General features: G+C 47.6%; 2 protein-coding genes and 1 pseudogene across 5 annotated transcripts; all 3 read left to right on the top strand.

Moving 5' to 3' along the window:
* Positions 1 to 30,015: 30,015 nt before the first annotated feature.
* On the top strand, positions 30,016 to 33,783 carry LOC123117570 (uncharacterized). Of its 4 annotated transcripts, none has more exons than XM_044538300.1 (3): positions 30,016 to 31,360; positions 32,028 to 32,152; positions 33,221 to 33,783. In XM_044538300.1, exons 1-3 carry the CDS (start codon positions 30,063 to 30,065, stop codon positions 33,229 to 33,231), a joined length of 1,434 nt encoding a protein of 477 aa, XP_044394235.1. In that variant the 5' UTR covers positions 30,016 to 30,062; the 3' UTR covers positions 33,232 to 33,783. The 4 variants fall into 4 exon arrangements, with proteins under 4 accessions (XP_044394235.1, XP_044394233.1, XP_044394234.1 ...); XM_044538298.1 differs by having other exon boundaries at positions 31,920 to 32,152; XM_044538299.1 differs by lacking the exon at positions 33,221 to 33,783 and having other exon boundaries at positions 32,028 to 32,408.
* A 15,289-nt stretch (positions 33,784 to 49,072) lies between these two features.
* Positions 49,073 to 51,179, top strand: LOC123115244 (uncharacterized; annotated as a pseudogene).
* A 5,985-nt stretch (positions 51,180 to 57,164) lies between these two features.
* Positions 57,165 to 60,361, top strand: LOC123117569 (uncharacterized). The gene is made up of 2 exons (XM_044538296.1): positions 57,165 to 58,487; positions 59,096 to 60,361. The coding sequence occupies exons 1-2, from the start codon at positions 57,209 to 57,211 to the stop codon at positions 59,176 to 59,178; spliced, it is 1,362 nt and encodes a 453-aa protein (XP_044394231.1). The 5' UTR covers positions 57,165 to 57,208; the 3' UTR covers positions 59,179 to 60,361.
* The last annotated feature ends 11,728 nt before the right edge of the window (positions 60,362 to 72,089 follow it).

The following is a 72,089-nucleotide window of genomic DNA, read 5'->3' as shown; positions in this document are numbered from 1 at the left end:
CAATAGCAACTCGGTGCTTCTTCAGAGTTTTCAATAATCTTTCTTCTTCTTTCTCTGAAAGGTTAGCACCAATAATAACAGGATATATTTCTTTTTCATCAAGGTAAGCATACTTAAGATTATCAGGTAATGGTTTGAGTTCAAACACGGGATCACCCTTGGGTGGAGGGGGATCCCCAAGAATTTCAACGGGAAGGTTAGGTTTCAGCATAGGTTCCTGTTTAAGGAACACTTCATCTATTTCCCTTCTTTCCTGCATAAACATATAATTTTCATGGTCTAGCAAGTATTGTTCTAACGGATCAGTTGGAGGAACAGCAATGGAAGCAAGACCAATAATCTCATCCTTACTAGGTGGTTCCCTATCACGAGGTTGTCTACTAAACTTGGCAAAATTAAACTCATGAGACATACCATCTATGCCAACAGTGACAATATTCTTTTCACAATTAATCTTAGCACTACCATATTCAAGAAGGGTCTACCAAAAATAATGGGACAAAAATCATCTTGTGGGGAACCAAGAACAAGAAAATAAGCAGGGTATTTAACCTTCCCACACAAAACTTCAACATCTCTAACAATCCCGACAGGTTTAATGGTATCCCTATTAGCTAGCTTAATAGTAACATCAATGTCTTCTAATTCAACAGGTGCAATGTCGTGCATAATTTCTTTATATAAATCATAAGGTATAGCGCTAGCACTAGCACCATATCACATAAGCCATGATAACAATGATCTCCTATTTTAGAAGAAATAACAGGCATGCCTACAACAGGTCTATGTGTCGTAGTATCTGGCCTAGCAATATTAGCAATCTCACCACAGAAATAAATAACATGCCCATCTAAATCATCATCCAAGAGATCTTTATCCATAGCAATACTAGGTTCAACATTAATTTGCTCAGGAGGTTTATCAGTCCTAGTATTACTCTTATGAACAACAGTCGAAGCTTTAGCATGATCTTTTATCCTAACGGGAAAAGGAGGTTTTTCAACATAAGTAGTAGGAACAATAGGATCACTATAGGTAATAGTCTTTTCTTCAACTGTAATAGGTGCAACTACTTTAACTTCAACAGGAGGATTATATTTAAACCACTTCTCTTTAGGGAGATCAATGTGAGTAGCAAAAGATTCATAGAAAGAAGCTACTATCTCAGAGTCAAGTCCATACTTAGTGCTAAATCCACGAAAAGCATCGGTATCCATAAAAGATTTAACACAATCGAACTTAGGTGTCATACCTGACTCCTTACCATCGTCGGAACCCCAATCTTCAGAGTTGCGTTTAATTCTTTCCAATAAATCCCATTTGAAACCAATAGTCTTCAGCATATAAGAACCAGCACAGGAAGTATCGAGCAGGTTGCGATTATCAAAAGAAAGTCGAGCATAAAAGTTCTGAATAATCATTTCCCGAGAGAGCTCATGATTGGGGCATGAATATAACATTGACTTAAGCCTCCCCAAGCTTGAGCGATGCTTTATCCTTCGCGAGGCCAGAAATTATATATGTAATTATGATCACGATGAACAAGATGCATAGGATAGAACTTCTGGTGAAATTCCAACTTCAATCGCTTATAATACCAAGATCTCGTATCATCACATAGCCTATACCATGTCAATGCATCTCCCTTCAAAGATAAAGGGAAGACTTTCCGTTTGACAACATCATCGGGAATACCTGCAAGCTTAAATAATCCACAAACTTCATCCACGAAGATAAGGTGTAAATCGGGATGCAATGTTCCATCTCCTGCAAATGGGTTAGCTAGCAGTTTCTCTATCATACCCGAAGGAATCTCAAAGTAAATATTTTCATAAAGTTCAGTAGGTTGAGGAGCAAACTCTTTGCTCTTCTGGTTGGGGTGAAGATACCCCAAACAAGCCCCTCAAAGGATTAGTTTCCATAGTGACAAGTAACAGAAAATTTTAGCACACTATATAAATGTTTCCTTACCAAGTTCCACTCACCAAAAGCGCTACACTCCCCGGCAACAGCGCCAGAAAAGAGTCTTGATGACCCACAAGTGTAGGGGATCAATCATAGTCCTTTCGATAAGTAAGAGTGTCGAACCCAACGAGGAGCAGAAGGAAATGATAAGCGGTTTTCAGTAAGGTTTTCTCTGCAAGCACTGAAATTGTAGGTGATAGATAGTTTTGTGATAAGATAAATAGTAACGAGTAACAAGTAAATAAAGTAAATAAAGTGCAGCAAGGTGGCCCAATCCTTTATGTAGCAAAGGATAAGCCTGGACAATTTCTAATAATGAGAAAGGAGCTCCCGAGAACACATGGGAATTATCGTCAAGCTAGTTTTCATCATGTTCATATGATTCGCGTTCGGTACTTTGATAATTTGATATGTGGGTGGACCGGTGCTTGGGTACTGCCCTTACTTGGACAAGCATCCCACTTATGATTAACCCCTATTGCAAGCATCCACAACTACAAAAGAAGTATTAAGGTAAACCTAACCACAGCATTAAACATATGGATCCATATCAGCCCCTAACGAAGCAACGCATAAACTAGGGTTTAAGCTTCTGTCACTCTAGCAACCCATCATCTACTTATTACTTCCCCATGCCTTCCTCTAGGCCCAAATAATGGTGAGGTGTCATGTAGTCGACGTTCACATAACACCACTAGAGGAAAAGACAACATACATCTCATCAAAATATCGAACGAATACCAAATTCACATGACTACTAATAGCAAGACTTCACCCATGTCCTCAGGAACAAATGTAACTACTCACAAAGCATATTCATGTTCATAATCAGAGGAGTAATAATATGCATAAAGGATCTGAACATATGATCTTCCACCAAGTAGCCCAATTAGCATCAACTACAAGGAGTAATCAACACTACTAGCAACCCACAGGTACCAATTTGTGGTTTTGATACAAGATTGGATACAAGAGATGAACTAGGGTTTTGAAAGGAGATGGTGCTGGTGAAGATGTTGATGGAGATTGACCCCCTCCCGATGAGAGGATCACTGGTGATGACGTTGGTGATGATTTCCCCCTCCCGGAGGGAAGTGTCCCCGGCAGAACAGCTCCGCCAGAGCCCTAGATTGATTTCGCCAAGGTTCCGCCTCATGGCGGTGGAGTTTCGTCCCGTAAGCTTGCCCATGATTTTTTCCAGGGTAAAAGCTCTAATATAGCAGAAGATGGACACCAGAGGCCCACCAGGGGGCCTAGGAGATAGGGGGCGCGCCAAATCCTTCTATGGATTGCTTTTTCGCCTCTTTTGCCATCAAAGTGCCTATGGTACCAGTTCATATTTGGTTACCCAAAGCCCATGTAGAGGCACCTATGGCTGGATCCATCATCTTGGCTGGAATTCTTTTAAAATTGGGAACCTACGGGTTTTTAAGATTTTTCGTACCCATGTTTCCCGAGGCGACACTATAGGGGGGGCCCTCCTCTCTCCTGGACAGGGTGTGGGCCCCCTGGTGTATTTCTTTCGCTCAGAAATTCTTGTTAAATCCAAAGGATGTTTCGTGGAGTTTCCGGACTTTTGGGGTTGTGCAGAATAGGTTTCCAATGTTTGCTCCTTTTCCAGCCAGAATTCCAGCTGTCGGCATTCCCCCTCTTCATGGTAAACCTTGTAAAATAAGAGAGAATAGCCATAAGTATTGAGATATAATGTGTAATAGCAGCCCATAATGCAATAAATATTGATATAAAAACATGATGAAAATGGACATATCACCATGCTCTTGTAATCTAAAATGTAAGGAGGCAATTTTGTCTCCTCTTTCTCATGGTGCCTAATAGGTATCTCAAAACGTCTAGCAAGACGTGCAGCATAGATATCTCCAAAGATGGGGCTTTTGTATGATTCAGGCTTAGCCTTTTAGCAATGACGGCACCCATACTAAAACTATTATCTCCAAACAAGGCATGGTGAAGAATAATAATATCAGGAACATTGAAGTTTCCACTATTTCCACGACCAATCAAGCATCTACTAGCAAATATGGCAAAGTAGCATAAAACAGGAAAGTGTATGCTAGAGATTCTCGCATCGAAACCCTTCTTTGGATCCCCTACAGTGATAGTGTTAACAAAGTCATCCACATCTCTACGATGTGGTTCCTCTAATTTTCCCTCAAAGGGTATCCTACATACCGCGCAAAAATTACGTAAAGACATTTCCCTGAATTCATCATATAAATGAAATGATACTGAAGGCGGTGACTTCTTAGGATAATAATAAAATTTTTGCATGAAAGTATTGGTGAGTAAGAGATACTGATCGATCCGGTCGTGGAGGAAATCGGTGAGGCCTGCATTATCGATCAAAGAATAAAAATCTTCATAAATTCCAGCTTCTCTCAAGAAATTATCGCATGGCCATTCACACGGCGGTACTTCCGCTATGCGAGGAAGATTATACTTGGCCTTTCCCTTCTCTTTAGCTTGTTTTTCCTAGGAGCCTTGGCTAGAAGAGCCCCTCAAAAATCTCCTTAAAATTTCTGAAATTTTAGTAACTTCAAAATAAAGTGAATAAAACTAAACAAGATTGGTAGCAACTACTCCTACAAGTGCCTAGAGCCTATATCATGCATTAGAATTGCTTGGGACCTCGTAAATTTAACATGCAAGCTCAATAACATGGTCACCTATGCAGCAAAAATTTGCAATGAATAAAGCACTAGAACAAAAACTAATTGGACCAATGGAGGAGTCACATACCAAGCAACAATCTCCCAAAGCAGTTTTGTGAATGGAGCTTTTAGCAAGGAGATCAAAAATCGCAGCACAATAAGCTAGAACTCGTGCTTGAGCTGGATGGGGATTTTTTGGGAAGAAGATGGAGTGTGTGGGTGCTGTCATAAGTGGAGGGGGGCCACCAGGGGCCCACAAGACAGGGGGCGGGCCCAGGGGGTGTGGGCGCGCCCTCCACTCTCGTGGCCTGGTGCTTGCCCCTCCTGCAGTGATTTCAGTGCCTAAAATCCTCAAATATTCCACACAAAAAATCATACTGAATTTGCAGGGCATTTGGAGCACTTTTATTTTTGGGATATTTTTTATTGCACGGATAATTTAGAAAACAGACAGATAATACTATTTTTGCTTTATTTATTCTAAATAACAGAAAGTAAGAAGAGGGTACAGAAGGTTGTGCCTTCTAGTTTCATCCATCTCATGATCATCAAAATGAATCCACTAACAAGTTTGATCAAGTCTTGTTAACAAACTAATTCTGAATTACACGGAACTGAACAAATTTCGAATAACACTAAGTTACCTCAACGGGGATATGAACATCCCCAACAATAAGAATATCATACTTTTTGTTGACAGTAGGGAGAGGAAATTCAAAACCTCCAATAATGATAGTTGGAACTTTTCCAATAGAATTGATGCTATAAACTTGAGATTGCTTCCTCAGAAAGTGTACCGTATGCTCATTACCATTAACATGGAAAGTGACATTGCCTTTCTTGCAATCAATAACAGCCCCTGCAGTATTCAAAAAGGGTCTACCAAGGATAATCGACATACTATCGTCCTCGGGAATATCAAGAATAACAAAGTCCGTTAAGATAGTGACATTTGCAACCACAACAGGCACATCCTCACAAATACCACAGGTATAGCAGTTGATTTATCAACCATTTGCAAATATATTTCAGTAGGTGTCAACTTATTCAATTCAAGTCTACGATATAAAGAGAGTGGCATAACACTAACACTAGCTCCAAGATCACATAAGGCAGTTCTAACATAATTTCTCTTAATGGAGCATGGTATAGTTGGTACCCCCGGATCTCCAAGTTTCTTTGGTATTCCACCCTTAAAAGTATAATTAGCAAGCATGGTGGAAATTTCAGCTTCCGGTATCTTTCTTTTGTTTGTAATGATATCCTTCATATATTTAGCATAAGGATTTACTTTAAGCATATCAGTTAAGCGCATACATAAGAAGGTAGGTCTAATCATTTCAGGAAAGCGCTCAAAATTCTCATCATCCTTTGTCTTGGATGGTTTAGGAGGAAAGGGCATGGGTTTCTGAACCCATGGTTCTCTTTCTCTACCGTGCTTCCTAGCAACAAAATCTCTCTTATCATAACGTTGATTCTTTGATTGTGGGTTATCAAGATCAGCAGCAGGTTCAATCTCTACATCATTATTTTTGCTAGGTTGAGCATCAAGATGAACATTATCATTAACATTATCACTAGGTTCATGTTCATCACCTGGTTGTGTTTCAGCATCAGAAATAGAAATATCATTGGGATTCTCAGGTGTGTCGGAACAGGTTCACTAGAAGCATGCAAAGTCCTATCATTTTTCCTTTTCTTCTTTTTAGAAGAACTAGGTGCCTCTAAATTATTTCTCTGAGAATCTTGCTCGATTCTCTTAGGGTGGCTATCAGGATACAAAGGTTCCTGAGTCATTCTACCAGTTCTAGTAGCCAATCTAAAAGCAAAGTCATGTTTATTATTTAATTCATCGAGCAAATCATTTTGAGCTTTAAGAACTTGCTCAACTTGAGTAGCAACCATAGCAGCATATTTGCTAATGGGTTTAAGTTCACCTTTAACTCAAGCAATATAATCACTCAAGCGTCCTATCTCGAAAGCATTATTCTTTAATTCCCTACCAACATAAGCATTAAAACTTTCTTGTCTAGCCATAAAGTCATCAAATTCATCTAAGAAGGGGCTATGAAATTTAGCAGAGGGAATTTCAACTTTATCATATCTATAGAGAGAATTTACCTTTACTACATGTGTCAGGTTATCAAGACAATGTGGTTCTTCAACAGGTGGTATATTAAGACCATGTATTTCTTCAATACGTGGTAAATTCTTAACATCTTCAGCTTTTATACCTTTTTCTTTCATTGATTTCTTTGCCTCTTGCATATCTTCGGGACTGAGAAATAGAACACCTCTCTTCTTCGGAGTGGGTTTAGGAATAGGCTCCGGAGTTGGCTCAATTGGTTCAGGAATTGCCTCGGGAATTGGCTCAGGAAGAGACCAATTATTTTCATTAGTCAACATATTATTCAATAGTAATTCAGCTTCGTCGACTGTTCTTTCCCTGAAAACATAACCAGCACAACTATCCAAGTAGTCCTTGGAAGCATCGGTTAGTCCATTATAAAAGATATCAAGTATTTCATTTTTCTTGAGAGGATGATCATGAAAAGCATTAAGTAATTGGATAAGCCTCCCCCAAGCTTGTGGGAGACTCTCTTCTTTGATTTGCACAAAATTATATATTCCCCGCAAGGCAGCTTGTTTCTTATGAGCAGGGAAATATTTAGCAGAGAAGTAATAAATCATATCCTGGGGACTACGCACACAACCAGGAGCAAGAGAACTAAACCAAGTCTTAGCATCACCCTTTAATGAGAATGGAAATATCTTAAGGATATAATAATAGAGAGATTTATCATCATTAGTAAACAGGGTGGCTATATCATTCAACTTGGTAAGGTGTGCCACAACAGTTTTAGATTAAAGGCCATAAAAAGGATCAGATTCAACCAAAGTAATAATCTCAGGATCAACAGAGAATTCATAATCCTTATCAGTAACACAGATAGGTGAAGTAGAAAAAGCAGGGTCAGGTTTCATTCTAGCATTAAGAGATTGCTGCTTCCATTTAGCTAATAACTTTTTAAGATCATATCTATCTTTACAAACAAAGATAGCTCTAGCAGCTTCCTCTTCCATAACATAACCCTCAGGAACAACAGGTAATTCATAATCAGGGGGAGAACTTTCATCATCACTATCATCAATAATAGCATCTTCAATAATTTCATTCTCTCTAGCCCTAGCAAGTTGTTCATCAAGAAATTCACCTAATGGCAAAGTGGTATCACGCACAGAGGTAGTTTCATCATAAGTATCATGCATAGCAGAAGTGGCATCATCAATAACATGCGACATATCAGAATTCATAGCAGTAGCGGGTTTAGGTGTCGCAAACTTACTCATAACATAAGGAGAATCTAGTGCAAAGCTAGATGGCAGTTCCTTACCTTCCCTCGTAGTTGAGGGAAAAATCTTGGTTCTCTTTCAAGTTCCTCATAGTGATCAACAGATATAAATCCCAAGTGACTCAAAGAATAGAGCTATGCTCCCCAGCAACAGCGCCAGAAATTAGTCTTGATAACCCACAAGTGTAGGGGATCGCAACAGCTTTCGAGGGTAAAGTATTCAACCCAAATTTATTGATTTGACACAAGGGGAGCCAAAGAATATTCTTAAGTATTAGCAGTTGAGTTGTCAATTCAACCACACCTGGATAACTTAGTATCTGCAGCAAAGTATTTAGTAGCAAAGTAGTATGATAGTAAAGGTAACAGTGGCAAAAGTAACGATAATAGTTTTGTAGTAATTGTAACAGTAGCAACGGAAAAGTAAATAAGCGAAACACAAGATGTGAAAAGCTCGTAGGCATTGGATCAGTGATGGATAATTATGTCGGATGCGATTCCACATGTAATAGCTATAACATAGGGTGACACAGAACTAGTTCCAATTCATCAATGTAATGTAGGCATGTATTCCGAATATATTCATACGTGCTTATGGAAAAGAACTTGCATGCCATCTTTTGTCCTACCCTCCCGTGGCAGCGGGGTCCTAGCGGAAACTAAGGGATATTAAGGCCTCCTTTTAATAGAGAACCGGACCAAAGCATTAACACATAGTGAATACATGAACTCCTCAAACTACGGTCATCACCAAGAAGTATCCCGATTATTGTCACTTCGGGGTTGTCGGATCATAGCACATAATAGGTGACTATAGACTTGCAAGATAGGATCAAGAACACACATATATTCATGAAAACATAATAGATTCAGATCTGAAATCATGGCACTCGGGCCCTCTGACAAGCATTAAGCATAGCAAAGTCATAGCAACATCAATATCAGAACATAGTGGATACTAGGGATCAAACCCTAACAATACTAACTTGATTACATGGTAAATCTCATCCAACCCATCACCGTCTAGCAAACCTACGATGGAATTACTCACGCACAGCAGTGAGCATCATGCAATTGGTGATGGAGGATGGTTGGGTGGTGACGACAGCGACGAATCCCCCTCTCCGGAGCCCCGAACGGACTCCGGATGAGCCCTCCCGAGAGAGATTAGGGCTTGGCGGCGACTCCATATCGTAAAACGCGATGAAACTTTCTCTCTGATTTTTTTCTCTGCGAGACGAAATATATAGAGTTGGAGTTGAGGTCGGCGGAGCTCCAGAGGGGGGGCGCGCCCAGGGGGGTGCGCACGCCCCCCACCCTCGTGGACAGGGTGTGGGCCCCCTCTTCTTGATTCTTTCGCCAGTATTTTTTATATTTTCCAAAACTTGCCTCCGTGGATTTTCAGGTCACTCCGAGAACTTTTGTTTTCTACACGTAAAACAACATCATGGCAGTTCTGCTGAAAACAGCGTCAGTCCGGGTTAGTTTCATTCAAACCATGCAAGTTAGAGTCCAAAACAAGGGCAAAAGTGTTTGGAAAAGTAGATACATTGGAGACGTATCATTGGCCACCGGAGAAGGGGCGCGGCGGGCGCAGCCGTCACCCGCCTGTGCCGTCTGAGTGACGCGGGCGGCAATCACGGCCCGACACTCGGCGCGAGCCCTGCATGCGTCGGCCATGGAGATGTCGGAGCGGAGACGGATCGAACGACGGAAGAGAGGATCCGACGCACCCCTAGTTGGTGCGCCAAATGTCGGATTTCGGGATCCGGTAACCCTTGAGAGGTTCGAACTCTGGGGTGCGTGCGGAGATCTCAACCTTCCCAGCCTGCCTACTAGCGATCCTCCCTAGCCTAGCATGCAGAGCTCATAGAGACACAAAGACACAGAGATTTAGAAATGTTCGGGCCACCGTTGTGGTGTAATACCCTAATCCAGTGTGGTGTGGTGGATTGCCTCGAGGGGCTATGGATGAACTGTTGGGGAACGTTGCATAAAATAATAAAAATTATGTTCACCAAGATCAATCTACGAGTTCATCCAGCAACGAGAGAGAGGAGTGCATCTACATACCCTTGTAGATCGCGAGCGGAAGCATTCAAGAGAACGGGGTTGAGGGAGTCGTACTCGTCGTGATCCAAATCACCGGAAATCCTAGCGCCAAACGGACGGCACCTCCGCGTTCAACACACGTACGGTCAGCGTGACGTCTCCTCCTTCTTGATCCAGCAAGGGGGAAGGAGAGGTTGATGAAGATCCAGCAGCATGACGGCGTGGTGGTGGATGCAGCAGGGATCCCGGTAGGGCTTCGCCGAGCTTCTGCGAGAGGGAGAGGTGTAGCAGGGGAGAGGGAGGCGCCAAGACATGGGGTGCGGCTGCCCTCCCTCCCCCCCTTTATATAGGCCCCCTAGGGGGGCGCCGGCCCTAGGAGATAGGATCTCCTAGGGGGGGCGGCGGCCAAGGGGACGCTTGCCCCCCAAGGCAAGTGGAGGCACCCCCCCACACCCTAGGGTTTCCAACCCTAGGTGCAGGGGGGCCCAAGGGGGGCGCACCAGCCCACCAGGGGCTGGTTCCCCTCCCACTTCAGCACATGGGGCCCTCCGGGATAGGTGGCCCCACCCGATGGACCCCCGGGACCCTTCAGGTGGTCCCGGTACAATACTGATGACCCCCGAAACTTTCCCGATGGCCGAAACTGCACTTCCTATATATAATTCTTCACCTCTGGACCACTCCGGAACTCCTCGTGACGTTCGGGATCTCATCCGGGACTCTGAACAACTTTCGGGTTACTGCATATCCATATCTCTACAACCCTAGCGTCACCGAACCTTAAGTGTGTAGACCCTATGGGTTCGGGAGACATGCAGACATGACCGAGACGCCTCTCCAGTCAATAACCAACAGCGGGATCTGGATACCCATGTTGGCTCCCACATGATCCTCGATGATCTCATCGGATGAACCACGATGTCGAGGATTCAATCAATCCGTATACAATTCCCTTTGTCAATTGGTACGTTACTTGCCCAAGACTCGATCGTCGGTATTCCAATACCTCGTTCAGTCTCGTTACCGGCAAGTCACTTTACTCATACCGTATTGCATGATCCCGTTACCAGACACTTGGTCACATTGAGCTCAGTTGATGATGCATTACCGACTAGGCCCAGAGATACCTCTCCATCATACGGAGTGACAAATCCCAGTCTCGATTCGTGCCAACCCAACAGACACTTTCGGAGATATCCGTAGTGCACCTTTATAGTCACCCAATTACGTTGTGACGTTTGGCACACCCAAGGCACTCCTACGGTATCCGGGAGTTGCACAATCTCATGGTCTAAGGAAATGATACTTGATATTTGGAAAAGCTCTAGCTAAACGAACTACACGATCTTTGAGCTATGCTTAGGATTGGGTCTTGTCCATCACATCATTCTCCTAATGATGTGATCCCGTTATCAATGACATCCAATGCCCATAGTCTGGAAACCATGACTATCTGTTGATCAACGAGCTAGTCAACTAGAGGCTTACTAGGGACATGTTGTGGTCTATGTATTCACACGTGTGTTACGATTTCCGGATAACACAGTTATAGCATGAATAACAGACAATTATCATGAACAAAGAAATATAATAATAACCATTTTATTATTGCCTCTAGGGCATATTTCCAACAATCTCCCACTAGCACTAGAGTCAATATTCTAGTTACATTGTGATGAATCGAACACCCATTGCATTCTGGTGTTGATCATGTTTTGCTCTAGGGAGAGGTTTAGTCAACGGATCTGCTACATTCAGATCCGTATGTACTTTACAAATATCTATGTCTCCATCTTGAACATTTTCATGTATGGAGTTGAAGTGATGCTTGATGTGCCTGGTCTTCTTGTGAAACCTGGGCTCCTTGGCAAGTGCAATAGCTCCATTGTTGTCACAGAAGAGTGCGATCGGCCCCGACGCATTGGGTATGACTCCTAGGTCGGTGATGAACTCCTTCACCCAAATTGCTTCATGCGCTGCCTCCGAGGCTGCCATGTACTCTGCTTCACATGTAGATCCCACCACGACGCTTTGCTTGCAACTGCACCAGCTTACTGCCCCACTGAGGGAGTTCCGGACTAGGGGGTGTCCGGATAGCCGAACTATCATCATCGGCCGGACTCCAAGACTATGAAGATACAAGATTGAAGACTTCGTCCCGTGTCCGGATGGGACTTTCCTTGGCGTGGAAGGCAAGCTTGGCGATACGGATATGTAGATCTCCTACCTTTGTAACCGACTCTGTGTAATCCTAGCCCTCTCCGGTGTCTATATAAACCGGATGGCCTTAGTCCATAGGACGAACAACAATCATACCATAGGCTAGCTTCTAGGGTTTAGCCTCCTTGATCTCGTGGTAGATCTACTCTTGTAACCCACATCATCAATATTAATCAAGCAGGACGTAGGGTTTTACCTCCATCAAGAGGGCCCAAACTTGGGTAAAACATCGTGTCCCTCGTCTCCTGTTACCATCCGCCTAGACGCACAGTTCGGGACCCCCTACCCGAGATCCGCCGGTTTTGACACCGACATTGGTGCTTTCATTGAGAGTTCCTCTGTGTCGTCACCAATAGGCTCGATGGCTTCTTCGATCATAATCAACAACGCAGTCCAGGGTGAGACCTTCCTCCCCGGACAGATCTTCGTATTCGGCGGCTTTGCACTGCGGGCCAATTGGCTTGGCCATCTAGAGCAGATTGAAAGCTACGCCCCTGGCCGTCAGGTCATATTTGGAAGTTTGAACTTCACGGCTGACATCCGCGGGGACTTGATCTTCGACGGATTCGAGCCACAGCCGAGCGTGCCGCACTGTCACGTCGGGCATGATTTAGCTCTGCCGCCGGACAGTACCCTGGGGGCCGCACTCGAGCCCGCTCCGATCCTCAATTCGGAGCCGGCCGCGCAGATCGAGGATGGATGCCTAGACATCGCCTCGGGTGCTGCAACCTCTATGGTGATAGAGCCGAACACTGACTTTGTCCCTCATAAAGCCCGTGACTCCAAGGTGCCGGACTCCTCGCCGAACTCCGAAACCCCCGCGCCCGCCCTGACCGAATCCGATTGGGCGCCGATCATGGAGTTCACTGCAGCGGACGTCTTTCAACACTCACCTTTCAGCGACATCTTGAGTTCGCTAAAATATCTCTCGTTATCAGGAGAGCCCTGGCCGGACTGCGGTCAGGATGGTTGGGATGCGGACGACGAAGAAATTCAAAGCCCACCCACCACCCACTTGGTATCCGCTGCCGATGATTTAACCGACATGCTAGACTACGACTCCGAGGACATCGACGGTATGGACGACGATGCCGGAGACGACCAAGAACCAGCGCCCACTGGGCACTGGACAGCCACCTCATCGTATGACATATACATGGTGGATATCCCAAAAGATGGGAATGACGAAGGAACAGAGGAGGATGACCCCTCCAAAAAGCAGCCCAAGCGCCGGCGTCAGCGGTGCCGCTCTAAATCCCGCCACAGCAAGAATGAAGACTCCGGCACCGGAGACAATAATACACCGGACAGTGCCGAAGACAACCCGCTCCAGCAAGATGCAGCGCAGGAGGACGGAGACGCCAGCCCTCATGAGAGAGCGGCAGAAGAAGAGGTAGAGGATTATATGCCTCTCTCCGGAGACGAAGCAAGCCTCGACGACAATGAATTCGTCGTGCCTGAGGATCCCGTCGAACAAGAGCGTTTTAAACGCAGGCTTATGGCCATAGCGAACAGCCTCAAGAAAAAGCAGCAACAGCTTAGAGCTGATCAGGATCTGCTAGCCGACAGATGGACTTAAGTCCTCGTGGCCGAAGAGCATGAGCTAGAACGCCCCTCCAAAAGCTACCCTAAACGCAAGCTGCTCCCCCGATTAGAGGAGGCTTACGAACCCGCATCACCAGGAGACCATACGGCTGACCGACCACCCCGTGGTCGCGACAGAGTGGCCTCTAGGCCCTTCACCAGACCCGTACCCCGGCATCGCTCGAAAAGCACATGGCCACAGGGGAACACTCTCGACTTGCGAGATATATTGGAGGATAAGGCAAGACAATCAAGATCGATCTAAGGATCGCGTGGGCGTCCTACGATACGTGACGACAATCGCCGCGCCGGACACAGTAAGACCGGTCGGGCCGAACAAAATAGACCAAGCTCCCTTGAGCTCCGTCGTGATATCGCCCAGTACAGAGGCGCCGCACACCCACTATGCTTCACAGATGAAGTAATGGATCATCAAATCCCCGAAGGGTTTAAACCCGTCAATATTGACTCCTACGATGGCACAACAGACCCCGCGGTTTGGATTGAAGACTATCTCCTTCACATCCACATGGCCCGCGGTGACGATCTTCACGCCATCAAATACCTCCCCCTCAAGCTTAAAGGACCAGCCCGGCATTGGCTCAACAGCTTGCCAGCAGAGTCAATTGGGAGTTGGGAGGACCTGGAAGCCGCATTCCTCGATAACTTCCAGGGCACTTATGTGCGACCACCAGATGCTGATGACCTAAGCCACATAATTCAGCAGCCAGACGAATCGGCCAGGCAATTCTGGACACGGTTCTTAACCAAGAAAAACCAAATCATCGACTGTTCGGATGCGGAGGCCCTCGCGGCCTTCAAGCATAACATCCGCGATGAGTGGCTTGCCCGGCACCTGGGACAGGAAAAGCCGAAATCCATGGCAGCCCTCACATCACTCATGACCCGCTTCTGCGCGGGTGAAGACAGCTGGCTAGCACGTAGCAATAACCTCAGCAAAAATTCTGGAAGTCCGGACATCAAGGACCGAAATGGCAGGCCGCGTCACAACAAAAACAAACGCCGCATTAACGGCGATCATATTGAGGATACGGCAGTCAATGCCGGATTCAGAGGCTCTAAACCCGGTCAGCGGAAAAAGCCATTCAAAAGAACTACTCCGGGTCCGTCCAATTTGGACCGAATACTCGACCGCTTGTGCCAGATACACGGCACCCCCGAAAAGCCAGCTAACCACACCAACAGGGACTGTTGGGTATTCAAGCAGGAAGGCAAGTTAATTGCCGAAAACAATGACAAGGGACTACATAGCGATGACGAGGACGAGACCCAACCGCCGAACAATAGAGGACAGAAGGGTTTCCCCCAACAGGTGCGGACGGTGAACATGATATACGCAACGCACATACCCAAAAGGGAGCGGAAGCGTGCACTCAGGGATGTCTACGCGATGGAGCCAGTTGCCCCGAAGTTCAATCCATGGTCCTCCTGCCCGATCACTTTTGACCGAAGGGACCACCCCACCAGCATCCGTCATGGCGGATTCACCGCACTGGTCTTAGACCCAATCGTCGATGGATTTCACCTAACCAGAGTCCTGATGGACGGCGGCAGTAGCCTGAACCTGCTTTACCAGGATACAGTGCGCAAAATGGGAATAGACCCCTCAAGGATTAAACCTACCAAAATGACCTTTAAAGGCGTTATACCAGGTGTAGAAGCCAAGTGTACAGGCTCAATTACACTGGAAGTGGTCTTCGGATCCCCGGATAACTTCCGAAGCGAGGAGTTAATCTTCGACATAGTCCCGTTCCGCAGCGGCTATCATGACTTGCTCGGACGTACTGTGTTTGCAAAGTTCAACGCGGTGCGGCACTATGCATACCTCAAGCTCAAGATGCCAGGCCCTCGAGGAGTCATCACGGTCAATGGAAACACTGAACATTCTCTCCGCACGGAGGAACATACAGCGGCTCTCGCGGCAGAAGTGCAATGCAGCCTCTTAAGGCAATTCTCGAGTCTGGCCTTTAAGCGGCCGGACACAGCTAAGCGCGCCCGGAGTAACTTACAACAAGACCACCTGGCACATTCCGAGCACGCGTAGCAGTGCGGCCCCAACCCCAGCTCATGCGAAACGTTAAAGCAGGTCCTTCGCGTACACCATTACGCTCTGAAGATACCATGGTCATGGGGAGAGGGGCACGACCACGATAAACCCAGACTGCGGCTAAACCACACCAGGGGCTCTCAAGTGTGTCGTTCTTTTTTCTCTTCTTTTTACCTCTTATTTTTTACACACAGGACTCCGTTTGTCAGAGGCCCTGTCCGGCAGCAAATCTGCCAAACTCACGATGCAACAACCAGGGAAGGATAAAGGCTACAACGAATATACAGGTGGTCTCCGTTACGAGCATTTTTATACACCAATCTGCAGCCTACCCCTGGAGGGGGACATGTTTAACAGTCCCATACCTTGCTTATCGCACTATTTGTATCGTTCTGCATCCGTAGCAGCACTTATTGAATAAAACAGTGCAGCACCTTTTTGCTTATAATTGCATTTCCTTTTCATACATATGTTCATTCACGGCATATTGCATCCGTACACTTTGGTACGGCTAATACACACCAGGGGCTTATGTTCCCCGCATTATGGTGTGATGAGTCCGAACACTTTCACAAGTGCGGCACCCCGAACTTATAGCACTATATGCATCGGCTCCGAATCATGTCTTGGGTCAATAGTTGGGTTTGCCCGGCTCCCATGTTTTGGTACCTTACGTTCCGTTATATCAGCTAAGGTAGCACTGGGAGAACCACTGTGATTGCACCCCAGTTGAGCTGGGTTAATGCCTCAGTGGAGAAAGCTAAAACTGACCGTCATGATAAGGCGAGAGCTGGTCGCTGTTTGAGAGGTTTTTTGCGAGTCCTTAAAGACTTATGCCGCTTAGAGCGAGGAGCCGGATACTGTCCGGCTAAGGCGTGGATAGCGCCCCAAATTCGGCCTTCCGAAGACTAGGGGCTTCACCGAAATTTAAAGTTATAGAATTCTATGGCTAAGTGAGAGTGTTCAAGCATTATAAGTCCGGTTGCCTTGTTCGATGTGTCGAACGACTCCCTCGATGGACCCAAAAATGGGAGCAAGAGCGCTCAAGTTTATCCCGAACACCCCAGCACTCGTGGCATGTGGGCTAAAGCCGACGACTTGCCATCTCTCAGATTTGATAAACAGCCGCACAGAATGTAATATTTTAAATTAACAAGCGTTGCTTAGCGCATATGAACCAAGTTTTCAGCACAGGATAACAAAATGCGAGTCTACTCAAATACTACATCTTTGGAGCACTCACCCACAATAGTGCGGGCGCCCTTCAGCACACTCTTATAATACATCTCGGGCATGTGATGCTCCTTGCCCTCTGGTGGCGGGTCCGTCACGAGCTTCTAGGCATCCATCTTGCCCCAGTGCACCTTTGCACGGGCAAGGGCCCGACGGGCACCTTCAATACAAGCGGAATGCTTGATGACTTCAACCCACGGGCACGCATCCACCAGCCGGCGCACTAGGCCGAAATAGCTCCCAGGCATGGCCTCCTTAGGCCACAACCGAACTATGAGGCCCTTCATGGCCTGTTCGGCCGCCTTGTGGAGCTCGACCAGCTGCTTCAGCTGGTCGCTAAGAGGCACCGGATGTCCGGCCTCAGCATACTGAGACCAGAAGACCTTCTCCGTCGAGCTCCCCTCCTCGGCCCGGTAAAATGCGACAGCATCGGACACGCTGCGAGGAAGATCTGCGAACGCTCCTGGAGAGCTCCGAATTCGGGTAAGCAACAGGTAATTAACACTCACATGCTTACTTTGCATGAAAAATGCCTTACCCGCTGCTATTTTCTTCACCGCCTCAATCTCCTGGAAGGCCTTGTAGGCTTCGGCCTTAGCGGCTTTGGCACTCTCAAGAGCCGTTGCAAGCTCAGACTCTCGAGTCTTCGAGTCACGCTCCAGGCTCTCATGTTTCTTCACGAGATCCTGGAGCTCTTGCTGTACCTCCGCCACCCGCGCCTCCTGTTTCTCTTGCTTGGTGCGCTCCGTAGCCGCATTGCGTTCGGCCACGGCCACCGCCTCTTTCAGGGTCGCCACCTCTTTAGTGGCCCCTGCAATACCCAAGTTATCCTTGTCATTTTTCTTGCAACCAAATCCTTTTCTGTAAGGTACAATTTTCATAAGGTATTACTCACCTTCTTTTTCCTCGAGCTGCTTCTTGGCACGGCCGAGCTCGTTCTTGGACCGCTCGAGGTTTTCCTTCAAAGTATTGACCTCCGCAGTCAGTGCGGCGGAGGTCAGCAGCACAGCCTGCAATCCCATATTGACATATTTTCATGACTCCTGCATTTATCTTTCTAAAGATCCTCAGTCCAGCTTTTCTTTCTGAACACCGAACCGAGCATCAGGGGCTACTGTCTATGTGGTACCATTTTACATATATTGAAATTCTTACCTCAAAGCCTGTTAGAAGGCTGCTGCAGGCTTCGGTCAGCCCGCTCTTAGCGAGCTGCACCTTCTGAATCACCGCACTCATAATAGTGCGGTGTTCCTCTTTGATGGAGGCGCCGTTGAGCGCCTCCAGCAAATCATCCGGCACCTCCGGTTGGACGGAGGCAGCCGGCGTCACGGTCTTGCCCTTCTTGCGAAGGGGTCGCCCGCCGGACTTCGGAGCCACTGTGGGTTCCGGGGCCGAGTCCGGTGCAAAGTCTGGGAGGTTGTCCTGCGACACCTCCGGGGCCCTCTCCTCCTGGTGGGCCCCTTCCTGGGATCCCATCTCGGCATCGTCCGCGTCATGGGGGGTGGAGGCAGTCGGAAGAGAATCCATATCCCACGCACCTAAGGACCCGCTCGTTGAAACGGGAAGATCATCCTTAGGCGGACTGCAGGGTTGTATGCGGCATTAGAAAGACATTATGTGGCGAAAAGAAAAAACCTTGAAGTTATTCGGGAGTCCGGATACTTACGATCTCGCCAGGGGCTTGGCCTTGGAGGCCAGTCCTCGTCGTCGTCACTGGCATTGGCGGAGCAGTCCGGGGGAAGAGTTTTTCCCCTCTTGGACCCTTCGGCCTCCCTTGTTGGGGAGGCCGTCCTTTTCTTCCCTCCCCCCGCTGGGGGAGAGGCTTTCTTCTTCTCCTCCTCGCCTTGGTGGGAGGAGTCGGACTCGGATTCATCATCCGATAGCACCTGAAAAATGGGAACTCTTCCGAGTCCCCGTGGCCTTCTTCTCCGGCACCACGTGGGGTGCCGGAGCCAGCAGCCCCGTTAGGCGGGCGTCAGCTGGGTCCTCTGGCAATGGGGTCGGACAGATAGCTTGTGCGGCCTTCTTCAGCCAGTCCTGTCAAAGGAAAGGGAGTTTAGATCCCGCATAGAGTCAAACTATGGAAAACAAGCATCCCTTAAAGGACAGAATAACTTACTTCATCAGCTGGATGCTCCAAGCTGAATCTGCGATCTTCGGTAGCAGATGCGGGAGCCTCGGCGCCTTTGAACAGCACCTTCCAGACCTCTTCGTACATAGTGTCGAAGAGCCCATTCAGAGTCTGGTGCTGCGCCAGATCAAACTCCCACATATTGAAGCCCCGTCGTTGGCACGGGAGAATCTGGTGGATGAGCATGACCTGGACTACGTTGACAAGCTTGAGCTTCTTGTCCACCAGCTTTTGGACGCAGGCTTGGAGTCTGGTCAGCTCTTCCGAATTTCCCCAAATCCGGCCGCTCTATTTCCAGGAGGTGAGCCGTGTGGGGATGCCAGATCTGAATTCGGGGGCCACAGCCCATTCGGGGTCACGCGGCTCGGTGATGTAGAACCACCCCGATTGCCACCCCTTGATGGTTTCCACAAAAGTGCCCTCTAGCCACGTAACGTGGGACATCCTGCCCACCATGGCGCCTCTGCACTCTGCTTGGCTACCATTCACAACCTTCGGCTTGACACTGAAGGTCTTGAGCCACAAGCCGAAGTGGGGCTAGATGCATAGGAAGGCCTCACACACGACGATAAACGCCGAGATGTTGAGGATGAAATTCGGGGCCAGATCGTGGAAATCCAGGCCGTAGTAGAACATGAGCCCCCGGACAAAGGGATGGAGCGGGAAGCCCAGTCCGCGGAGGAAATGGGGAAGGAATACTACCCTCTCATGGGGCTTGGGGGTGGGGATGAGCTCTCCCTCGATGGGGAGCCGGTGCGCGATGTCGCTGGACAAGTATCCAGCGTTGCGCAGCTTCTGGATCTGCCCCTCCGTGACGAAGGAGGCCATCCACTTGCCTCCTGCTCCGGACATAGTTGGAGAAGGTTGAGGTGAGATGTGCGGGCTTGGGCGCTGGAGCTCGGGTTCGCAGAGATGGATAAGCCAAGGAGGAAGAAGGCGCAGGTAAAAGGGTTGGATCTTTATCCCCTTATATGGGCGGACAGAAACACACGTCCCCACCGGCCTGGTAAAACTCGCTTATCTCCCAAGCGTCACAATCAATGGCGCGGTTAGGTTACCCACGCCCGTATTGATGGGAATCTCGGAATAAGGGTAACACGATCTCTGCTTCGACAAGACGTGCCAAGGAAACCGCCTCGCTAAACGCGCTGAGGTGGAACAATAAAAACAATTCGAGTAAAGGCTTGGAAGTGGTCTGATGTCACGCCACAGAATACGTCAGCAGATTGATCTTGTCTAATATTATTCTCTCTACGGTGGCATGTGGAATTTATTTTTGCAGAGCTGAACACTATCCTGGAGTTCACAATCTTCTATAAATTATTCGGAGGAGGAACCCGCCTTGCAATGCCGAAGACAATATGCGCGCCGGACACGTCGTCATTGAAGCCTGGTTTAGGGGCTACTGAGGGAGTTCCGGACTAGGGGGTGTCCGGATAGCCGAACTATCATCATCGGCCGGACTCCAAGACTATGAAGATACAAGATTGAAGACTTCGTCCCGTGTCCGGATGGGACTTTCCTTGGCGTGGAAGGCAAGCTTGGCGATACGGATATGTAGATCTCCTACCTTTGTAACCGACTCTGTGTAACCCTAGCCCTCTCCGGTGTCTATATAAACCAGATGGCCTTAGTCCATAGGACGAACAACAATCATACCATAGGCTAGCTTTTAGGGTTTAGCCTCCTTGATCTCGTGGTAGATCTCCTCTTGTAACCCACATCATCAATATTAATCAAGCAGGACGTAGGGTTTTACCTCCATCAAGAGGGCCCGAACCTGGGTAAAACATCGTGTCCCTCGTCTCCTGTTACCATCCGCCTAGACGCACAGTTCGGGACCCCCTACCCGAGATCCGCCGGTTTTGACACCGACACCCACCATTCAAAATATACATGTATCCGGTCTGTGACTTAGAGTCATCCAGATCTGTGTCGAAGCTAGCGTCGATGTAACCCTTTACGACGAGCTCTTCGTCACCTCCATATACGAGAAACATATCCTTAGTCCTTTTCAGGTACTTTAGGATGTTCTTGACCACTGTCCAGTGTTCCTTGCCGGGATTACTTTGGTACCTTCCTACCAAACTTACGGCAAGGTTTACATCAGGTCTGGTACACAGCATGGCATACATAATAGACCCTATGGCTGAGGCATAGGGGATGACACTCATCTCTTCTTTATCTTCTGCCGTGGTCGGGCATTGAGCCGAGCTCAATTTCACACCTTGCAACACAGGCAAGAACCCCTTCTTGGACTGATCCATATTGAACTTCTTCAATATCTTATCAAGGTATGTGCTTTGTGAAAGACCTATGAGGCGTCTTGATCTATCTCTATAGATTTTGATGCCTAATATGTAAGCAGCTTCTCCAAGGTCCTTCATTGAAAAACACTTATTCAAGTAGGCCTTTATGCTGTCCAAAAGTTCTATATCATTTCCCATCAAAAGTATGTCATCTACATATAATATGAGAAATGCTACAGAGCTCCCACTCACTTTCTTGTAAACGCAGGCTTCTCCGTAAGTCTGCATAAACCCAAATGCTTTGAGCGTCTCATCAAAGCGAATGTTCCAACTCCGAGATGCTTGCACCAGCCCATAAATGGATCGCTGGAGCTTGCATACCTTGTTAGCATTCTCAGGGCCGACAAAACCTTCCGGCTGCATCATATACAGTTCTTCCTTAAGGTGACCGTTAAGGAATGTCGTTTTGACGTCCATCTGCCATATCTCATAATCATAGTATGCGGCAATTGCTAACATGATTCGGACGGACTTCAGCTTCGCTGTGGGAGAGAATGTATCATCGTAGTCAACCCCTTGAACTTGTCGATAACCCTTAGTGACAAGTCGAGCTTTATAGATGGTAACATTACCATCCGCGTCTGCCTTCTTCTTAAAGATCCATTTGTTTTCTATCACTCGCCGATCATCGGGCAAGTCTGTCAAAGTCCATACTTTGTTTTCATACATGGATCCTATCTCGGATTGCATGGCTTCAAGCCATTTGTTGGAATCTGGGCCCGCCATCGCTTCTTCATAGTTCGAAGGTTCACCATTGTCTAACAACATGATTTCCAAGACAGGGTTGTCGTACCACTCTGGTGTGGAACGTGTCCTTGTGGACCTTCGAAGTTCAGTAGAAGCTTGATCTGAAGTATCTTGATCATCATCATTAACCTCCTCTCTTGTCGGTGCAGGCACCACGGGAACATCTTCCTGAGTTACGCTACTCATTGTTTCAAGAGGTAGAACTTCATCAAGTTCCACTTTCCTCCCACTTAATTATTTCGAGAGAAACTCTTTCTCCAGAAAGGACCCGTTCTTGGCAACAAAGATCTTGCCTTCGGATCTTAAGTAGAAGGTATACCCTATGGTTTCCTTAGGGTATCCTATGAATATGCATTTTTTCGACTTGGGTTCGAGCTTCTCAGGTTGGAGTTTCTTGACATAAGCATCGCATCCCCAAACTTTTAGAAACGACAGCTTAGGTTTCTTCCCAAACCATAATTCATACGGTGTCGTCTCAACGGATTTAGACGGTGCCCTATTTAAAGTGAATGTAGCTGTCTCTAGAGCGTATCCCCAAAATGGTAGCGGTAAATCGGTAAGTGACATCATAGATCGCACCATATCCAATAGAGTGCGATTATGACGTTCGGACACACCATTTCGCTGAGGTGTTCCAGGCGGCGCGAGTTGTGAAACGATTCCACATTTCCTTAAGTGCGTACCAAATTCATGACTTAAATATTCACCCCCACAATATGATCGTAAGAACTTTATCTTTCGGTCACTTTGATTATCTACCTCATTCTGAAATTCCTTAAACTTTTCAAAGGTCTTAGACTTGTGTTTCATCAAGTAGACATACCCATATCTACTCAATTCATCAGTGAGAGTGAGAACATAACGATATCCTCCACGAGCCTCAACGCTCATTGGACCGCACACATCAGTATGTATGATTTCCAATAAGTTGGTTGCTCGCTCCATTGTTCCGGAGAACGGAGTCTTGGTCATCTTGCCCATGAGGCATGGCTCGCATCTGTCAAACGATTCATAATCTAGAGACTCTAAAAGTCCATCAGCATGGAGCTTCTTCATGCTCTTGACACCAATGTGACCAAGGCGACAGTGCCACAAGTATGTGGGACTATCATTATCAACTTTACATCTTTTAGTATTCACACTATGAATATGTGTAACATTACTCTCGAGATTCATTAAGAATAAACCATTCACCAGCGGGGCATGACCATAAAACATATCACTCATATAAATAGAACAACTATTATTCTCGGATTTAAATGAGTAGCCATCTCGAATTAAACGAGATCATGATACAATGTTCATGCTCAAAGCTGGTACTAAATAACAATTATTGAGGTTTAAAACTAATCCCATAGGTAAATGTAGAGGCAGCGTGCCGACGGCGATCGCATCGACCTTGGAACCATTCCCGATGCGCATCGTCACCTCGTCCTTTGCCAGTCTCCCCTTATTCCGCAGCTCCTGCTTAGAGTTACAAATATGAGCAACCGCACCGGTATCAAATACCCAGGAGCTACTACGAGCACTGGTAAGGTACACATCAATTACATGTATATCACATATACCTTTCGTTTTGCCGGCCTTCTTGTCCGCTAAGTACTTGGGGCAGTTCCGCTTCCAGTGTCCGCTTCCCTTGCAATAAAAGCACTCAGTTTCAGGCTTGGGTCCATTGCTTGACTTCTTCCCGGCAACTGGCTTACCGGGCGCGGCAACTCCCTTGCCGTCCTTCTTGAAGTTCTTCTTACCCTTGCCTTTCTTGAACTTAGTGGTTTTATTCACCATCAACACTTGATGTTCCTTTTTGATCTCTACCTCCGCTGATTTCAGCATTGAATATACCTCAGGAATGGTCTTTACCATCCCCTGCATAATGAAATTCATCACAAAGCTCTTGTAGCTAGGTGGGAGCGACTGGAGGATTCTGTCGACCACCGCGTCATCCGGGAGATTAACTCCCAGTTGAGATAAGCGGTTGTGCAACCCAGACATTTTGAGTATGTGCTCGCTGACAGAACCATTCTCCTCCATCTTACAACTGTAGAACTTGTCGGAGACTTCATATCTCTCGACCCGGGTGTGAGCTTGGAAAACCATTCTCAGCTCTTGGAACATCTCATATGCTCCGTGCTGCTCAAAACGCTTTTGGAGCCCCGGTTCTAAGCTGTAAAGCATGCTGCACTGAACCAGGGAGTAATCATCACTATGCGACTGCCGGGCGTTCATAACGTCTTGAGTTGCTGGGAAAACGGGTGCTTCACCTAGCGGTGCATCTAGGACATATGCTTTCTTGGAAGCTATGAGGATGATCCTCAAGTTCCGGACCCAGTCCGTATAGTTGCTGCCATCATCTTTCAGCTTGGTTTTCTCTAGGAACGCGTTGAAGTTGAGGTTGACATGAGCGTTGGCCATTTGATCTATAAGACATTTTGCAACGGTTTTTAGACTAAGTTCATGATAATTAAGTTCATCTAATCAAATTATTTAATGAACTCCCACTCAGACAGACATCCCTCTAGTCATCTAAGTGATCCATGATCTGAGTCAACTAGCCCGTGTCCGATCATCATGTGAGACGGACTAGTCATCATCGGTGAACATCTTCATGTTGATCGTATCTTCTACATGACTCATGTTAGACCTTTCGGTCTTCCGTGTTCCGAGGCCATGTCTGTACATGCTAGGCTCGTCAAGTCAACCTAAGTGTATTGCGTGTGTAATCTGGCTTACACCCATTGTATTCGAACGTTAGGATCTATCACACCCGATCATCACGTGGTGCTTCGAAACAACGAACCTTCGCAATGGTGCACAGTTAGGGGGAACACTTTTCTTGAAATTATTATGAGGGATCATCTTATTTACTACCGTCGTTCTAAGTAAACAAGATGCAAAAACATGATAAACATCACATGCAATCAAATAGTAGTGACATGATATGGCCAATATCATATAGCTCCTTTGATCTCCATCTTCGGGGCTCCATGATCATCTTCGTCACCGGCATGACACCATGATCTCCATCATCATGATCTCCATCATCGTGTCTTCATGAAGTTGTCACGCCAACGATTACTTCTACTTCTATGGCTAACGCGTTTAGCAATAAAGTAAAGTAATTTACATGGCGTTCTTCAATGACACGCAGGTCATGCAAAAATAAAGACAACTCCTATGGCTCCTGCCAGTTGTCATACTCATCGACATGCAAGTCGTGATTCCTATTACAAGAACATGATCTCATACATCACGATATATTATTCATCATTCATCACAACTTTTGGCCATATCACATCACATAGCAATTGCTGCAAAAACAAGTTAGACGTCCTCTAATTGTTGTTGCATCTTTTACGTGGCTGCAATAGGGTTCTAGCAAGAACTTTTTCTTACCTACGAAAAAGCCACAACGTGATTTGTCAACTTCTATTTACCCTTCATAAGGACCCTTTTCATCGAATCCGCTCCAACTAAAGTGGGAGAGACAGACACCCGCTAGCCACCTTATGCAACTAGTGCATGTCAGTCGGTGGAACCTGTCTCACGTAAGCGTACGTGTAAGGTCGGTCCGGGCCGCTTCATCCCACAATACTGATGAAGCAAAATAAGACTAGTAGTGGCAAGAAAGTTGACAACATCTACACCCACAACAAATTGTGTTCTACTCGTGCAAAGAGAACTACGCATAGACCTAGCTCATGATGCCACTGTTGGGGAACGTTGCATAAAATAAAAAAATCTACGTTCACCAAGATCAATCTATGAGTTCATCCAGCAACAAGAGAGAGGAGTGCATCTACATACCCTTGTAGATCGCGAGCGGAAGCGTTCAAGAGAACGGGGTTGAGGGAGTCGTACTCTTCGTGATCCAAATCACCGGAGATCCTAGCGCCGAACGGACGGCACCTCCGCGTTCAACACACGTACGGTCAGAGTGACGTCTCCTCCTTCTTGATCCAGCAAGGGGGAAGGAGAGGTTGATGAAGATCCAGCAGCATGACGACGTGGTGGTGGATGCAGCAGGGATCCCGGCAGGGCTTCGTCGAGCTTCTGCGAGAGGGAGAGGTGTAGCAGGGGAGAGGGAGGCGCCAAGACTTGGGGTGTGGCTGCCCTCCCTCCCCCCCCTTTATATAGGCCCCCTAGGGGGGGCGCCGGCCCTAGGAGATGGGATCTCCTAGGGGGGCGGCAGCCAAGGGGAGGCTTGCCCCCCAAGGCAAGTGGAGGCACCCCCCACCCTAGGGTTTCCAACCCTAGGCGCAGGGGGGCCCAAGGGGGGGCGCACCAGCCCACCAGGGGCTGGTTCCCCTCCCAATTCAGCCCACGGGGCCCTCCGGGATAGGTGGCCCCACCCGGTGGACCCCCGGGACCCTTCTGGTGGTCCCGGTACAATACCGGTGACCCCCGAAACTTTCCCGATGGCCGAAACTGCACTTCCTATATATAATTATTCACCTCCGGACCACTCCGGAACTCCTCGTGACATCCGGGATCTCATCCGGGACTCCGAACAACTTTCGGGTTACTGCATATCCATATCTCTACAACCCTAGCGTCATCGAACCTTAAGTGTGTAGACCCTACGGGTTCGGGAGACATGCAGACATGACCGAGACGCCTCTCCGGTCAATAACCAACAGTGGGATCTGGATACCCATGTTGGCTCCCACATGATCCTCGATGATCTCATCGGATGAACCACGATGTCGAGGATTCAATCAATCCCGTATACAATTCCCTTTGTCAATTGGTACGTTACTTGCCCAAGACTCGATCGTCGGTATTCCAATACCTCGTTCAGTCTCGTTACCGGCAAGTCACTTTACTCGTACCGTAATGCATGATCCCGTGACCAGACACTTGGTCGCATTGAGCTCAGTTGATGATGCATTACCGAGTGGGCCCAGAGATACATCTCCGTCATACGGAGTGACAAATCCCAGTCTCGATTCGTGCCAACCCAACAGACACTTTCGGAGATACCCGTAGTGCACCTTTATAGTCACCCAGTTACGTTGTGACGTTTGGCACACCCAAAGCACTCCTACGGTATCCGGGAGTTGCACAATCTCATGGTCTAAGGAAATGATACTTGACATTTGGAAAAGCTCTAGATAAACGAACTACACGATGTTTGAGCTATGCTTAGGATTGGGTCTTGTCCATCACATCATTCTCCTAATGATGTGATCCCATTATCAATGACATCCAATGCCCATAGTCAGGAAACCATGACTATCTGTTGATCAACGAGCTAGTCAACTAGAGGCTTACTAGGGACATGTTGTGGTCTATGTATTCACACGTGTGTTACGATTTCCGGATAACACAGTTATAGCATGAATAACAGACAATTATCATGAACAAAGAAATATAATAATAACCATTTTATTATTGCCTCTAGGGCATATTTCCAACATGAACTAGTAAAAGGATGAACAAGCCTCAGGAGGTGAGGTGTTCTTGAGCTGGTGGTGCTCGGGGTGGAATCGATCTCTCTCCTTCTACTATGGTGGTGGCTAAGTCCTATATATAGTGGCCGTGGTCCTCTTCCCAAATATGAGCGGGAAGGGATTCCACAACGGCGGGATTTGAAAGGGGACAAGTAGTACAGTCTATCCTGACAAAAGTAGTCTTCGCCTGCGAAAAGCCTCTAGTCGTGACGTTGCGGTGGGCTCGGTGATGACCTCCGTCGTGTCGTCCTGGCGGTCTTGGTCTTGTTGCACCAGAATGGAAACCTTTGGCTGATTCCTCGGGACTCCGCGCCTGTGGCTTGCCTCCCTTGCACTGAAGAGGAAACCTGCGCTCTGCACCTGCCTGGCGCCCGCCTGGCCTTAGTCGTCATGGCTCCCGCCAACCGAGCCACATGAGGTAGTTGTATAGAACTCTCCGCCCCCTCAGGAGCCCTCCCGAGGAGGCCAACTCCTTCACGGGTCTTGGCGTCGTCCGTCTCGCGAGGCTTGGCCCCTCGAGAGGGTCTTGCTGTGTTCGTGTTGAAGTTAGGCCGTACCAGGCCGTCGATGGGGCCACGCGGTGGGCCACAGGCAGGCAGGACTGGATACCCCCAAGTCCAGGACGCCGACACAAAATGGCTCGGCGTGGCAGCGGCCCGGCATGGCTGCCACTCCGGCAGTGGGCGGTGGCGGCGGCGAGGTGGCTCGGCCCTCAGAGTGTGGAGGCTTCCATTCGCTGAGCCGGCATCACGGCAGCTCGGCGGGTCGGCTACGGCGGCGACTGGTTTTTCACCATCGGCTCGTCTGTAGGCAGCCCATTTCGACCTTCGGTCCCTCTCCTCGTCGTCCGACCGCTACCTTTGTCGAAGGCTTGGCCTTTCTCAGCTATGGTTCATCGCTCGTCTCGCGCTCGGCATAGCAGTCCAACGCTCGTCTCGCACACAGTGCCGCAGGATGGGTCGATGGAGGCCAGTTTTGGCCGACCTATTGGGTCTCGGCGCTGGCGGGCGGTCGCGGCGCTCCGGTGTCGTAACCTTCCTGAAGGCGCCGCTTTGGAGCCCATGGTTCGTCATATGCGGCTTTATTTTTCGCGTGTTCACGGTTGAGGACCGCGGTTGCTTTTGTAGTGCTAGGGGTGGTGTTGTTGCGCTCAGCGTCTGTGTATATTTTGCCTTGAGTGTGTGCATATGTTGTGGTGGCGTTCGTTTGCAGGGCCGGCCCTGATGGGGGGGCAGGGGAGTGGCCGCCCTGGGCCCCCAAAATCTAGGGGCCCCACCCAGGTATGTAGGCAGGCTAGGCTATGGCCTATGCCAGAAAAGAAAAATGAAAGGGCTGGGGCGTTGGGCTTTGACGCAACCAGGCAAACAGCAGCAGGCCGATAGCCCGATCCCGCCCGGTAGCGATCGATTCGCATGCATCCCTTCGCATAAAAGAAGGAGCGATCGTGATCCCTTTCTCTTCTTTTTTAGCACAGATCGTGATCCCTTCCTATTTCTTAGTGCCAGCCCTAGGGCCGCCGACGCCATACTGCCGCCCCCGGCTACTGCGAGTAATTCCTTTCAAATCCTGTTCCCCGGCGCCGCTGATTATGCAACGATATTTTTGCAACCATGGCTTATATCAATATCATGTCGTAATACTAGTACAATCACAATGGAGGATATTCAAAAACTTTTCACGAGTAATACTGGTGCTTCCGCTACACCGATAAACCTAGATTATGAGTTGGCGATAGTTGTCATAGAGGAAGAGGAAGAGGAACCAACTAATGGGAATTCGGAATCCGACTAGCAAGAAGTAAATGTCGACCCCATATTATTGGATGACATTGACATCACCCCAATCATATGTGACTTTGCATCGACGGATCTTAGAAGAAATTTTTAATGTAATCTACATAAATTATTTGACTGCATACTCAGTTTAGATACATTTATGTGTTATTAATAAAATTGAATATATACATATATTCATATCGATATTATGATTTCTATATTAAGGGGTCCCGAGTTTTAACTTCGCCCCAGGCCCCTAAAATCTCAGGACCGGCCTTGTCCGTTTGTATCGGTTTGTGAATGATCATTGCTTTATATATAAAATGTGGTAAAAGGCCTTTTTCGGTCAATTGCAAAATGCGGACGAATAACTTTTTTTTAGGCAAATGGGCAAATGGGAATGGATAACTGTTTTTTTTTTTTTGAGTGGATAACTTGATGAGTAGACTCGGGCTCGATTCTTCCCCTCCCTCTTCCCGCAAACAAACCCATACCTAGCCGCCACCATGGCCGCACCGCCGCCGCCGGCGGCGGCGCTCCCGGACGAGCTCGTCCAAGAGATCCTCGCCCGCCTCCCGCCTGACGACCCAGCCTCCCTCCTCCGCGCGTCCCTCGTATGCAAGGCCTGGGGCCTCGCCGTCTCCCACCCCGGATTCCGCCGCCGCCTCCACGAGCTCCACCAAGCACCCCCCTTGCTTGGGTTCCTCCCCAGCTGGGCCAGCGATGACACCTGCACCTTCATCCCCACCACGGCCTCGTCCTTCTCCCTCCACGCTCCGGACTGGCACTCGTGCCGGGCCGTCGACTGCCGCCACGGCCGCGCCCTCTTCCTCTCCGTGAACCAGCACGCCGAGACACTCCTCGTGTGGGAGCCCATCACCGGCGCCCAGAACCGCCTACCTGTGCCCGCGGCGTACGACAGCGCGAAGCCATTTCCGGGCGCGCTGATGTACTCTAACGCGGCGGTGTTGTGCGCAGCGGACCGGTGCGACCACCGCGACTGCCTCGGGGGTCCTTTCCGCGTGGTCTTCGTCTTCGAGGAGCACACCAAAGAGGAGCAAAATGTCACATCGGCGTGCGTGTACTCGCCGGAGGCCGGTGCCTGGGGCGAACTGACCTCGTTGCACACCGAGCTCTCCATAGAAATCACAGACAATTCCAGCGTGCTCGTTGGCAGCTCTCTGCTCTACTTCCGGGCCAGCGCGTCCGTCCTGGAGTACGACTTGGCAAGGCATGCCCTGACTCTGTTCGTCCCACCAGACAATGACGAGAACGTACGTTTTAATCTCATTCTGACGGAGGACGGTCGACTAGGACTTATTGAAGATTGGTGTCCGCATCTCAAATTGTGGACACTGGAGAAAGGGAGTGAGGACACTGATGCACAATGGGTGCTGAGCCGTGTCATCAACCTGCACAATTTTTTCCCAGCTAGTGCTCGCTTGAGTGAAGGTTATGGAGTGTGGGTGATGGGCTTCGTCGAGGGAGCTAATGTCATTTTCGTTAACTCACTTGCTGGCGTCTTCACGATTGAGCTACAATCAGAGGAGGTGAGGAAGGTGTTTGTTCATAGTAGCTTTGGTAATTTGGTTCCGGTTGTCACCTTCTACACTCCTGTGCTCCGAGGCGTCCAACAGCATCTGCTGGTGTCAAAGCCTAGTGGGGAGGCAGGTGGTGAGGAGGGGGGAGAGGGGGGGAAAACAATAGATCAGGCACAAAAGCTGTTCGACAAGGGGTCCAATGCTATCAGTAAGGGAGACTTTGTGAACACCTTCAAATGCGTCAGCCACGACCACAATATCAGGTGATGGCTCCATTCCCAAATGTGCTCTTTATGATTAGCACAATGTGCCATTCGCTGCTTTAGGCTTTGAGTGGTGCTCTTTATGATTAGCACAATGTGCCCTTCGCAGCTTTAGGCTTTGAGTCGTTTTGTTCAGAAGATGTTCTAGGACGATGTGGTTGCCAAGCAGTTTATCTTGTGATTAGCGGCGAGCCCAGCTGCGTTTGAGGGATTCAGTGAGTCGAATTAACCTTAGTACTTTTTTCCGATAGCCGAGAATTAGGACCTGGCATCTTTTGTCATGATATGTGTATTGCGATGAACATTAAATTATAGCGCATTTATTGGAAGGATAGGTTGTTATGTTATTCAACAAGAATTATATACCCCTGGTGCTGGCTAGTCTGTTGTTATAAACAGCAGAGAACAGAACATTGTTATATCTCGTGTCATCAAAAATGGTTGATGAAATAATTGTAGCAGTGTTGTTCTATCTCAGACTGCAGTAACTTCCATGGCCTTGTGTTATCTATAACTTAACAATTATAGACTGAAAAATTACACTTTTGTTTTCACCTAGGTCTCCAGGCCATGTGGAAGTTGTTCCAGTCTGTGCTAGCATGTTTGGCAAATATGTATGTGCATACAAAGCTCAAGAAGTGAATGGTTCTTTGGATTCTGTCCCCAGGAGTGCACCAATTGAAGAATTGGTGAAGGGCACAACCAGGGAAGATGATGCTGGGGACTCAAAGACCTCTGGTAGCAGTGTTGAAGATGCTGCTCCATCTTCGGAGAAATGTAATTCTCAAGAAGGTATGTATATCACTGTTCCTTTCTTTGGACCAGTGGTGGTGCCAGGACTGCACAACTGTGTGGTTAAATGCTTTATTTTCTCTGAAGTTTTCATTGCTCTCTAGGCTTTTGCATGAAATTTCACTTCTATGGAATAGTAACTTTTGGGATCAAAGAGGCACCGCCACTACCACCGGATAGTCATATACACAGAACAAATGGGCACATGATCCTGCATATGCAAACTAGTAGTATTGTTTGGAAATTGGAAGTAACTGTTTGCTGTTTGGACTTGTCTCGTGAATTCTCATCATCATTCCATAGAAGACCATTTACTCAATGCTGTTTTGCTAAAAGTTCTTATATAACAATATAGAGAGTACACGATGTAGCTGATAGTATAAAATGCTTTCATTTCTCAAAAAAAAAAACTTGTGCCATGGGTTGACCATATCTTGGACTTGTGTCTGGTGCTATGTGTCAGCCATTTGCCTTCTAAATTTAAATATATATAATTTTATCTTTCTTACATATAGGAATAACAATGCCAGTTTGAATAAAATATGGATCTATCCATATCATAATGCCAGGTCTCTGCTGAACATTCTCCAAAAGCGACTAGCAACGGATTGTTCACCGTATTGCATGATATGCCTGAGACATGGTATTAGATGTTCCTGCTACAGTTCATGTTGCATCAATGGGCAATGCTCATCTGTTGATGTCTATACAAGTAGCTAGAGGGAAGCTGCTGCCATTCATTATTTGATCTGTCAATTTTTTGGCTTATGCAATTGCAATGCTTGCCATGTTCAGTATCGAATTGTAATGTCTATTATGCTCTGAAAAGGCTGCCATTCTGTGCTCTTCGCTGTGATGAGAGTGTCTTTGCATTAGTCTGGGAGGGTCATATAAACCATTTTGCCTGTTCTCCTGCACATATAGTATGTTGCTTTTGGGGGGAAACTCGCATGTATTTTATTTTTCCTCACTCACTCAGTCAGTGTTACATTCCTTCTGAAGGAATTCAGCTTTCCATCCAATATATCTGGCGTACTAACATCTCAATCTTTTGCTATGTGCTTCTAGTGCTACGCTGAATCGCTGATGGGTCAGGCCAGAAGTTTCATCAGTCAAGTCATTCAGCGCCTTCAGTGTGATCTCTTTCTCCTCTGCTGCTGGGAATTATGAGTGTCACCTCCCATTTTCATGGTAAATTGTAGGTTAGTGTCCAGACTAGCTAAAGGGAGGCACCAAATTAAAAGTTGGCACCTGAAAGAAGTAAGAAGTGGATGCTGCTGAAGGATAGGAGGTTAAAAGCTATTTGTAGCTCCTATTTGTACCTGATAGTTTCTGTGGAGTGGTGCCAATTAAGACTCCGTTTATTGACATGTTTCATCAAAGATCAGTTTCATCAGTTGCAAGGAGGTTCTCAGTTTAATCATGAGCGTAAAAGTTCGATCGTAGTGAAATGTGTGTAATACGTACTAGCAAGAGATAAGATTAGTTGAAGTACAGTGATTGGTTGAAGCTACAGCCATTGATTTGATGAAACTGACTGGTTTAGTTCTGGGCTTCTGGCATCCATACAACTATTTGGACATCTCAGTTGTAATAATAAAAAGAAGTATGTCAAGTCAATCTACGAGAGAAGGGACACAACTAATTAAAAAGATCTTCAATGTCCTTTCCTGATCTCGAAGAAGTGAATGCTGCTGAAGGCATCGTCGTGGATCTGCAGATTGGTCTAATGACTACCTTGAATGGCCCTTGAGAAAAAAAATTGTAACCAAAATGATAGAATTATGATAACATGGTTGTCTTCAAAGTTTTTTTTTACGCTAATATCTTGATTATATTAATTAAGGAAAAAGAATATCCGGATCTAGGACAACTGCGACCAACTTCACCGAAAAGACCATGAGAAAACTTACAAGTATCATATTGTATTGGAATCTGCCACCGCTCGCTTTGTTACCATTGCACCACTGGAGGAGAGCAACAACCGTATCACCCACATAGACCTGTAGATGGAAACTCCTTGATGTTTCCGCAAGAGCCACCTGCCGTGTATGATGGGGTCTAGGGGAAGAATCCGAATAGGCGTGAACCCTCCCCCCCCCCCCCACCCCAACCGATCTATCGACGGTTGGGCTAGCGTCAGTGGAGGGAACTGGTGACCGGACCCGTGATCGCCCATGGATGGGAACAACAGAAGATGAGGCCGCCAACAACAAGTCGACGATCAAAACAACACCACACGTCGTTGAAGCACATGTTCTGACCCACAACCACGTCGATGCTGTTGATCGACCATGCACTGTGAAATGGGCTTGAAGCCGGGGCACCATTATTCGACGCAGTGCCACCACCTCCATTTGAACGACGCCACCACAAAACCAACACCTAACCCTTACTACACATTGAACACGCAAAATCGAAGTTCCTCACGCGCGGGAGCGGTGGATAGAGGGGAGGGGAATCACCGGCCTTGCCACCGTGAGGAGGTAGAGATCGACGGCTTTGGCGGTGTTTTTGAAGTTGAAAGTGTGCAACCCAGCCATATTTGCTTAAAAAACCATATATAAAGTAAGTTTTTTTTAGCAAATTAGAAGTATCAAGTACGGAGTATATGTATCGAAAATTGGTTTCTGAGCCCATGCTCAGATGATCCCTATATCTATACCGTGCAATCACCTCGGGGTTGATGTTTTATCTTGTATTGCCTGGCGTATCTCCATCGTATGTGGCAGTGACTAGAAAATGCCTCTGTGTCTTTATTGCGGGTAGGTGTCGTCATGGGGCTCCGGCCCAGACTCTGGTGTGACGGATCGGGCCAACAGCTGAGCTATGCCGAGCCATCCAGCCCTCCTCATTACGCAGGTAATCAGATTTGAAAATCTGGTACTCTATTCTCTTTTCAGTACAGCGTCTCACGTACTTGGGATTTATCTTCGGTGTTCCTTGTTGTTTTCAGATCTCATGTCTGTCCGTTTTTTGAGTTTCAACTTTCAAGACGTGTGTTGCATAGCCCGGGCTTCCTCCGATTCATCAAATCAACAAATGCCAACAAGTCGACGGCTCAATCTGTCTGAGATCAGATCACATAGGCCGAAGCTGATGCCCTAGGCGCCTACATGTGTCACGGCGCACAACTGCTTGCAGCTGTTAGCCTGATGATCGATGTAACCAATCTGATGGTCACTGTGTTCATCCAGTGCGTGATCATGATATACTTTGGGGCATCCAACTAGACCCTAAAGAAAAACTACTACTAGTAGTTGGATGCCCCAAAGGTGGAGCCCGGAGGTCTTCTGCGTGTGGTTGTTGCTAACGCATTTGCTGTCCGGCTTCCGGTGTGTGCAGTCTGTATGTAAAGCCCGTGTTACCTAATGATGTGGTACTAGTTTGCCCAATAATGTAATGACTGCCATCGTCTATATGAGAAGTCATTGTTTGCAGTAGTCAAATCCATTTGTACACGCATGGTTGCACGTTTGTGTTTAGCACTCCCTATAAGCCCGCGGCACACACACGTGTATCTACTTTGCTGAAATCCCTTCATCTTCACTACTGCCGGCCAGTACATCTGTAACATCTCAGTCCATCCATCTTCATCAAGAGCGGGGCTCCACCAACTTCTTCCCGAGCTGCAATCAAGCAAATCGCGCCAAGATCTTCACATCGGCATATGACAATGCTGCCGTACCACTAGTAGAAAAGGGGGCAATGGTCCAGGCCGGGTCAGCCCATTAGTCCCGGTTCAATCCAGAACCGGGACCAATGGGGGGCATTGGACCCGGTTCGTTAGCCCCGGAGGCCGGCCGGGCCACGTGGGCCATTGGTCCCGGTTCGTCTGGACCTTTTGGTCCCGGTTGGTGGGATGAACCGGGACCAATGTGCCTTGCTCCTGGCCCACCACCATTTGTCCCGGTTGGTGGCCTGAACCGGGACCAAAGGCTTCCCTTTAGTCCCGGTTCAAGCCACGAACCGGGACCAATTAATTTCCTATATATACCCCGCGAGCAGAGCACTCTCACTGCTCTGTTTTTCGTGGCCGGCGAGGAGAAAGCTTTGTGGTGCTCTAGCTCACCTCCTATGCACACGAGGTGTTCGATGGAATGCCCGAGCCACACTACTTAAGCTTTCTCCTCTCCAAGCTCCACCTCCAAGCTCCATTTTTCTCAATATTTGTCTAGGTTTAGCGGTCTGTCACGTCCCGTCCCCGTCTTCACCGCCGTCGATCGCCCGCGCCGATCTCGTCGCCGGCACCACCGTGGTGAGCCTCTTGTTCTTATCTTCTTTCTGAAAGGAAAAAAACTCTTACTTGTATGTTTATATAGATACTTGTATAATTTTCTTACTTTTATTATTGCATCTTATATAGTGCGATGGTTTTGGTATCCGCCCCCGTCGGCCCTCGTCCTGTCTATGATTCAGATGTGGTATATATTATCTTTTCATAACTATTGGTTCATTTATTGTTTATGACAATTATGCCGACCAACGTGACATAGATTTTATTTATCTAGGAGGTTGTTGAACCGGAAATTCCAACCGACCCTATTGTCGAGAGGTTAAATTTAGTTGAAGAAGAAAATAATTTGTTGAAGGAAAAAATTAGAAAAATTGAGGAGGAGAAGATGATATTGGAGTTGCATGTTGCGGATGTCGTCGATGATCACAAGATCAAGATGGATGCAATGCGCTTGAAGATTAGAAAGATTAGAAAATATGCCATTCATACCGAGGCTTGGTATCATTATGCCGTTGGATCAGTTGTTACATTGGTTGCGATTATGATCGCATTTGTTTTCGCATTGAAATGTTTTACATAGTTTCAGTGTATGGTTTAATTAATTTAGATGCTCTGCAGAGCTTTATGTTGTTAGATGAGAACTATGTATGTACTTTGGTTTTAATGTGATGATGAACTTCTATTAATTTGGTCACTTAATTATCTATTCATGATGTTCTGTAATGATTTTTGACACACTTAATTATATATAATGCACGCAGATGAACCGGCAATGGATGTACGGTTCAAGACACACCTCCGAGTACATTAAGGGCGTGCATGATTTTCTCGAAGTGGCTGAGGCAAACAAGCAGAATGGTTTTATGTGTTGTCCATGCCCTATATGTGGGAATACGAAGTCTTACTCTGACCGAAAATCCTCCACACCCACCTGCTTTACAAGGGTTTCATGCCACACTATAATGTTTGGACGAGGCACGGAGAAATAGGGGTTATGATGGAAGACGGCGAAGAAGAAGAGTACGATGACAACTATGTGCCCCCTGAATACGGTGATGCTACTGAACATCAAGAGGAACCAGACGATGTGCACGATGATGCTGCAACGGGCGAAGCTGCTGAAGATCAAGAGGAACCAGACGATGTGCCCGATGATGATGATCTCCGTCGGGTCATTGTCGATGCAAGGACGCAATGCGAAAGTCAAAAGGAGAAGCTGAAGTTCGATCGCATGTTAGAGGACCACAAAAAAGGGTTGTACCCCAATTGCGAAGATGGCAACACAAAGCTCGGTACCGTACTGGAATTGCTGCAGTGGAAGGCAGAGAATGCTGTGCCTGACAAAGGATTTGAGAAGCTACTGAAAATATTGAAGAAGAAGCTTCCAAAGGATAACGAATTGCCCGACAGTACATACGCAGCAAAGAAGGTCGTATGCCCTCTAGGATTGGAGGTGCAGAAGATACATGCATGCCCTAATGACTGCATCCTCTTCCGCGGTGCGTACAAGGATCTGAACGCATGCCCGGTATGCGGTGCATTACGGTATAAGATCAGACGAGATGACCCTGGTGATGTTGACGGCGAGCCCCCCAGGAAGAGGGTTCCTGCGAAGGTGATGTGGTATGCTCCTATAATACCACGGTTGAAACGTCTGTTCAGAAACGGAGAGCATGCCAAGTTGATGCGATGGCACAGTGAGGACCGTAAGAAAGACGGGAAGTTGAGAGCACCCGCTGACGGGTCGCAGTGGAGAAAAATCGAGAGAAAGTACTGGGATGAGTTTGCAAGTGAGCCAAGGAACGTATGGTTTGCTTTAAGTGCGGATGGCATTAATCCTTTCGGGGAGCAGAGCAGCAATCACAGCACCTGGCCCGTGACTCTATGTATGTATAACCTTCCTCCTTGGATGTGCATGAAGCGGAAGTTCATTATGATGCCAGTTCTCATCCAAGGCCCTAAGCAACCCGGCAATGACATTGATGTGTACCTAAGGCCATTAGTTGAAGAACTTTTACAGCTGTGGAATGGAAACGGTGTACGTACGTGGGATGAGCACAAACAGGAGGAATTTAACCTAAAGGCGTTGCTGTTCGTGACCATCAACGATTGGCCCGCTCTCAGTAACCTTTCAGGACAGACAAACAAGGGATACCACGCATGCACGCACTGTTTACTTGACACCGATAGTATATACCTGGCAAGCTGCAGGAAGAATGTGTACCTGGGCCATCGTCGATTTCTTCCGACCAACCATCAATGTCGAAAGAAAGGCAAGCATTTCAAAGGCGAGGCAGATCACCGGAAGAAGCCCGCCATGCGTACCGGTGATCACGTACTTGCTATGGTCAATGATTTACACGTAATCTTTGGAAAGGGTCCCGGCGGACTAGCTGTTCCGAGTGACGCTGGGGGACACGCACCCATGTGGAAGAAGAAATCTATATTTTGGGACCTACCCTACTGGAAAGACCTAGAGGTCCGCTCTTCGATCGACGTGATGCACGTGACGAAGAACCTTTGCGTGAACCTGCTAGGCTTCTTGGGCGTGTATGGGAAGACAAAAGATACAGCTGAGGCACGGGAGGACCTGCAACGTTTGCACGAAAAAGACGGCATGCCTCCAAAGCAGTATGAAGGTCCTGCCAGCTATGCTCTTACCAAAGAAGAGAAGGAAATCTTCTTTGAATGCCTGCTTAGTATGAAGGTCCCGACTGGCTTCTCGTCGAATATAAAAGGAATAATAAATATGGCAGAGAAAAAGTTTCAGAACCTAAAGTCTCATGACTGCCACGTGATTATGACGCAACTGCTTCCGGTTGCATTGAGGGGGCTTCTACCGAAAACGTCCGATTAGCCATTGTGAAGCTATGTGCATTCCTCAATGCAATCTCTCAGAAGGTGATCGATCCAGAAATCATACCAAGGCTAAGGAGTGATGTGGTGCAATGTCTTGTAAGTTTCGAGCTGGTGTTCCCACCATCCTTCTTCAATATCATGACGCACGTCCTAGTTCATCTAGTTGACGAGATTGTCATTCTGGGCCCCGTGTTTCTACACAATATGTACCCCTTTGAGAGGTTCATGGGAGTCCTAAAGAAATATGTCCGTAACCGCGCTAGGCCAGAAGGAAGCATCTCCATGGGCCATCAAACAGAGGATGTCATCGGGTTTTGTGTTGACTTCATTCCTGGCCTTAAGAAGATAGGTCTCCCTAAATCGCGGTATGAGGGGAGACTGACTGGAAAAGGCACGCTTGGAAGGGACTCAATAATATGCAGGGACGGATATTCTTGGTCTCAAGCACACTACACAGTTCTACAGAACTCTACCTTGGTGACCCCGTATGTTGATGAACACAAGAACAGTCTGCGCTCCAAACACCCGGAGCAGTGCGACGACTGGATTACATGTGAACACATCAGGACTTTCAGTAGTTGGTTGGAAGCACGTATCAGAGGTGACAACACTGTTTGTGATGAGCTGTACTTGTTATCCAGGGGACCATCTTCGACTGTTACGATTTGGAAAGGATACGAGATAAATGGGAATACATTTTACACGATTGACCAAGATCAAAAGAGCACCAACCAAAACAGCGGTGTCCGCTTTGATGCAACAACCGAGAGGGGAAAGGCCACATATTATGGTTACATAGTGGACATATGGGAACTTGACTACGGACATGATTTTAAGGTCCCTTTGTTTAAGTGCAAATGGGTCAATCTGTCAGGAGGCGGGGTACATGTAGACCCACAGTACGGAATGACAACAGTGGATCTGAAAAATCTTGGGTACACTGACGAACCGTTCGTCCTAGCCAATGATGTGGCACAGGTTATCTATGTGAAGGACATGTCTACCAGACCGAGAAAGAGAAAAGATAAGGAAGCGAATACATCATACGATGAGCCAAAGCGCCACATAGTTCTTTCAGGAAAAAGGGACATCGTGGGAGTGGAGGACAAGACAGACATGTCTGAAGATTATGAAAAGTTTCATGAAATTCCTCCCTTTAAAGTCAAGGCTGACCCCAGCATCCTGATAAACGATGAAGATTATCCATGGTTACGGCGCAATAAGCAAATGACACAAGCGAAGAAAAAGTGAAGACTTTCTCCCGCAACTATTATGATGATACCATGCCAACTTTGTAACTGACGAGTATGATACCATTGTCCGTTTTGTACATGCACATGCTATGTGTGGGTCAATTTATGATACCATGCCAACTTTCAACTTTTTCAGAGTTCATTTGAAATGCTTTAATGTCTTATGGTTCGGCCCTCGTAATAATTAAAAAATAGCAACAATAAGTATTTTGTTGTAAGTAGAAACAAAAAAAGAAAAAAAACAAGAAAGTGTTTTCAAATTTGAAAAGTAATGGCACTAACAGAAAGTTTATAATTTTCCTAAAACTAAAAGCAAAAAGAATTAAAAAATAAAGCAAAAAACAAAAGAAAATAAATAATGCAGGAAAAAAACAAAAAAACAACAATAAGTATTTTGTTGTAAGTAGAAACAAAATAAAATAAATAAAGCAAGAAAGAAAACAAAAAAAGTGTTTTCAAATTTGAAAAGTAATGGCACTAACAGAAAGTTTATAATTTTCCTAAAACTAAAAGCAAAAAAGAATCAAAAAATAAAGCAAAAAACAAAAGAAAATAAATAATGCAGAAAACAAAACAAAAAAACTGGAAAAAAATAAAAATAGCAACAATAAGTAAAGAAAATAAAAAAACAAAAAAATGCCACCTACTGGGCCCACATGGCCTGAATACGACTTGAATCCCTACTTTGGGCCAGGATTCAGGCCCGCAGTAGGCCCAGAAGGCCCATCAGGCAAAGCAGTAGCAACTAGGCCCGTAAGCCTGCAATGGAGAGGAGCTCGAGAGGGGTGCGGCAGTGGGGCTTATAAACCACTGCGCGCCCCTCTCAACTAGCGAGGTGGGACTAAACTTTGGCCCCCACGCGGGCAGCACAGGGGCCTTTGGTCCCGGTTGGTGGCACCAATCGGGACTAAAGGGGGGCCATTGGTCCCGGTTGGTGCCATCAACCGGGACTAAAGGCCGCAGCTTCCCGCCCTTTGGGCTGCCGAAAAGAGGCCTTTGGTCCCGGTTGGTGGCACCAACCGGGACTAAAGGGGGCATTAGTCCCGGTTCGAGTCACGAACCGAGACCAATGCTCCTTGTATATAAGTAGCACTTCGCAGTTTTGCAGAGTTCATCGCCACCAGTTGCCCCCCGACGACGCCGAGCACATCGTCGCCGCCAGGCTGCCCCGACGCCGCCCGCCGCCCCGCCGTCGCCGTCGCCGTCGCCCACGCCCGTCGTCGTCGCCGGCCTCCCCGAGCCCGCGCCGTCCTCCCCGAGCCCGCGCCCGCCGTCGTCGCCGCCAGGCTGCCCCGTCGCCGTCGCCCGCCCCGCGCGCCGCGCCCCGAGCCCCTGCCCCGTCGCCGTCGCCCGCCCCCGCGCGCCGCCACCGCTGTGAGCCGCCGCGCCGCACCGGCTCTGGTTTTTTTCATTTTTATTAGTTTAATTTTTTTGTTCAATGTATATATATGTGTGTATGTATGTGGCTCTGTTTTTTTTTCATTTTTATTAGTTTAGTTTTTTTGTTCATATATATATATATAATGTATATGTGTATGTATATGGCTATGTGTATGTAGATGTTCAAAAATTGTTCAGAGCATGTTTTTGTTCATATATGTATTTTTTGTTCATATGTGTATTAATGTTTTCATATATGCAAAAGATAGATTTTTAGAAAAGTTAGGTTTTTTTTCTGTTCATAGATTTTTTTGGTGATATTAATTATTGTAGAATATGCAAATGTTTGTATATTCATATGAACAATGCATTAGGCAAAACCTTTGTTTTTTTCGAAATTTTCTATTTGAACATTTTTTTAAAACAAGCAATACTAAAAGAATGAGAGGAAAAAGGAAAATAAGAAGAGGAAGAAAGGAGAAAAAGAGGAGAGGAAGAAGAGGAGAAATAAATAAGAAGAGGAAAAAAGAAGAAAAAGAAGAGGAGAAGAAGAAAGGAATAGAGGAGAAAGAAGAAAAAATAGAAGAAAAAATTCTATTTTTTCTTCTTCTCCTCTATTCCTTTCTTCTTCTCCTCTTTTTTTCTTCTTCTTTTTCTTCTTCTTCTTCCTTCTTCCTTCTTTCTCTTTTCTTCCTTTTCCTTAATTATTTTCCTTTCTCGATACCCCCTCCCCGATAACTCTCGAGGACACCCAAACCCTAGAGAGAAAACGATGTTGGTCTCCTACCCCCTCCCGCCGCGCCCCTACCCGACAAATTAACTCTCTCGAGGCCACCCAAATTTATCAAGTTAAAAGAGCGTTGTCGTCGAGGCCACCCCAAACCCTTGAAGCGTTGTGTCGAGGCGACCCCAAACCCTAGAGAAGCAGCGTCGAGGCCACTAACATGATTCCTTATTGTGATTAGCTAGCTAGTTCTACGTTTGCCACTAATATATATATATATATATATATATATATATATATATATCCATCTGTACCATGTTTGAATAATAATTGACATGTTGTAAATATTTGCAGAAACTATGGAGCACTCCCGAGACGAAGAAGCAGAAGCGATATTGAGGGACATAATCTCAAATGGAAGGGATGAAGTTGCGTCATTTCTCCTCGACACCGTTGTTGGTCAGCTGGAAGAACGGGGTGAAGAAGAGGGCTATGTTCATGATGGCTTCGGCCCATTAATGCCGGTACAAGAACAGGACTATGTTCATGATGGCTCCGGTGACACAATGGAGGAACAAGAAGGAGACCGTGCTGACTGCTCCGGTGACCGAACCGAGCCCGACCAGGTATATATATATATTAGTTAAGCCCGTGCTGACTAGTTAATTGATGCTTCCATTGTTTTGGTATATGTACACATATTAATTACTCTCGTCTTTCTTCCTTATAATTTCTAGCCCTCCGGATCGAGCACAACTTCGGTAAGGAGACGAGGCCCGAAGAAAAAGTTGAGCTCGGATGAAAAGTTTGAGATCATAGAAATCGCGCCCGACGGCGAACCGATTGAACCCATCCGGACAAGGAAGGCATTTTCTTCTCAGTGCGGGGTTCTTGTTAGGGACAAGATCCCGATCAGCATCCAGCAATGGTATAAGCCTAAGGAGGAAGACGCTCCGGTGTCTTATGTCAATGATATGCAGAAAGAAGATCTTTGGACTCAGCTGAAGGCAAATTTCACCCTACCGCCAGAGGAGGATCCGGAGAAGCCAGTTAAAGAGGAATTAATCAAGTCGTGTGCTCTTAAGAAGATGGCAACCCTAATGAGGAGGTGGAGGAAAGAGCTGAACCAGTTTGTCAAAGATAAAAAGACACCAGAATTCATCGGCAAATATGAGAAGATCAAAGATCACTGGCCCGCATTTGTGGCCCACAAGACATCGGAAAAGAGTAAGAAGATGTCGGAGACAAACAAGAAAAATGCTGCGAAGAAGACGCTTCACCATCGCACGGGGTCAGGTGGCTACCTGCAAGCCCGGCCTAAGTGGTCCAAGGCTGAGAATGATCTGCTTGAAAAAGGGATCGAACCAGAGACAATGAGATGGCCAGACCGTTGCCGGACTTGGTTCTTCGGGTCTGGCGGAACCTTGGACCCTGTAACAGGGTTTTGCCAGTGGACGGACGAGCAACTGGAATTACCAGTCAAGAACCTTCGACACTATATCGATGCAGCGCAGCGAGGGACGTTCCTTCCAAACAGGGAGAAGGACGAGCTCACAATGGCCCTTGGGAATCCTGAGCACCCTGGACGGACACGAGGCACGCCAGGCTCCATTCCGTGGAAGGTTGGTTTTCCGGACGCAGGGGGTTACAAAACCCACGAGAGGAGGAAGAAACTGGAGCAGGACCAACTGCAGGCGCTGCACGAAAGGGTAATGGGGCTAGAGGATCGAGAAGAGGAACGAGAAGCAGCAGATCGCAGCAAACGACCTGCCGAAGCTTCCCCCGAAGCTACCCCGCCATCTCAGCCGAGAAGCAGCGTGGCTTCCACCGAGCTGCTTCAGCCGGAGCATGTCTTGACGGCTCCTGCCAGCTATCCCGTGGATGGTATCACGGAGTCTCAAAATTGCCACATGATGGCGCGATGGATGACTTTCAAGGTCAAGGCGGCTGTTGGCCAAGTTTATCCTAGTGGACCCGGCACAACTTATCACTGCCAGCCGATTCCAAAAGGATATGCTAAGGTGATGGTGGATGAAATAACGGAGGGATTTGAGGACCTCGTGCTTGACCACCCTACCGGTGAAGGGGAGACTAGGCTGGGTTCTGCTCTGAAGACTCCATGCCTATGGAAGAAGGAGCTCATCAACCTTTTGAACTGGACGCCTCCGCCTCCTCCTCCTGCTCCGGCGAGTCAGGGCACTCCGCCTCCTCCACCGCCTCCTCCTCCGGCGAGTGACGATCAGGGCACGCGTGGCGGCACTCCGCCTCCTTCTCCGGCGCATGGCGGCACTCCGCCTCCTTCTCCGCCTGCGCCGGCGCTCCCGAGCAGCCAGCAGCATCCTCCTTCTCCGCCTCGCCAGCAAGGGCGGAAGAGACCCGCCGCCGCCCCGGCTGCTCCGGCGCGTCGTACTCCTTCTCCTCCGCCTCGTAAGCAAGCACGAAAGAAGACAGACGCCGCAGCCGCTCCGTCTGCTCCGGCGTCTAGCAGCACAACCAGAGGCGGGAGGCAATACAAATACGGTCCATCATCTCTCAAGCCTCTAGAGAAGTTACCGTACGAGAGGTCCGAGGAGGAAAACGATACGATTGTGCGGACCCACGTGAAGGAGTTCTTTGAAGGGGTGAAAGCAAAGAGACATCCACCTCCGGAGGAGAAGGTAGATCCGGTGAAAGCAAAGCGCACTCTCGACGCCCTGAGGAAACCACCAAAGTCTCCGCCGAGAACCAACTATGAGCGCATTACTGAACAAACATATCTCCAAGCCCAGCGGTCGGGAACTACTGTCAGTGCTAAAAGGTCAAAAGAACGATCAAAGGGGAAAAAATTGCCCAGCTCGGCGAACAAGCACAGCAATCGTGCCCCCCCCGCTCAATGTGTCTAATGCTCCGGGGACGGTGGCCGGTTATGGCAATCTTGACGATTACCTGCCTGACGATGCACTTCCTGATTTCTTGGAGGTGGACGGACACAGATACGAATACGGGAAGCCTCTCGTCAAAGATGAAAAATCTCTGACAACAATGATGCGAAGATTCCATAATTGGTACATGGAAACCTGCAGAGAGTCTGAGGGTAAGAATGCTTTGTATCTGCATATTAAAGAGGAGCACGATCTCGTTGCAAATGATCTGTTGACTGTTCCATTTGAGGAGTTCTTCGAGTTCTTCAATCAAAAGGCCCTCGATAAATTAATGGTCTTTTGCTACTGCCTGTAAGTACTATTTCTGTCATTAAGTCTCTATATATAGCTCGGCTCTTTCATTGCATGTATTTATAATTAATTATCCTCAATATATATATTATGCAGATTGAAGATCGTCGAGTGCAAAAAACAAGAAATTTATGATATTGGGTTCATTAACACAAATATCATAGATGTATTTCTGGTTGAAAAGAACGTCAAAGAGGCCGAGGACAACTTGCTACAATCGTTGATCAAAAATCAAAACAAAGATACCATACTCTTTCCTTACAACGGCCCGTGAGTGTTACTGTCGTGTGCATATTCGGTTTCCCTTATTACTCAAGCGAGCTTATAGTAATGTAATTGATGAGTTATGCATGCGTGCGCAGGTACCACTATATTCTTCTGGAGATTAAGCTTGAGCGTGGACTAGTAACCGTCTTAGACTCGAGACGGAAAGATCCCAAATCCTATGCGGACATCACTGAAATGCTCAGCAAGTAAGTTCAATCGATCATTATCGCACCATATCGGCAACTTTTTGTTCATTTCCTGATATCTCAAGTAATAATAATAATTTTCTTTGTCTTGCAGGGTTTGGAAACAGTTCACCGCAGAAGCTCCGGGACTGCCGAAGGAGCTGACATATAAATGGCCGAAAGTAAGTACTACTGGCTAGCTAGTTGCGCGCATCTCCCGTTGATTCTATAGCTATACTTTCATCAATGCCATTTATAATGCTTCATTATCAGTTTGATTGACCTCTATTTCTCGTAAAGTGCTTGTGGCAGGAGGAAGGGAATGATTTCTGTGGATACTACGTGTGCGAGTTCATCCACACCGCGACTTTGAAAAACAAGCGGGGCTACTCTCAAAGACAATATGAAGTGCGTAAGCAATAATATTCACAATTTCATTTTATTACACCATCATTTCTGTTGAGTTTCATTCATATATATGTATTAATTAACCCCCTTCTTCAAATTAGACGTGGCAGATGCGGAATGAACTCCTAGAACCAGATCGCATGAAAGCAATTCAAGAGGAATTGGCGGGATTCTTTCTTGACCACGTCATCAATAAAGCCGGAGAATACCATGTGGAAATTGATTTCAAATGCTAGGGGTTTGTAATTAAGAGATCTTATACATATTGTACATGTATGTAGCCAGTAGCGTCGGATACATGATACGAAAACTTGTTGTTCGACCAATCTCTCGGAGAAGGAGAGGTCGATCGATCACTTCTCTCGGTATGCATGACGAACTTCTGTACTGAATGGTTCTCTCGATCACTTATGTATATATAGTACGTAGCGTCGACCAAGCACGGACATAAGAGAGGACACTTCTCTCTATTAATTAGCTAGCTAACACAATATATGAAACACCTAAATTAACCCCCCAAAACCCCCAACCTCCCCTCCTTTCAAAAAAAAAACAAAAACCCCAGCCAATGGAATGCTGACGCGTGGATGCCTTTTGGTCCCGGTTGGAGCCACCAACCGGGACCAAAGGCCACCTGACTGGGCTCGGCGCACAGGGCCACGTGGAGGCACATTGGTCCCGGTTCTGGTTTGAACCGGGACTAATGGGTGGAGGTATTAGTAACGGCCCATTAGTCCCGGTTTATGAACCGGGACTAAAGGCCCTTACGAACCGGGTCTATTAGGTGTTTTTCTACTAGTGTAGGAATGATGCCTTCTCACTTGTCAGTAGTAGGGGCGGCCACGCACCACTGTCCAGGTGAATTCTCGCCCAAATATACCCGTACGCATGTGCTTTTAGCACGATTGAAATCTTTATTATTATCTTTAGTACTCTACGGTTTCCTTCTACAGGAGCATAAATGTCAAACTCTAGTCTGGGAGCGACTAACCTGTGCACCGCTCTATAGCACACCACCTGGAGTTTGAATTTCAGGCCTACACCGACTACGTGGCCTAGTAGTCAACCTAAGCAACGACTCGCCTACGAACCCCCGTTATGTGCAGACGGACTGAGCCACGGCTCAGGCATCTAATCCAGACAGACCCGTCCCCCATTGTTCAACTCACACTGCCGCTCGTCAGTTAGGTCCCACCGTCGACAACTGTTCAGGTGCGTATACAGCCCTTATTAGACTTTACTGCGCACTGAACCTGTCCCATCAAACCAGATTTTTAGAATCCCAAGAGAGACATCAACGGATTGGATTTCAGGTGCAGGTGAGCCTGGGCACCAAAACGCCACGTCCATCTATGTATACCTTCTCAGAAAATGTAGTTACTTGGGTTGCATTGAGAGGGCACCGAAGGCCTCTGCCATTTAGAAGCTTGAAAATACTCCCTCCGTTCTGCAATATAGTGCGCATGGTTTCCAGCACAGGTACCAACTCATGCGCTGGCACTAAATTTTAGACGAGAAAGTCCCCAACCCATGTGCAAGAAGTACTAGTACTAGTACGCCGGCCTCCTCTGTTCCAACTCGACGCGAGCGTGAACAACCGGCAAGAAAGCCGACCAGGGAAGAGGAGATGCGGGCCAAGGATGCGGTTGCGCCGGCCATGGGCACGCTGGACGTGAAGAAGCCTGCCGTGGCGGTCACGGAGACATCGGAAGCCGCATCTGGCTCCTGGGAGCTGCCGCCGCTACTGCACAGGAAGTCGGCGCTGGCGTGCTGCCGCTTCGACTCCAAGAATCACCCAACCTTGTCGGTGGCCCGCTGGAATCGACATCGACCTCGGACCCAAGGCGGAGCTGCTCAACGGTGTTGAGGAAAGAAGATTGAGAAAGGGGCAGTCGGCACCTGAGGAAGTCGATTGGCACCAGTGCAAGCTAGATGTACGAACGGCGGCGTACTCGGAGTGGCGAATGGCACCGGTGTAAGGTGGATTGTACAGGCAGACGATGATGCGCCTTGACCGGCGTCCATGAGTGTTCATCCATCCGGCACAGAGAAAAGCAGGCTGGTGTAGAGCACGCCGGAGCACGACCGCACGTGCGGAGGTGGGGGTGAGGAAGAGCGCGGCGAGGGAGATGCTTCGTTCCAACCGTCATGATGCATTGATGCTTGTGTGGAAGGAAGGGGATAAAACGGGGCTATTTTCGTCCAGAATTGATTACGGCTGCTAATACGCACTACAATATGGAATATGCCAGGAAAAATTATGCGCACTAGAATCTGGAACGGAGAGAGTAACGAGGAGGCTGAGAAGGGAAACAGCTCGTCGCGGTTGAGCTCAGCCATGCACTCCACCCCCTCCGCTGCACACCCACACGCCCCAGATCAGATCTAGACAGCCATGGCAGCAGCGCCGCCGGCGATCCCGGACGACCTCATCGAAGAGATCCTCCTCCGCCTCCCGCCCGACGACCCCGCATTCCTCCTCCGCGCCTCCATTCTCTGCAAGGACTGGGCCGGCATCGTCTCTCGCCCGGCCTTCCGCCGCCGCCTCCACGAGCTCCACCCGACACCACCCCTCCTCGGCTTCCTCCGCGACGGGCTCTACGAGCGCATCCCCCGCTTCATCCCCACCACCGCCTCGTCCTTCTCTCCCGCCGCCCCGGACTGGCACTCCTGGCGGGCCAAGAACTGCCGCCATGGTCGCGCCCTCTTCATCTCCACGGGCAAGGGTACTCTGGAACTCCTTGTGTGGGAGCCAACCACGGGCGCCCAGCAGCGCGTGCCGGTGCCCGCGGCGTTCGGGAGCTGGAACAACTACCCGATGGCGGCTGTGTTGTGCGCAGCGGATGGGTGCGACCATCGCGACTGCCTCGGTGGTCCTTTCCGCGTGGTCTTCTCCTTCTCAGACCTCCCCGAGGATTTTGACCCACAGGAGGAGGAGGAGTGGGTTAGGTCGGCGACCGTTTACTCGTCGGAGACTGGCACCTGGGGAGAGCTGACCTCGGTGCACAGCGAGTTCAACATTAGCTACCAACGATGTGCTAGCGTGCTTGTTGGCAGCTCTTTGCTCTACTTCAGGGGCAGGACCGAACATACGTCAATCATGGAGTATGACTTGGCAAGTCACGCCCTGACCGTGTCTGAGCCACCAGATGACTGCACCGAACACGGATGTAACCTCATGCTGACGGAGGATGGTGGATTGGGACTTCGTTCAATGAGCATATCAAATTTACCCGCAAAAAAAAAAATGAGCATATCAAATTGTGGACATGGGAGGCGATTGGCGACCCTAATGCAGGATGGGTGCTGAGTCGGGTCATCGACCTGTACAACTTGCTACCTATTGGTACTCGTAGTGATGCACGCTATGGAGGGTCGTATGTGGTGAGGTTTGTTGAGGGAGCAAATGTCATTCTTGTTAGCACGGTTGCTGGCCTGTTCACAATTGAGCTACAATCAGAGCACGTGAGGAAGATCCAGTTGTTGGTTCCTACACTCCTGGGCCCAGAGGTGAGCACCACAATCTTCTGGCATTGAAGCCTAGTGAGGAAGCAGGTGGTGGGGAGGAGAAAACGGTAGATCAAGCGCCGCTGCTGTTCGACAAGGGGTCCAATGCATTCAAGGAGGGGGACTTTGTCAACACCTTCGAAAGCATCAGCCATGGCCACAATATGAGGTGAGGGCTCTACTCCAAAACGCCTCCACATTCAAACATTTGTATGGATGTGATTGTGGAAAAAAGACTTTACCTTAATTAGTTCAGTGCTCTTTAAGATCAGCTGTTGGTTTCCATGTGCCCTTAGTTACTTTGTGACTTTGAGTACTTTAGTTTGGGAGATGAATTTACAACGGTTTCAGATGTTCCACGTCGATGTGGTTGCCAACCGATGTTTATCTTTATTGTGTTTGGGCGAGCCCAACTGTGTTTTAGGGATTCAGTGAGTCGAACTATCCCTAGTAACTTTTTCCTTTCATAGCAGTACTTGAGAGTTAGGACCTGGCATCTTTTGTTATGACATGTGCTTTGCAATGTACATAAACTCAAAGTGCATTTATTGGAGGGATAGATGTTATCCTATTCTAGAAGAGGTATATACCTCTGGTGTTGGCTAGTTAAAAATATTTCATCGATGTGCAGTTGATTTGTATGGTACTATCATAATCTGCACAAGCACCGTCAACAGAATAATTGTTGATGGAATAATTGCAGCTGTTTGTTCAACCTCAGATTGCCGTAACCTTCATAGCCTTTGTCATCTACAAGCTTAACAATTATAGACTGAAAATTTGTGCCTTTGTTTTCACCTAGGGTTCCGCGTCATGGAGAAGTTGCTCAGGAGGCTGCAAGCACGCTCAACATATATGGATGTACCTTGCTGCCCAAAGCTGCACCAAATGAAGAATCAGTGATGGGTACAAGCAGAAAAGATGATGCCGGGAACTCAACAACCTCTGGTAGCAATGTCGAGTGTGCTCCACCTTCAGAGAAAGGTGATTCGTAATAATGTACTGTATACTCTGCCCTTTACACAAGGCTAGTGTCGGTGCCACGACTGCAACCACAATTTGAGAGTGGCACTCCGCGCCAAGACTATGTGCTCCCGCATATACAAGTTGCATAGTAATAATAGTCTTGTTTGGGGCTTGGAACTGATTCACACTGATCACTTGAATACGCATCGTCTTTCATTAGGAGGCCATTTAATTGATGCTTTCTTTGTTAGTAGTTCTTATTCAACTTTGTCAAAAGGTAGTACATGACGTACAGAAGAAACGATCTGATGCTCATAACAAAATTGATTTGTTGGTTGACCATATTCGCAACTTGTCTTCTAAGTTTATATGTATTTCCTTTTATCTTTCTTACCTTTATAGTTGGATACTCCCGCATCTGTGTGGATCTCATTATTTCGTGTTACTTTTCTTTAAAGAGTAGTCTAGTAGTAGTACAATATCTGATGGCCGTGCTTTTCCTCCTACAATATGGTCTGAAAATGCCGGATACTGTAGCAAGTAGTGAATACAAGGCCAAAGGCAAGTACAGTTTCCTGCCTAGCCATATAATCTACTGGTAAAATTTCAGGAGCATTTAAGCAAAAGGTTTGACACAAAACAAAAGAACAAATACTGTTGACCAAATATGAAGATTTGGTACTACAAATCATTATCGTCAGGACAAAAGTAGGGCAGTGCAACCGACAGATATTTCTCTTGTTAAAACTTGTAAGGGTTTGGATAGTGAACTTATAAATAAAGCAACACTGTTAAGCTGCACTTTTCGGTTGGCAGCCGTCGGTCTTGCCGGGGTTTGAAGGGGAGCCCGTCGTGGAGGACTTGCACTAGGGTGCGGTGCTGGTGGTTCGGTAGGTTCGCAACATGAATTGTACGCCTTTCAAAATGTTGGTGTGGAACGTGCGGGGTCTTAACAGCCCGGCATGTAGGAATGTGGTAGCCCAGGTGGTGGCCGCGGCCAATCCGAGTGTGGTGTGCCTGCAAGAAACTAAAATGGAGGTTGTAACTCTTGATGTAGTTCGTCATTGCCTCGGCTATAAATTCGGGAACTTCTTTTACTTGCCGGCGAGTGGTACTCGTGGTGGAATCATGTTAGCATGGGACGAGTCGGTGGTGCGTGTGTCTAACCCGCACTACATGGATTACACGCTTACGGTCCTGGTCATGCCGGTGGAGGGCCCGCAGTGGTGGTTGACAGGTGTGTACGGGCCACAGCTCGACCAAGAGAAGTTGCTTTTCCTGCGGGAGTTGGATGAAATCCGTGAGCTCCATGCTGGACCGTGGATGGTTGCGGGCGATTTTAACCTTTTGGTTAACCCAGAGGACAAGAGTAATGAGAGGATAAACCGCAGAATGATGGGCAAGTTTCGCTCCAAGCTGAACTCGCTTGAGCTGAAGGAGGTTTATCTGAATGGGCGTCGGTACACTTGGTCTAATGAGAGAGTGAACGTGACACTTGAGAAGGTGGACCATGTATTCTGCACTGCGTCGTGGGAGGAGCTGCACCCAACTTGTTGCCTGAGTGCGGTGGGATCGGCCATATCGGATCATTGCCCGCTACTGCTTGACGTGAACACGGACCTGTGCATGGGGTCACGATTCAAATTTGAGGCTTTTTGGACGAAGGCAGATGGATTCTTGGATACTGTAGCAGAAGCTTGGGCCTCTGTACCACGTGAGGATAATCCTTTCAAGACTTTGGATTTGCGGTTGAGAGCTACGGCAAAAAGCTTAAAGCGGTGGAGCGACCGGTGGATCGGTAATGTTAAGCTTCAAATCACGATCGCGCTGGAAGTGATCCAGCGGCTGGATAAGGCGATGGACATGAGAGCTTTGACTGAGTTCTGAAACAGAAACTGTTAGGGCTTTGCTCGCTTGAACGGACCATCGCGAGGCAGCGATCTAGGATCCTTTTTCTACGGGAAGGAGAGGGTAACACGCGGCTGTTCCACCAATCGGCGTGTCACCGACAGAGGCGGAACATGATCACCTCGTTGTCTGATGGAGTTTCAATGGCCACGAATCAGGATGAGATTGCAAGCATGGTAGATGGGTATTGCAAGAATCTATTTGGAACTGCCCAGCAATGATTGGCCTCTATCAACTTGGAAACGCTCCAGCTACCTTGCTTACACATGCCGGGCCTTGACATCGCATTCACTGAGGAGGAGGTACGGAAAGTTGTTCATGCGATGCCCATGGACAAGGCGCCCGGTCCGGACGGATTCACAGGCCGTTTTTATGCTTCATGCTGGGAGATTATTAAAGGAGACATCATGGCCGCGCTGGACTCTTTTTCTCGTGGTGATATGCGCGGGTTGCATGCTATCAATAAGGCAATCGTTTCCTTGTTGCCTAAGGTGGATGGGGCGATCGACATTAAAGATTTCAGGCTTGTGAGCCTGGTCCATGGGGTGATCAAGATTTTTGACAAGCTACTTGCGGGTAGATTAGCCTTGGAGCTGCCAGGGCTGGTTGGTAAGCACCAAACTGCCTTTGTCAGGGGACGTTCCATACATGACAACTTCATGTTGGTGCAAATTACAGCAAGGAGATTGCACGCGCTCAAGCAGCCTACCATCATGCTCAAGGTGGATATCTCAAAGGCATTTGATTCGGTGCAGTGGCCATTCTTGGTGGAAGTGTTGAGGTGCATGGGTTTTAGCACTAAGTGGATCGACTGGATCTATGGATTACTTGCAACATCGTCAACAAGGATCATGGTTAATGGTGTGCCAAGAGAGCCTATCTTCAATTGGCAGGGTCTGAGGCAGGGTGACCCTGTCTCTCCAATGCTATTCATCCTCACAATGGAGCCACTTCAGAGGATGTTTGGGGTGGCTCTCGAGCGTGGTCTCATTTCCCCGCTAGCTTCCAGAGGTTTAACCGAGAGAGTATCTATGTTCGCGGATGATGTCATGATTTTCCTCAAGCCGGAGGTACAAGACCTCACTACTTGTGCAGCCTTGCTGCGTCTCTTTGGTGAAGCGTCTGGTCTCAGAGTTAACCTGCAGAAGAGTGCAGCTTTGCCAATTCGGTGCAATTCAGTGATCATGGAGAGGGTGGTACAGGTGCTTGGCTGCCCCCAAGGTGCTTATCCATGCAGATACTTGGGGCTCCCCCTCACCCTGCGAAAGCAAACAGCAGCCCAGCTGATGGGTATGGTGGATCAACTGGCTCGATGCCTACCTAGGTGGATGGCTGTCAACATGCCGAAGAGTGGAAGAATGACTCTTGTCCAATCTGTGCTCTGCGCAATCCCTATACATATGATGATGGCATTGGACATCCCACAGAAGGTCATAAAGGCCATGAATAAGATTTGCCGCGGGTTCTTGTGGTGCGCCAACGACCAGGCATCCGGTGGACAGTGTAGAGTGGCCTGGGAGAAAGTGTGCTCACCGAGATGGGCAGGAGGACTTGGCATTCCCAACCTCAAGTGGCTGAACGCGGCCATGCAGGCACGATGGCCCTGGCTGAAAAGAGTGGATCCATCAAGACCGTGGGCGAAGCTTGATATCTCAGTCCCTCGAAGATCGATGCAAATATTCCAGGCTGCAACCCATGCGACGATGGGAAATGGTGAGAGCACGTTGTTTTGGGAGGACAGATGGGTGGATGGATTCAGAGTGGAGGAGCTGGCGCCAACACTTTATAGTACGGTACGACAAAGGATTCGAGGCAGCCGTACAGTCAGTCATGGCCTGACGAACGGAGCCTGGGCTTTAGATATAGGACCTGAAGTGATGAATCAGATGCTTTAGGAGTACCTAAGGTTATGGGATCGAATGGAGAGAGTGCAGCTACATCAGGACTCGGTGGATTCAGTGAGGTGGGCGTGGGAGCCAAGCGGCTCCTTCTCCACGAGGTCGGCATACCAGGCTAAATTCTGGGCTCGAGAGAAGGATCCAATGGCGCAGTTCACATGGAAGTCCAAGGCTCCCTTGAGATGCAGATTTTTCACTTGGCTTGCGTTGCAGAACAGATGTTGGACATCGGACAGATTAGCGAGCCGGGGACTACAACATGAGGATGCTTGTCCGTTCTGTGATCAAGTTGAGGAGAGTATGAACCACCTAATGCTCCGGTGTGTCTTCGCCACAGAAGTATGGGCACGGGTGTGCACGGCCTGGGGTAAGCCACAATGGCAGAGTGGTGCGTGAGCACAGCAGATAGTGCGGCTGAGAAGAAGGACACGCGGGCGCTGCTCGTCCTGGTGCTTTGGGAGCTGTGGAAGCATCGCAATGGCATAGTGTTTGAGGGGGATGCCCCGTCGATTGTGTATGTAATGCGTAGGATAGCTGTGGAGTGCGCAGCGTGGAAGGAGGCAGGCTTGCTTAGATTGGACGTTGATCGCTTTCTAGCAAGCTTGCAGGTGGGGGATGTCGTGAGGATTTAGCGTGTAAGTGTTGTACGGGCGGAGTTGGGATGATGTAATCGCCAACGTGGAGGGGCTCTTTCCCCCTTTCCCTTCTTGAATATATAGTATGCACACTCGTGCATATTCGAGAAAAAAAAAGTTGATTGAAGATTACATGTCGAATCTTATAGTTACAGTCACAATAACTTGACAACAATGATGACCCTGTCAATTTACATCTTCGTACCGCCAGTGCTGCAGTCCTGAGTTAAAGTTGCAAAATGATGCACCACTATAACAGGCTGTTTGCAATACCTGAAAATGGCAATGTAACAGTGTATGCATAATTTCTTCGCAAACTGATATCACGGCTCAACAAGTTAGAATTACTAGTTGCAAGAAATATCCATTGGTTATCAATGTTGCAAAGGCAACTAGTTGCAGGAGATGATGGAGACAGACAATTTGGCAGGCATCAGTATTATTTGTGGAGATACTTCCTATGATTGTTTGCTCAGTATTCACATCACATATGAGCCTCATAGACTTATTCCTAGAAAAAGAAAAAAAGGGGGGGGCTAATCTCCCAGTCCCACTGAAGGCTGCACTGTCCTATCAGATTCCTGCCTGAAAGTTAAAATTACATCCTTGGCTTGTGCTTGTTCTTCAGATTTGGACGAGAGAATATTGAAACAACAAGATGAGGAGGAGGGGGGCATCAACACAAATAAAAAGAAAGAGAAGAAGGTAAGTGCAACCGTGTTTGTTTATGTATATAATATATTGCCTGTTTGAATTTATAATAGCTGGGTATCAAATGGTTTCAGGGTGAGCAGGCTTGCTGGAATGGACCTGAGGACATTGATGCTACGATGAGTTTCAGAGGGTTGGGCACCTTGAAGATGTGAATGCTGCTCAGCTGCTATCTTCTTGTCAGGTGCTTCTGCCGAAAGACATGGTTGTCGGTTTGTTGCTATATGCACCTGGGTCTCGAGATAGCGTCAGTCAGTCACAACTCTATGATGCAAAGCTGCAGAGTGGCGATTCTGCAGAGCGGCCGCTATGAGCTACAATTGCGCCGCCGCCGCTTGATAGGGTTTGGGGGAATCAGGCGGAGGAGAGAGACGAGTCGGGCCGGGAGAGAGGGCCAGTTTGGCCCCTCTTTTCCGGAAGTGGTAATTTCGTCCACCTAAAAAATTGACTACCTATATAAATCCTAAAAGGTTGACAAAAATTAGGCGGCAGAGGATAACGGAAGTGACGTAAGTGTCAACTTAGTGTTAGATAAGGAAGAAAAAAATCTGAGTCAGATAACAAAAGGCATAACTTAGTGTTAGATAAAAAAGGCAGCCCCAGTGCATGTAGCTCCTGCTTGCGCAGGCTCTGGGGAAGGGTCCGACCACTTTGGATCTAATGTATGCAGTCTTTCCCTACATTTCTGCAAGAGGCTATTTTCAGGACTTGAATCCGTGACCTCATGGTCACAAGGCAGCAGCTTTACCACTATGCCAAGGCTCCCCTTCTAGATAAGAAAGAAAAAAATCTGAGTCGGATAGGGAAAGAAAAGTTAAGATGATGTTAAATAAGGAATTATCTCTTCCAAATTCCAGCCCACCTCTCCGCTCCATACTCCACACCAACACCCAGATCTAGCACACCATGGCAGCAGCGCCGCCGTCGCTCCCGGACGATCTCATCCAAGAGATCCTCCTCCGCTTCCCAACCGACGACCCTACCTGCCTCCTACGATCCTCCCTCGTCTGCAAGGGCTGGAGCAACATCATTTTCCACCCCAGCTTTCGCCGCCGCCTCCACAAGATCCACGAGGCATCCCCCGTGCTCGGCTTCCTCCACGACGAGGCCAACGAGCGCACCCCGTACTTCATCCCCACCACTGCGTCGTCCTTCTCCCTCGCTGCCCCGGACCACCGCTCGTGGCGGGCCCTCGATTGCCGCCATGGTCGTGCCCTCTTCCTGTCCAGATCCCAGGATGCCAAGGAACTCCTCGTGTGGGAGCCAATCACGGGTACCCAAGAGCGTGTACCGCTGCCTGTAGCGTTCGAGTTTGGCTACTCGGCGGCGGCCGTGTTCTGCGCAGTGGATAGGTGCGACCATCGCGGCTGCCTTGGGGGTCCTTTCTGCGTGCTTTTCGTCTTCTCCTCCAAGGAAGACGCCGACGAGTATGTAACGTCGGCATGTGCATACTCGTTAGAGATTGGTGCCTGGGGCGGGATGACCACAATGCACGGCGAGTTCATAGGGTTCACAAAATATTCAAGTGTGCTCATTGATAGCTCTTTGCTCTACTTCATCGTCTACGACTACGTGGACACTGAGTCAATCCTGGAGTATGACTTGTCAAGGCATGTTCTGACTATATTCAGCGTACCAGGCAACTATTATGACTGCACATGTACTCTCATGGTGACGGAGGACGGTGGGCTTGGATTAATCCAAGACTTGCGTCGGCATCTCAAGTTGTGGACAAGAGAGGCGAGTGATGGCACTGATGCAAAATGGTTGCTGAGCCGGGTCATCTACCCGCACAATTTGCTCCCAACCAGTGCTTTGTTGGATGAATGTTATGTAGTGGCACTGAAGGCCTTTGCTGAGGGAGCAAATGCAATTTTTTTTACTACAGTTGTCGGCCTCTTTGCAATTGATCTACAATCTGAGCTGGTGATGAAGGTGTCCGACCATTGTGGCTTCCGTTTCCATAAATTTATTCCAATTGTCACCTTCTACACTCCTGCGCCAAGAGGCGACCACCAGAATCAACTGCTATCGAAGCCTAGTGAGGAGGCATGTAGTGGGGAGGGGGGAGAGGGGGAGAAAACAATACATCAGGCACACGAGCTGTTCAATAAGGGGTCCAATGCTATCAATGAGGGAGAATTTGTCAACACCTTTGAATGCATCAGCCACGACAATATGTTAGGTGAGGGCTCCATTCCCAAACACTTCCCCTATTCCGAGCTATGCTGAAACATTTGTATGGATGTGATTGTGGAATAAAGCTTCCCCTTAGTTCAGTGCTCTTTAAGAATAGCACAATGTGCCCTTAGTTGCTTTGGACTTTAAGTCGTTATGTTCAACAGATGAGTTCAGAAGAGTTTTAGATGTTTTAGCCTTCTAGGATGATGTAGTTACCAAGTGGTCTATCTTTTGTTCTACAACGAGCCAAACTACATTTGAGGAGTTTACTGAGTCGGATTAACCTTAGTGTTTTTCCATGGTGGTACTTAAGAGTTAGGACTTGGCATCTTTTTTCATGATATCTGTGTTGTGATGAACACTAAATCAAAGTGCATTTATTTAAAGGGTAGGTGTTATCCTATTCGAGAAGAGTTATATACCTCTGGTGATGTTTAGTTTGTTGTTATAAATAACAGTCAACAAAACATAGTTAGCACCTCATGCCAAAATGATTGATAGAATAGTTGTAGTTGTGCTGTTCTACCTCAGGTTGAGTAACTTTTGCGGTCTTGTGTTATCTACAAACTTAACAATTATAGGCTGAAAAATTAAACCTTTGTTTTCACCAAGGGTTCCGCATCATGAGGAAGTTGCTCTTGGATGTGCTGCCACGTTCAAGAAATATGGATGCACATACAATGCTCAAGAGGTGAATGATTCTTTGGATGATGTTACTAAGAGTGTGTCAAGTGAAGAATCGTTGAAGGGCACAAGCAGCAAAGATGATGCTGGGGACTCAAATACCTCTGGTAGCAATGTTGAGGTAGCTGCTCCGTCTTCTGAGAAAGGTGATTATCAAGAAGGTATTGTACATCATTGTCCCTTTCTTTGCCCCAGTGGTGATGCCAGGGCTGCGCAACTGTGTGGTGAAATACTTTTTCCAGTGAAATTTGCATTCTTCTCTAGGTTTCTGCATGAAATTTCAATTCTATGGAATAGTTTCACAAAAAAAAAATTGGATCACCCAGCCGTGCATTTTTAACGAGCCACTGCCACTGCCACCGGATAGATACACACAGATAAAATGGCCATTTAATCATATACAAAAGAATGTCTTGTTTGGGACTTGGAAGGAACTGTTTGCTGTTTGGACTTTTCTCGTTAGTTCTCGTCATCATTCAATAGAATCACGTTTAATATATGTTGTTCTGGTAACAACTATTTTTTAATCATATAGATAGTACATGATGTTGCTGAAAGCATAAAATAATTCCATTTCTGGGAAAAAATATTGTTCGGGTTGGCCATATCTTAAACTTGTGTCTGGTGTCGTATGTCAGCCATTTGCCTTCTAAATTTGTATACATATATTTTATCTTTCCTACATATACACTTAAATAGCAATGCCATTTTGACATAGATGGATCTATCTAGATAGTGTACTTGCACAAGGTAGCTTTTACTACATAAGAGCTACTATTTTGGAAAGTGCCTTCTGAGCACGAGCTCATATGCACGGGTTATCTTAGCCAAGCGTTCGCTCCAAGATTCGTACTGCATCTCGTATTTCAGTAAGTATTTGCGTTGTACATTCCTGCAGTCATTTCATATGGCCCACATTGTTCAGACACTTATTGCAACGTTTGTCGTTATGCCACGTCCGGCCTAGGTGTTCTCAAATGTTGTGGCCCGTCTTCAAACACAGATCCAGCTCGGTAGCTTGCACTGTGCATTTCCTTGCTGCTGCCACAACGTTTGCTCGCCCCAGTTCTCGTCCTTGCGCTGCTGCTGTTACTGTTCGTGCGGCAAAGCACTTACATGACGTGCGTGTGGAGTACGTTTAGCATCCGGTTTACGATTTATTTATGTCAATCTGCCCAAGCAGTGCGTCCTGTTTAGCTACCCACTAATATTTCAAGTTATGCCTTGTACGCTGTTGGTTTTCATTTTGGTGTAACCATCCTGTCTAATATGGCACCTGGAGTTCCTAGAGATCAGATAGTTCGTTGTCCGATCGTCCATGTGATGATCAGTAATAAAATATATTTCGCTCCACCATGTCAATATCATTTCCATGCTACGATAGTTTGGCCAGTCAGATGCTTGGTAAGAGCATCTCCAGCCGTTGGCCACCCAGGGGGCGCGTAAAATCATCGCCTGGGGAGAGCCGGCGCAAAGAAACGGTCTGGGGCGAGTTGGTTCCCAGTCGCCGGCCCCAAACGCATCTAATTTAAAAAAAAAACATTCGGCGAAGTTCGGTCAAACACGGCTAAAATTCGGCAAACTTTGGCATATATTAGACATGTTCGCGGCTTACATAGCAAATTTATGTAAAAAAAGAAATCGCTGAACACTGAGTAGTCGTCGTCGTCGCCGCCATCCTCGCCGCCGCCGTCATCGTCGGCCTTCTCCTCCTTAACGCGGCCGTCCCCGCTGGACCCTTGCCCGGCGTCGTCATGTCGGACTGGTGGCGGCGGCGGCGCGTCGTCGTCGTCGCTGTCGTCGAGGACGACGACGCCTTCTTCGTCGCGGCCCCGGCGGCGCTGCTCGAAGCGTTGCAGGGCGGCGCACTGGCGCTCCATCTCCATCTTCAGGTAGTCCCTGCGCGCCCATTTCAGGGCCCGCCTCATCGTCGAGCTCCACGTCGCCGTGCTCTGTCTTCACGGCGGGGAGCCCCGGCTCCGTTTCCACGGTCGTGAGCCCCGGCTCCGTCTTTGGCTTGACGAAGCGCGGAGGAGCGGACGAGGAGGCGTGCCGGCCGCCCTCATTGATGACGATGCCGGTGTTGCGAGTGATCCGGGGGAGGGTATGTCAGCGGCAGTTTTTTGCCGCCCTCAAGGTACGCCAGCACGCCCTCGAGCGTGCGGCCGGGGGCGCCCCACCACACAGCGCCCCTCGCTGTTCTTCACGCCGCCCACCACCGGCGCCCCGTTGGTGGACGCCAGCCTCTGCTCCTGACAGCGCTCGAAGTACGATGCCCACGCCGCGTGGTTGTCGGCGTCGTACTAGGGGGGGGGGGAGCTGCTCATCGGTGAGGGAGGCGCGCACGCGATCGACCTCGGCGGCGAAGTAGGAGGGGCGCGCCTCGGCGTCGGGTAACGGGGGAACGGGCATTCCCCCGTTGCTGAGCCTCCGCCCCGTCGGCCCGGTGCACATGTCCGGCGGCGCCGGGATGTTGGCCTCGAAAAAGAGCCACGACTCCAAGTGAGGGAGAGGGAGGGAGAGGGAGGGCTCGGCGGCGGCGCACGGGAGAGGGAGAGCTCGGCGGCTAGGGCTGGTGTGGCCAGAGGCGAGGGAGGCCACCGACTTATATAGCCGCGCCCGTGTGTACGCGTGGCGGGAGGGGAGGCGTCACCGCGCCGCCCCGTGACGCGCCGCCCGTGATGTGGAATCAATGGCAAGGCTGACCGACAGCGGCAGCGCGGCAGCCTTGGCATTGATTCCCGCAGGAACCGAGGCGATGAGGGCGACGAAGCGCCCGTCTCACTGACTCGGCGGGCCTGCAGCTGTTTCGCGTCAAAACCAATCGCCCCGGCGCCCCCCGACGCACCGGGTTCGGCCTGGGTCCGCAGGCGCTGATTTCGGCCCAAGCCGGTGAAAAACGAGCTCCTGGGGGCGCGACTGGGCCTTTTTTCCGACGCTGGCGCAAAAAAAATCGCCTTGGGAGGCCGTTCTGGGGCGCGGCTAGAGATGCTCTAACCCATTGATCAAATGATGCCTAGTGCTTGAGTGTAGCACTACACATTCAATACACCTGTGGCTTGTCGTGCTTCACCAACTCCAACGTGGTTTACCAAAATGCCCGCAAATATTTTGACTCATCCGTTAAAAACCTTCCCTGTTACTCCGCTTTAAAAATGTTTGTAAGTGACGAGAGCAAGTTACAAAAAATGTGCATGAATTCAGAAAATATTCAAGAATTTCAAAGAATGTTTGTGAGTTTCAAAAATGTTTCGGATTTTGAAAAGAAATGTTTGTGGATTCATCAAATATTCATGAAAAATGTTCATGCATTTAAAAAATGTTTGTGGATTAAAAAAAATGTTTGTGGATTCAAAATATATTCATGAACCCAAAAATGTTCATGCATTTAGGAAATGTTAGTGGATTAAAAAAATGTTCGTAGATTCACAAAATATTCATGAATCCAAAAATGTCAATGCATTTAGAAAATGTTTATCGATTCAAAAAAAATGTTTATGGATTCACCAAATATTCATGAATCTAAAATAGCTCGTGCCTTTAGAAAATGCTAGTAGATTAAAAAAATGCTTGTGGAATCACAAAATATTCATGAATCCAAAAATGTTCATGCATTTAGAAAATGTTCGTGGATTCACAAAATATTCATGAATCCAAAATTGTACATGCATTTAGAAAATGTTTCTGGATTCAATAGAATATTTGCGGATTCAAAAAATATTCATGAATCCAAAAGTGTTCATGCATTTTGAAAATGTTTGTGAATTCAATAAAATGTTAATGGATTCACAAAATATTCATGAATCCAAAAATGCTCGTATATTTAGAAGATGCGTGTGGCTTCAAAAAACATGGACGAATTTAAAATATCCGCAAATTAAAAAATTATTCTAGTATTTCAAAATTTGCAAATTCAAAAGTGTTCAAGATATTAGAAAATATTCGTGAATTATAAATAAAAAATTATGAGAAAGCTGAAAAATAAAAGAACTCAAACAAAACCTGTAAAGCCCAACAAAAAGAAAGTTATAAAAAACTGGTTCAACGAATGTTCTAAAATTTCCTCGTTTTTCTGTGACAAGGTTCTTTTTTTTGGAGGGGTCTGAGACAAGATTCTAAAACTTTCCTATAACCAATGAAAACACCCGCAGCAAAACCGAATTGGACAGAACCAAAAAAAATAACGAGAGGACAAGGCGATCACCTTCTTACTGTGCCGCATTTTTTTAGGCATCCTGTGCCACGGTTCAGCAAGGCATTAAGGAATCGGATGAAGGCTCAGCTTTAATCCACAAACGTTCGTAACCTCACCCAACAGAACGTGGTCATTACGCTGGCCCACAACTCACCACAGTGACCTACGTAGACCATGTATTCCACTCATTACTGCTGCTCTGTATTGAGGTATAAAATAATATGGCACAGATCCCACCACTACAACGAACTATCAAGATATAGAGTGCATTTATGCTCGTGCACACAAACTCCACGTCCTACTATTTTCAGCAATGTCTTACATAAGTTATGCAATAATGTCAATACTTGATGTGAAAAATGAACCAATCTATTATCATGATTATGCTATGATGATTAAGTTGGACCATTTAAGCATTTGTATGCATCTCTTTCTGTTGAGATATTTGTTTATGGCAACAATAGAAGCACTATAAATAGCCTTGGGGTTGCAGGCAAAGGCTTAAAATGTGATAACGTCGGGTCTCTGCTGAACCCTCTCCAAAAATACTAGCAACAGATTGTTCACTGACTGTGAAATGTGATTCAGCTAGACTAACCATTATTTGACTTGTTATTTTTTCCTTATGATGTTTCAATGTTTTTGCCATGTTCCATATCCGATTGCAAGGTCTGTCATCAGTCGTGTCTTTCATGCTTCTAAACGACTGTCATTGTTTGCTCCTTGCTGTGATGAGAGTGTGTTTGGTTTAGTCTGGGAGGTTTGTAAAAACCATTTTGCTTGTTCTCGTGCACGTATATTCTGTTGCTTTTTGAGGAAAACTCACATTTATTTTACATTTACATGCCTTTTGAAGGAGTTTAGCTTTCCATATATAGCTGATGTACTAACATCTCAATCTATTGCTATGTGCTGCTAGTGCTACGCTGATGGTCAGGCCGGACATCCAATGAGTCAAGTCATCAGCGTCGTTAGTAGGATCACTTTCTTTTCTGCAGATGGGAATCATGAGTGTTACCTCTCATTTATCATGGTAAATTGGAGTTGAGGGTCCAGACTAAATGGAGCAAGCAAAAATGGCACCCGAAAGCAAGTGAATGCTGCTGAAGACTTTGCTACTTGGACTTAAAAAACTATTTGTAGCTCCTACCTGTAACCTGATTGTTTCTGTGGAGTGATATCGATTCAGACCCTATTTGTTTGTCATGTTATCCTATTTCATCTTCAAGAAATAGGATAACCATAATCGACATGTTTCATCGGTTGTGAAAAAACAGTAAGGGGAGCCTTGGCGCAGTGGTAAAGCTGCTGCCTTGTGACCATGAGGTCACGGGTTCAAGTCCTGGAAACAGCCTCTTACAGAAATATAGGGAAAGGCTGCGTATGATAGACCCAAAGTGGTCGGACCCTTCCCTAGACCCTGCGCAAGCGGGAGCTAGAGGTTCTTTGTTTTAATCATATGTGTAAAAGTTTCATCATAACGAAATACTAGCAAGTACTAGTACTGAAATGAAATTTCATTTGTACACAGTAGAGTAAAACTACAGGGATTGGTTGAAGGTACAGCCTACACGCACGCACAAGGACGGTGGTATGGATGAAACTAAGTGACTGGTTAAGTTCTGGCATCCATACAACTATTTGTACATCTTAGTTGTAACAATAAAAGGTACTATGGGACACAACTAATTAAACAGATCTTCAATGTCATTTCCTGATCTTGAAGAAGTGAATACTGCTCAAGACATTATCGTGGATCTCGATGGGTTTTTCTTTTTCTGGGAAGATCTCTACGTTTGATGACAACTACCCTAGATCTCCATATTTCTCTTGTATACTTGCTTTCCTTATTGATATTAGCGTAAAAAAAAACTTTGAAGACAGCCCATGTTATCATAATTCTATCATTTTCATTACAAACAAAATTTCTCTCAAGGGCTGTTCCAGGTAGTCATTAGACCAATCTGAATCGTGTCAGTTAATATCTTGAGAAAACTTTTTTTTTGCCGGAAAACTTAGAAGTACATTTAATCCCCTAATGAAACTTTTTTTGCGAGAAAGTTTCCGATCTATTCATCTTCAATCATGGCAGTACAACGAATACCAGAAATAATAAAAATTACATCCAGATTCATAGACCACCTAGCGACGACTACCAGCACTGAAGCGAGCCGAAGGCGCGCCGCCGTCGTCGCCCCTCCATCGCCGGAGTCGGGCACAACTTGTTGTAGTAGACAGTCGGAAAGTCGTCATGCTAAGGCCCCGTAGGACCAGCGCACCAGAACAGCAACCGCCGCAGATGAAGAATAACGTAGATCAGAAAGATCCAATCCAAAGACACGCGAACGTAGACGAACAACGACGAGATCCGAGCAAATCCACCAAAGATAGATCCGCCGGAGACATACCTCCACACGCCCACCAATGGTGCTAGACGCGCCGCCGGAATGGGGACTAGGCGGGGAGACCTTTATTCCATCTTCAGGGAGCCGCCGCCGTCTCGTTTTCCTGAGCTGGACACAAACCCTAGCAAAATTGAAAAAAAACGACTAAAAACGGAGTCCTCCCGCCGGCCCTTGCCGAGATCCACCGCGCCCCCATGGCCCTAGGGCCACCGGAGAGGAGGCGGACCTGCGGCGGCGGCGGCGGGAGGCAGAAACCCTAACTTTTTTGTGGAGGAAGGAGGAGGCGGCGGCTAGCCTTAATCCCCTAATGAAATTCTTTTGCTGGAATCCGTCGCCGCTCATTTCGTTGTTGTCGCATCGCCGCAAGAGAGCAGATATCGTGTCACCCACATAGACCTGTAGAGGGAAGTTCCTCGTTGATGTTGCCCCAATAGCCACCCGCTGTGTACGACGGGGTCTAGGGGAATAAACCGATCTGTGTCGAGGATCGGGCTAGCATCACGGGAGGAAACTGGTGACCTGATCCGACCGCAATTGCGATGCTTGCCATGTTCAGTAACCAATTATGCTCTGAAAAGACTGTCATTGTGTGCTCTTCACTGTGATGAGAGTGTCTTTGCATTAGTCTGGGAGGGTCGTATAATGAGAAGTGCATGGATGAATCAGGGTACATATGAACCCACTTTGAAAAACACATTTCTAAACGCTAAAAAATTCTAAAAAAAAGCTGCACGGGTATGTTTCCATGTTCTATGTGCGTGCATAAAGTTTTACGGAAAAATAACCCTTGTTGTGGCCTGTGCAAAAACACAAAAAAATTATGTTGTGGAACACTATTTAAAAGCACTGAAATTTGTTTTTTTTGCGGAGACAAAATAAAAAGACATTTTTTTCACAAAACATTGTGCAGCGTACACAAATTTGCGAACTGATATTTTATTTTGATTTTTTTGACATTTTAAAACGTGCTTAAAATGCATTTTTTTGATAAGTGGGTGCATATGCCCATGGATTCAGGGGGTGCCCTCTTGTCGTATAATCTGTTACTTTCCGAGGAAAACTTGTATGTATTTTATTTCTCCTTACTCAAGTCATTCAATGTTACATGCCTTTTGAAGGAGTTTAGCTTTGCATATATATCTGATGTACTAACATCTCGATCTATTTCCCCGGAAAAAAAAATCTCAATCTATTGCTATTGTTAGAATAAATTCGAGGCGCTCCGTCTTCTACCGAGGATCAAGCAATCACACAAGGCACGACACCGAGATTTGTTAACGAGGTTTACCGATATGGCTACATCCCCGGGGCATGACTACGGGCGCTCCTCCCCATGACACCGCTACAATACCACACTCCGGCCGCCCGGGCGCCGGCACACGCCACCAGCTCCCTCGCGTGCCCGTGCTATTATGTTTGCATAGGTTACATCGTGTGTCTACCCCCGATATATATAAGAGGCCTAGGATACAGGTGTCCTATTAGGACACAACTCTTACCCTGTCTACACACAGTCCAAAACCAAGTCCAACTGTAACCTAACTTGTACAATAATATTCGACACAACTCTAACAAACTCCACCTTGGCGAATATTCTCCACCACCTTGAATTCGTCCGTGCGTCGAACCTCCATGTACATTGGACTTGAGATACGCCATGAGCACCGATGCTACTCCCAGACTCCATATGACTCTACCTGCAACTGTAGTCCCTTCTCGTCTTCTTCACAGTCAACACTCGAGCAAAATTAAGTTCCTCAATACTCTACTTTGTGCTCCCAACTTCCGGAGAATCCGCTCAACACCATCACACACCGACCACTGTCTGCATGAAAATGAACAACTCACATATTGGACGCCACATATAAGAGTTACCTGAACTCAACGTCACCACTCTTTCTTGACTGCTTGTCTAAAACTTGAAGGAATTTCACCGTCGCCCTGTGTCACCCTGAGTCAAATTCGCAACTGTCTCACCCTTCTTCCGGATAGTCTCTGGCATGTCCCACAGCTATAGCACTCCGCCTCCTTCTGTACTTGTCATCCGCACTTTGCCATGTGCACTGAACACCACAGAATATACGACCATGTACTCTCCCAGCTTTTGACAATTTTAGACTCTTCGCCACTTTCTCAGATTCTCCACGGTTAACTCCTGTCCATCAACTAGCAACGATAGACTCAGTCACCAACTTGAATCTGGTACTCGTCAACACTGCTTCAGCACCCCTGCACAATTTGTCTGACCACATATGCCTGACCATCAGTGCCTTGGCATGTCGCTGTGTCCCGTGCTTACCGCACGCCTCGCCGCTATCACCGCGTCGAGCCTCTGCTGTCCCGGTCAAGTCTCCAGGGTCGCGAACCCACACCACTCAAACCCCTACTGCAGAGAACCACCGGTCATTACCGACCGATGCCGAGTATCACGCCTCCATCAGACCACTGGTACCCAGTCCGATCCACGTGTCTCTCGCTATCCCGCTGAAATAGGCTTCGACTCTCCATGCATTTACGCCGTAGCCCCTCCATCAGCTCAGAGTGAAGTCATCCATCAGACTCCAGCTCCACCTTCAACATGACTCCATGGTGGTTGTACGTGCCACCCTCCGGCGCCCTGTCAACTCCAAGCTCTCATGTGCACCGTCTTGAATCAACCCTGCGCCATAGTCTGTCGAAGCCGCACAAGCCCTCAGGCCTGCACCACGTGTTTCCACGCCCCAGAAGTCGGCCACCATCAGCATCACGCTCCTATGTCGTCGTCGCTGAAATCACCACCGTCTTCTGCTTTTGACCAACATCCATGTCGATCCATCAGACTGTCCAGTCCGACCCAGCCGAATTATCCGACTGCAACCATGCTTCACCCTGCATCGTGTCCGCCTCGCACAACTGTGCATTGCCTTGACGCCATGTGTCTTCATGATCCCGCGCAACACGCTCGAGGCTCCCAAATCAGTTCCGCGAACCCTCATCATCACATGATAATTCCATCTCAGCTAGCATGACTTCCCAAAACACATTCAAGCATCCTTGTTGCGCCAACAAATCTCTCACTTTATCTGTCATAACCTGAAGTTTTAGTACCCGATGGTGCCATGATCTTCATACGGCTGACCCGTGAAAAATACCCTAGCTTTATTCCCGTGATGACCAAGTACAATAGCAGAACATAGCCTGTATGCCTATGTGTACTAATAGCAATCCAACACGTGATTTGGCTCCCTGGCACAGCTACCAATGCTAGCAATTGCTTTGCCAAAATACTTCCTACTAGTTCCTGATGGGTGCGTATCAATGGATATTTTCTCTTCGCCGAATCGATTTGCTGTTGCCTCTTTCCACGTTATACACGTTTTCTTTATAACAAATCTCACCGTTGCCTTGATTCCCGCGGCTCCACAGCACTACACAGCTCCCTTGCGCTCAACGCACGCGCACACGTGAACACCACAAGTCACCAAACCGTCAACGCAGGCTTGCATCGCCGCCCAGAGCTGCAGCGCCGCTGGCCCAGCCAACCAGGCGGCCTTGGCCTCGACTTGTCCACGTCACACGCATCCGCGCGTGCGGCTCCGCCCCGCTCGACCGGATCGAGCGCTCGATCTACGCTCGCCAACGCTGTAATCCGTTCTCTCCTAGGGTTGCCACACGCGCCGCCAGGACCGATCTGGATCGATCGACTCCGCTGGCACCACTGCTGCTGCGATACGACTGTCCTGCAGCTTCCCGACTGCTTCCAATTTGTGCCGCCGTTACTATACTGGCCGAGACTTCTCCACGACATGAAACTGCCCGCAACATCCGCTGCCGCCCAATCGCGCCGTCTGTCATCGACCTTTTCCACAACCACGACCTCCTCTAGATCAACAATCCGCGACCTCTTCGAACCTTGCTCTGACACCACTTGTTAGAATAAATTCAAGGCGCTCCGTCTTCTACCGAGGATCAAGCACAACCTCGAGATTTGTTAACGAGGTTCACCGATATGGCTACATCCTCGGGGCATGACTACGGGCGCTCCTCCCCATGACACCGCTACAATACCGCACTCCAGCCGCCCGGGCGCCGGCACACGCCGCCGGCTCCCCCGCGTGCCCGTGCTATTATGTTGGCATAGGTTACATCGTGTGTCTACCCCCGATATATATGAGAGACCTAGGATACAGGTGTCCTATTAGGACACAACTCCTACCCTGTCTACACACAGTCCAAAACCAAATCCAACTGTAACCTAACTTGTACAATAATATTCGACACAACTCTAACAGCTATGTGCAGCTAGTGCTACGCTGATGGTCTGGCCGGACATCTCATGAATCAAGTCATCAGCGCCGTCAGTATGATCACTTTTTCTCTGCCGTTGGGAATTATGATTGTTACCTCTCATTTTTCATGGTAAATTATAGATCAGGGTCCAGAGTCCAGACTAGCTAAATGGAGGCACCAAAAGTTGGCACCTGAAAAAGTAAGATGCTGCTCAAGACTTGCTACCGGGTGTGGGGATTAATTCCCTGGCTAGGAGTTGAAAATCTATTTGTAGCTCATACGTGTGTACCTAATAGTATCTTCCGTGGGGTGGTGTCGATCCGCACTCTGTTTCTTGACATGTTTCATCTTCAAGAAGTAGGATAATCATCGTTGACCTGTTTCATCAGTTGCGAGAAAACAACATGTACCCTGTCTTTCCCCCTCTGTTTCCTCGTGAGAATCCCTCTTTTCCTCCTACTCTTGCTGGAGGTTCTCTGTTTTAATCATGTGCGTAAAAAATTCTTGCTAACAAACTACTAGCATGCGAATATATTAGAGGCAAGTAGTTTGGGTTATCGATAAAATTGGCGGATTAAAGTACAACTATTTGTCCATACAGCTTTCAAGCACTACTAATTCAGAACCAATGCAACAATGGACTGCTGTGCCGATCGCACATGTTTCTGAATATTTTTGCCGTGGAGTACCTATCATCTCTCCCACCACATGTACCGTAGGGTGTTTGCAGCTATAATTCACCCAACCCCATGTCACAAACTAATTTACTAATTAGAAGACCACATGGTGTATGTGGTAAGCAACCTCAAAAAACAATGTCAGCAGAAAAACTAAGTCATTAGAAGAGATTCAAAAACTGATGAACGTGTGTCGTCGGGTCCATTGGCTCGGCAGACAGACCAAAGTAATCCCAAATCTCAGCCGCTCTAGGACATTGGAAGAAGGCATTTAGTGCATCTCACAATGGGCTTTTCAAGCCGGACATAAGCTGCTGATGTGGATATGCCGATTAATTGGATAGAACATGGGACGGTGTTGTGCAAAAAGGCTGGGCGAAAGAGTAAGTTACAAGTACATATGTATAAAAAAAATTTGTTGCTTTTGGTAGAGAAATTGCACCGGAAGGGCACAGCACGTAGGTCTCTAAGTACAGCAATTGTTTAGGTCAAAAAAAATATAGGCCCCGATAACTGCCACACGTGTGGTGTATCGGATGGTTGTGCCGCACGCCTCATGTGGCACGAACAAGAACCCGCCCGCACGACCGGGTCCGGGCGCGCAAAGGCACAGCCCGCACGTCCGGTGTGTGGCAAACCCGCTCGCACGACCCCTTCTGGGCCAGACGACCCCGCTGCCCGCATGACCCAGCCGTTCCCGGCCTTCGATCGATCCCCACTCCCGACTGCCACCATCCCCCCACCTCTCGAACCCCTACCTCCATCGCCGGCCTTCTCTGGTTGCCATGGCAACCAGAGCAGATTTGTAGGGCCTTCCCACCGCAAACCACACCCCAACCCTCCCCCACCCACTCCAACCCCGCCCTCCAAAGACGATCAGCTAAAAGCAGATGAATCTCCCGATCTCCTACTGCTTCTCATCCTTCTTCTGGGCAGAAAATTGCAAATTTACCGACGAAGGTGGCGACTGGATCCACGCTATAGGGGAAAAACACTACATGGTTCTGTGTGTCTTCGCATTTGCCAAGCAGAATACACCAGATCTGCCATGTACTACGCTTGAGATTAGCTTAAGTTCTTAGTTCGCTTGACGCAAGTAGTTGGTAATGAAATGGATGCGTAGGAATCCCTAAAAAAGGGAGAGAAATGACAAATTTAGAATAAAGGGGGTGGGAAAAATTAATTGCCACTTGTGTCTAACGTCAGTTGCCACCTGTCGTTGTCGATAACTGCCATCATGTTAACCTGTTGCTTGCCATCCTATTGTAGTGGTTGTTGCCATCGAATCAAACAGATAGCTAGCACCCAGATTTTAGAAAAAAAGAGTGGATGTGCATGTCCTACTTGCCGTGATGTGTTGGTTGCCTACGCATGAA

The sequence above is a fragment of the Triticum aestivum genome, chromosome 5B, assembly GCF_018294505.1.
Source record: "Triticum aestivum cultivar Chinese Spring chromosome 5B, IWGSC CS RefSeq v2.1, whole genome shotgun sequence".
In the NCBI taxonomy this organism is placed as follows: domain Eukaryota; kingdom Viridiplantae; phylum Streptophyta; class Magnoliopsida; order Poales; family Poaceae; genus Triticum; species Triticum aestivum.
The sequence above is the reverse complement of the archived record's forward strand: the minus strand, read 5'-3'. Positions and strand labels throughout refer to the sequence as shown.

Excerpts from the sequence above, each read along its gene's own strand:
- LOC123117570 (XM_044538297.1), top strand. The coding sequence starts at position 30,063 with ATGGCCGCACCGCCGCCGCCGGCGGCGGCGCTCCCGGACGAGCTCGTC. Across the intron at positions 31,361-31,919 it reads AGCCACGACCACAATATCAG|GTCTCCAGGCCATGTGGAAG; the intron begins GTGATGGCTCCA and ends GTTTTCACCTAG.
- LOC123117569 (XM_044538296.1), top strand. The coding sequence starts at position 57,209 with ATGGCAGCAGCGCCGCCGTCGCTCCCGGACGATCTCATCCAAGAGATC. Across the intron at positions 58,488-59,095 it reads CAGCCACGACAATATGTTAG|GGTTCCGCATCATGAGGAAG; the intron begins GTGAGGGCTCCA and ends GTTTTCACCAAG.